Source organism: Squalius cephalus, assembly GCF_949319135.1.
Source record: "Squalius cephalus genome assembly, chromosome: 23".
In the NCBI taxonomy this organism is placed as follows: domain Eukaryota; kingdom Metazoa; phylum Chordata; class Actinopteri; order Cypriniformes; family Leuciscidae; genus Squalius; species Squalius cephalus.
This window is the reverse complement of record NC_137144.1, coordinates 3,722,552-3,794,640: the sequence shown is the minus strand read 5'-3', so window position 1 is coordinate 3,794,640 and position 72,089 is coordinate 3,722,552. Positions and strand designations below refer to the sequence as shown.

Sequence of the window (72,089 nt, the reverse complement as noted above, 5' to 3'; positions counted from 1 at the left end):
AGTGTCCGGATGACAGTGCGTGCCACTCACGAGCCTCGCCACTCTCGTCCCCCTCTGTCGCCAGTTCCCTGCCAGAGCACGCCCCAGTGGGACGCTGGTCCTCCCCTGGCCTCCTCTGGCAGGACGCGGCTAATGACCAGGCCCCCGCACCGGGCCGCTATGCCACCCACGCCTGGGCCGGTCATTCCGCCTCGCTGCACCACCGAGGGTACGTCTGTGGTCCGCATGACCCCGCTGGTACAGTTCCTGGAAGCCTGGTTAGAGCTTCCCAGGCTGTCCCGCTGGGTCGCGAGGACCATCAGGCTCGGCTACGCGATTCAGTTCGCGCGGTCTCCTCCCCGCTTCAGGGGAGTCCGCTTCACTATGGTCGGTGGCAATGCCCCGGTTATGAAAGCGGAGGTCGCTACCTTACTGGCGAAGGGTGCGATCGAGACTGTCCCTCCAGCCGGAATGAGGTCCGGCTTTTACAGCCCCTACTTCATTGTACCGAAGAAATCCGGTGGGTTACGACCAATCCTCAACTTGCGCGTCTTGAACCGCTCCCTTCACAGGATGCCGTTCAAGATGCTCACGGCCAAACGCATTTTCGAGTGCATACGGCCGCAGGATTGGTTTGCAGCGATCGACCTGAAGGACGCCTACTTCCATGTCTCCATTCTTCCTCGACACAGACCGTTTCTATGGTTTGCTTTCGAGGGGCAGGCATACCAGTACGCGGTTCTCACTTTCGGGCTAGCCCTGTCTCCTCGCGTCTTCAAGAAGGTCGTTGAGGCAGCCCCATTCGGGAACACGGGGTTCGCATCCTGAACTATCTCGACGACTGGCTGATCCTAGCTCACTCTCGAGACCAGGTTTGCGAACACAGGGACCTTGTGCTCCGGCACCTAGCTCGTCTGGGCCTTCGGCTCAACTGGGAGAAGAGCAAACTCTGCCCAGTGCAGAGGATCTCTTTTCTCGGTATGGAAATCGACTCGGTCGCCATGTGCGCGCAGCTTACGAGCGAGCGCGCGCAGTCACTGCTGACTTGCCTTCGTCAGTTCGAGGGCAAGAGTGTGGTTCCACTGAAACTATTTCAGAGGCTCCTGGGGCATATGGCATCCGCAGCCGCAGTCACGCCGCTCGGGTTGCTTCATATGAGACCACTTCAGCTTTGGCTTCGCGATCGAGTCCCGAGGTGGGCATGGCATCACGGCACGCTCCGAGTCCCAGTGCCGTCAGACCTTCACCCCGTGGTCGAACCTCAGTTTTCTTCGGGCCGGAGTGCCCTTGGAACAAGTTTCCAGGCATGTTGTTGTATCAACAGATGCCTCCACCACGGGCTGGGGCACCTTATGCAATGGACATGCTGCCGCGGGCTCCTGGACAGGACCCCAGCGCCTTTGGCATGTCAATTGCCTCGAGTTGTTGGCTGTACGTCTTGCCCTGCACCGGTTTCATGCGTTGCTCAGGGGTCAACACGTACTAGTCCGATCGGACAATACCAGTGCAGTAATGCAGACTTTGCACAAGATCAGGGAGGACGAGGAGCAGGTAATTTTGGTTGCCCCGTATTGGCCCAACCGCACCTGGTTCTCAGAACTAGTACTCCTCGCGACAGTACCTCCCTGGCCAATTCCTCTGAGGAAGGACCTGCTTTCTCAGGGACGGGGCACCTTATGGCACCCTCATCCCGATCTTTGGAACCTCCACGTGTGGCTCCTGGATGGGACAAGGCAGGTTTGAGTACCCTACCACCAGCGGTGGTGGCTACCATCACTTCCGCTAGAGCATCGTCCACGAGACATGCCTATGCGTTGAAGTGGAACCTCTTCGTCAACTGGTGTTCTTCTAAAAATCTAGAACCCACGAAATGCCCCATCAGTGTCGTGCTTTCCTTCCTGCAAGAAGGGTTGGAGCGAAGGCTGTCTCCCTCCACCCTGAAAGTGTATGTTACCGCCATTGCCGCACATCACGACGCAGTTGATGGTAAGTCCTTAGGAAAGCACGACCTGATCGTCAGGTTCCTGAGGGGAGCCAGGAGACTGAATCCTCCTCGTCCTCCCCTCATACCCTCTTGGGACCTCTCAGTGGTTTTAACTGCCCTGCAGAGTGCTCCCTTTGAGCCTCTACAATCAGTGGAGCTTAAGTTCCTGTCAATGAAGACAGCGCTCCTGGTTGCATTGGCCTCCATCAAGAGGGTAGGGGACCTGCAGGCATTTTCGGTTGACGAAGCGTGCCTGGAATTCGGACCGGAATCGGACCGGAACTCTCACGTGATCCTGAGACCCCGCCCTGGATATGTGCCCAAAGTTCCCACCACACCCTTTCGAGACCAGGTGGTGAACCTGCAAGCGCTGCCTTTGGAGGAGGCAGACCCAGCCTTGGCACTGCTCTGTCTAGTACGCGCACTCCGTGCTTACGTTGACAGAACACAGTGTTTCAGGCCCTCAGACCAGCTCTTTGTCTGTCATGGTGGGAAGCTGAAGGGAAAGGCTCTCTCCAAGCAAAGGTTGTCTCACTGGATAGTGGACGCCATTGTTTTGGCATACCAGCAGCAAGGTCGACCATGCCCCCTTGGTGTGACGGCCCACTCCACCCGGAGTGTGGCATCCTCTTGGGCTTTAGCGCATGGCGCCTCGCTAACAGACATCTGCAGAGCTGCAGGCTGGGCGACACCTAACACATTCGCGAGATTCTACAATCTCCGAGTGGAGCCAGTTTATTCTCATGTACTCGCTTCAACTAGCCGGTAAGAGATTCTGCTCAGGTGTCTTCGCTTGCTCGCCATTCCTCTCCATGGACGGGATACGTGCGATATTTTCCTCAGGTGAGCCTAATAAGCCCTGAGTCTCCTCCAGCACTGACGACGTCAACGCCAGAGTTTTGCAACTGAGCAGCTTTTGCGCTTGGCTAGGTGCCTCCATGTGCATGGTTCCCCCTCTGGGCGACCCCCACATGTGTATTCCACTGTAAGCCTCTTTGAGCATGTGTCTTTCCCTTGGCAAGCCACCTTGCCACCCCTGGGGTTGAAATATTCCACCTGCGGCTGGACACCCCAGTGTTACTCCGTATGCAGCCCTTCGGGGTCATATGTCTATTCCAAGTCCCCCCCTTCGGGTTGGGCATGATTGCATATTTCCACTGGATATGCTTCCCAGTGTACCTTGGTATTCCTGTGTTAAGTAGGACTCCTTCGTCCGTGCTAGTCTCACGACAGGGAGCTCAGACTTACGCAGGGCACTGGAAGACAGTCGAGAGGTGGCGTGATTACACTGGGAACCCCATTCGTCGTCATCCGACGTAACTCGGAGTGACAACGAAAGGGAACGTCTTGGTTACGTATGTAACCCTCGTTCCCTGAGTAGGGAACGGAGACGTTACGTCTCCCTGCCACTTCTGCTGTACCGCTGGAACGCCTGAGTTCAGTCTCGGCTCCTCAGCGAAGACATATCTGCATGTTGCCAGCGCACTTCCTTATATACCCCCAGGGTGGGGCGGAGATACGCTATGCAAATTCCGCAGACCCATGGCATTTCTTTGCCATTGGCTCGTTTTATATACTCGAAGATGATAGGATTTCTAAGCGAAACCCCATTCGTCGTCATCCGACGTAACGTCTCCGTTCCCTACTCAGGGAACGAGGGTTACATACGTAACCGAGACGTTTTTTCAGCACGAGTGAATGGTTTTGAGTGTAGAGCTTCATTTTGACCGGACAATATGATTTTTGGGGAACTGGGTGAGACGTTATGGATTTGTGTTTACAGTTTTGAGAATACGAGACAGAGTTTCAAGAAATGTGTTTAAGCAATCGAGAAAAACTGTAAGAACATTAGTAAATAACTCAATGTAGTTTTTATGACTGTTCATTAGTTACTTCTTAGTTATTTTTCTTGAACCTTAATTAGTAGATAATTAATAGTAGTTCTTCAGGAGATATGACAGAATTCATGATTTATTGATTAACTAACCGATACTTAACAAAATCATAAAATTCTATTACATACTGATTAGTTAACACATATTCCTTAGTAGTTAACAGTAGTGAAGTAGTTAATGAAGAATTACCCATTAGTTTGTCAGTAATTCCTTATTAGTTATGCAGTAAGAAACAGTATTCTGAAGCGTTACCACATTTTCTACACATTTTAGTCCAGTTTAGTAGGGGATATTAGATTGTATGTTCCATGTTTACTTATGTCACCGGTGCAGGCCGGGGCGGACTCGGATGACCAGCCGCCCCTGACTCCAGACACCACCGTGAGGAGCCGACACCACAGGCACGTAACAGACGGACAAAGGAGGAGGCAAGTAATTTAGTTCACAAGTAACAATCTTTATTGAATGATAATCAACTTGAGGAAAGAATAAGCAACTCTTGTCTTCTAAGGCTATTCGACCGGAGTAGCCGCTGGATCGATTATTCACTGTCTTCGAGACCCAATGGTGTAATAGTGGCTGGGAAGGCTTACTCCACAGCGTCGCTGCACATATGCAGGATTCAGACGGTAAGTAACAGGCAATGTTTCTTCGCCCAGCAGCAGATTCTCTTATCAGGACATGCAAGGGAAATCGTAACTTTAAAACTCACTTCACAGCGTTGCTGTACATCTGCAGGTCTCAGACGGTAAGTGACAAGTAATGTTTCTTCACCCAACAGCAGATTATCTTATCAGGACATGAAAAGGGAAATTGTGACTTTAAAACTTACTTCACAGCGTTGCTGCACATCTGCAGGACTCAGACGGTAGGTAACAGGTAAGGTTTCTTCTCTTAACAGCAGCTTCTCTTATCAGGACGTGAGAGGGGAATTGTGACTTTAAAACTCACTTCACAGCGTTGCTGCACATCTGCAGGACTCAGACGGGAGATAACAGGTAAGATTTCTTCTCTTAACAGCAGCTTCTCTTATCATGACGTGAGAGGGAATTGTGACTTTAAAACTCACTTCACAGCGTTGCTGCACATCTGCAGGACTCAGACGGTAGGTAACAGGTAAGGTTTCTTCTCTTAACATCACACACTTTTATCAGACATTAGCGAGAGACTCAATAGGCAGCTTTACCAGCGATGTTGTACATCTTCAGAGCTCGGTCAGTAAGTATAACGATTCAGACTTTTCCACAGCCATACGGTTCTTCACGAGACTTGTACTTTCAGAGAGAGGGAGAGGATTAACAGGAGCCTTCAATGAGGAATTACTTCACGACAATATTCAGTGGAAGAGAGGACAATACAAAGCATTACTTCACCAGTTCAGTTGTATCGTTCTGGGATTTAGATGGAGACCAGTAGATCATCTCACAAGAATGAAAGCAGGCGTTGGAAGACTCTTCTCAGCATAGCACTCGTGTTCACTACAAATCCACAGCATTAATTCGACGTGCATCAGGTAAGGCAAACAACTGCAAATCACTCACACAGTAAGGCTGATCAGAAGCCTCGCTTCATCCATGCATTTCAACGGGAATATTCAACTCTCAATTCCTCTCCAATGTATCTGAAACAGATGTCCTCCTCAACAGTAAATTTCACATTCACAGTCTTTTCTTCAAGCTTTACATTTGATTCAATGATGAAATTAATTCACTTATCTTTCTTCCTTCCTCTTCCAGCGCAGATCCAAGCAGCAGTTCAATCCAGTAGTATTCCACAAACAGTTCTAAACGACAGACTCCAATGGCAGTTCTTCACTTACACAAATTTCCAGGATCACAGCATCAATTGTAAGCACTCAAACAGGAGATCTTCTACCCCAAAACACAACGACAAAGACCCAGCCAAACAACTGATCAACTGAACACCGATTGACTTTTACCAGTTCCAACCTCGACCTCAACTCGACTTCGAATGGCTCTTTTATCCTCCTCTTGTGAAGCGGAAAGCCTGTGAAACACCGCTCCTCTCTCCCTCACACCTGTCGTGCATCGGCGGTAATTAGTTTGGACAATATCTCCGCTACACCCGGAACCGGAGTGAGGCGTTACACCAAAATAATTCCCCCCGGGGAACATGGAAAGAAAACAAAGGTTCCGCTTTTCCCAGCATTTTGTCACCCGTGACACTTACATCATAATAATTAATTCATAAATAAAGTCTGTGAAAGGTTTGATATTGTGTAGTTTGTGATCCTCCATCAGCAGCTGCAGTTTCTCTCAGCTGTATCAGTGCAGTCACTGTGACGTCTGACTGACAGAGGTTTTTGCACGACTCTTTATCACTGTGTGAACACCCATTTACTACTGATATAGTGTGCACTCTGACAGTAATAATCTCCTGTATCTTCAGTCTGGACTCCACTGATGGTCAGAGTAAAATCACTGCCAAAGTTAGATCCACTGCCACTGAATCTAGATGGAGTTCCAGTATAAAGGCTGCTTATGTAATAAATCAGGAGTTTAGGAGCTTCTCCACGTTTCTGCTGATACCAAGACACACAGTTGCCACAGCGAGAAATCAGCTGACTGGTTTTACAGCTGATCGTAACAGTTTCTCCTTGTTTGACGGATTTTATTGCTGGATTCTGAGTCACTGTCACTTGTCCCCAGATCTCTGAAATTAGACAGTTTAGTCATTACTATGATTGTAAATTAGATGTGATTGCACATTTTGCTAAATTTTTATAAAATATATTTACCATGAATGCACAGACAGAGAGTCCAGATGAAGATGTTGATTGTGTTCATTGCTGTAGTTTAGTCTTGTGTGATGATGAAGATTGTGTTCTGCTCTCAGTCATGAAGTGTTAAACTCACAGCACTATAAACACTCTCAGAGCACTGAAGCATGTGCTGACAATGCAAAGAAGTGGGCAGGATTTACAACAGCTTGTGCTGATAACAAACTAATATACACTAGAGTTACAGAATCATGACTTTATTTAGTATTTTTATTGTGACTCCTGAGACACTGAGGATGTGCAGATGAACGTCCATCTCTGTGTCCATATTCAGTCATGTGACCATCATCACTGCTACACTTCCACTAGATGAAGCGCCATCACTAAAGTAAGATCATGAATCATGAGTCTGTTCAGAAAGTATCAGGACTGATTGTGAATCTCTAATCAGAGTTCATGGTGTCACTCCATCTATCATGAAGCCTCATGTGTGTCTGAAATCATCAAATGGAGAAGAAACAGGCTGTTAAAGATGGAGACATATTAGAGCTTGTTCACGTTTCATGATCTTGTGTGGAGATTCATAACCAGTCCAGATACTTTTAGAACAGACCTTGAATATGAAAACATGCTTGACTGTGTAGAACATGCAAAATACCTTTTATATTTTCATTGTTGACACTTTCAACAAAGCATGAAGCTTTCATTAGACCAATGAAATTGCCGAACGGGTTAAACAACTTTTTTGTTTACTGTTTAGATTAAATCGAGCACGCTCAAACTTCCCATCATTCTGATTACGGTAGTCATTTTGTCACCCTCATCATGGCAAAGACACGAAGAATTGCATATGATGCAGCTTTCAAGTTGAAGGCGATTGATCTGGCTGTTGGAAAAGGAAATAGAGCTGCTGCACGGGAGCTTGGTCTTAATGAGTCGATGATAAGACGTTAGAAACAGCAGTGTGAGGAATTGACTCAGTGCAAAAAGACAACTAAAGCTTTCAGAGGGAAGAAAAGCAGATGGCCCGAACTAGGAAATGAGCTCGAAGACTGGGTCAACACACAGAGAGCAGACGGCCGAGGTGTTTCAACTGTGCAGATCCGACTGAAAGCCAAAACAATCGCCACCGCAATGAAGTTTGAGGATTTTAGAGGTGGACCATCGTGGTGTCTCAGATTTATGAGACGTAAAGGCCTGTCCATCAGGGTACGGACGAGTCTGTGTCAGCAGCTCCCTCCCGACTACGAGGAAAAAGTTTAAAACTTCCACAAATTCACTGATGCAAAGATAGCGGAGCATTCCATTGGCCCGCACGACATCATAAATATGGATGAGGTTCCTCTGACATTTGACCTGCCTCTCACTCGGACTGTCAACAGGAAAGGCGAATCATCCGTCACGCTGAAAACAACTGGGCATGAAAAAACTCACTTCACCTGTGTTCTGAGCTGCACGGCATCGGGAGAAAAGCTTCCACCGATGGTGATTTTTAAACGCACAACGATGCCAAAAGAAAAATTCCCGAGAGGAATTGTTGTGAAAGTCAACAAGAAAGGATGGATGACGGAAAGCCTAATGCATGAATGGCATACGGAGTGTTACGGCAAGCGACCGGGAGGATTCTTTCACAGGAACAAGGCATTGCTCATTTTGGACAGCATGAGGGCCCACATAACAGATTCGGTGAAAGAAGCCATCAAGAGGACAAACTCAATTCCAGCTGTGATTCCTGGGGGCACAACAAAGTATTTGCAGCCACTCAACATCAGTGTAAATCGTGCATTTAAGGTGGCGCTCCGTGTTCAGTGGGAGGCTTGGATGACAAGTGGGGAGAAATCCTTCCCTAAAACGGGCCGCATGCGAAGAGCAACTTATGGTCAAGTCTGCCAGTGGGTCCTGACAGCGTGGAGCATTGTCAAAAAATCCACTATCATCAACGGGTTTCGAAAGGCTGGACTGCTGCATGTTGAAGAGGGCAGCATGAGCTCAGCAGGGAATTTGCCTCCGGATGAAAGTGACGAGAGCGACAATGATCCAATATCAGATGAAGCAATTCTGAGGATATTCAACTCCGACACAGAAGGAGAAGACTTCAGTGGTTTCAGTGCACAGGAGGAGGAAGATAGTGACCAATGACTTTCTTGGTAGGCCACTGTTTACCGCTAATTCATTATTTTTTGTTACAAGCCGTGTTTCGTTAAAGCCTATTTATTTTCGTTACAAGCCGTGTTTCGTTAAAGCCTGTGTAAAGTTAATTTGTTTCAATGTACCGACAGGCACCTGCGGCTTATAGACATGTGCGGCTTATTTATGTTCAAAATAATATTTTTTTTTTAAATTCAGTGGGTGCGGCTTATATTCAGGTGCGCTCAATAGTCCGGAAATTACGGTAAATAAAGGAGCAATAGTAGCCATGACCACATGCTCTTCTTTGCTGCTGGGCTCACATTTGTGATGTCATCATGTAAGGACGTTAACAATATTATATGCAATACCCAACTTTGAACAGAAGGTGTCACTTTACTACAACTTTTATATCAAATAAATGCAGAATGTTCATAGAACAGCACAGACCTTTTGACCATGGAATGGGTAAGTCTGTTTTCATTGTTTAATGGTATGACAGGAAAAGTCTCCATTTGCATGAATTGAATGAAACAGAATTTAGAAGGTGTTGAATAGCTTTAATAGTCCCATTACTGTATAATTTGTAAATATTGTGAATAGTCAGATCTCCTCAGGGATGGAAGGGAAAAATTCTGATAAAAGAGACGTATTGTTTGCTTTATGGAGATAAATGTGACTTTTGTGTCATTGTGTATTTCTAACTTCATCATCTGCAGAGAGAAACTGCCATTTTACACTTTACACCAAAATACACATAATTATGAATGTCACTATGTGAAGAAAATTCACTGGAAAAAATAATAATAGATATATACAGTTCAATGCATTTTATAGTCAATATTGGCAGTAAAACACCATCAGTCTTAATTCTTGTTCACACAAATCATGAAAATAAAATAAAAGGTTCTTTTAAACAACATTAAGGTTCTATTTAGCACTTTCAAAGCATGTTTTTAATGGAACCAAATAAATGGATTCGAAGAGGTACCAAAAGGGGGTTCTGCTATTTTTACAAGCCGAAGAACCATAATCTGGTAATGTTTAGCACCATTTATCTTAAAGTCCCCCTGTAGTCAATAAATGTATCCCTTAAAACTTATCTTTGATCACAAAAATGTCATAGGCCTTTTAAATGTTTTTTCCTTGAAAAAAAAAAAAAAAATTCTTGATGCCTTAAAATAGCTTGAATGTAACTCTGCACATTTAGTATATGCAGTTCTATGAATATGCAAATTAGCCCCATCTCCAAAGGTAACACTTTATTTTACAGTCCTGTTTCGCGTGAACATACTATGTACTTATTGTAGTAATGACTTTAACTACAAAAAAAAAAAACTTGGCCTTTTTTTTTTTGCTGAAAAAAATGCCAAATTCTGACAATATCATACCATTTTCCAATAAAATAGTAATATACCGTAGAAAACAAAAATAGCCTACAGGAATATACTGTAAATTACCTGCGCTCAAAATCGACACTCAAAGGCTGTTTTCACAATCACACCCTATACACTCATTCACTGTTCCCTACATTAGTTCACTAATACAGTCCCCTTGACAGAGTGAATGAAAAGAAGAGAGTGAATTGAGACACTGATGAACACCTGATAAGCAGAATCACTGAAGGACAGAGAAACAAGAGAAACACCAGAACTACAACTGACTTCCAGCAACACTGAGTGTGAAACCAGTTTACAAACCAGTTTAACATTATTTCTTTCATACATGCACAAAAGTTCTTGTTGAGAATTAATAGATATTTAGTTGGTGATGTTTTATTAAAAATAATTAAATTTGTTGTCACCATGATGGAGATCAGTATTTGTTTTAGTTGGGCTCTTGACCCTTGACTTTACAACATTAGTTTTTCTCTGGCTGCTTTAACTCTGAGTTTATATAATGCATTTGTTATGGCAAGAAAAAAACAAGAAAAAGTTGATCAGGTATTTTAGGCTGTTGAGATGATGCTATTATCATCCTGGACATGTCTGATTCTCCTGTGTATAGCCTGTATATAAGCTTTGAATTTATGGGTATTTAATATTTATCATATACCTGTATATGTTGATCTACAACGTAAAATCCAGCAATTCTTCTGTAATCAGTTATTCTGAAGGACATTGAAGTCATATAGAGCATTAAAACATTTTGAACTTCTGCTTGACACAGACATCAACAATCATCATATGAATCTCAACAATGGTGACAATCAAAAGTTTCATTTCGCAATGCATGCTGGGTTCCAGGATAGTATAAAACTCCCAGCATGCACTTCTGCATGAATAAAAAAAAAGTAAAAAAAAAAATTGCCACCATTGTTGAGATTCATGTGCTAATTTGTGATACCTCTGTGTTTCTGCAAGACATTGTAGCTCTGTAATTTTTGGTTATGCATGATGTGTTTTAATTTCTTGCTGTGGTTTCACAGTGGTGCTAATGTAGCACTTTTGATTGAGAATTAAACTCTGAATGAGTGAAAATTAATTTCTTAGTGAATGAACAGGCTATATGATGATTTTGTCATCATAATCAATATATCTGCAATCATTCACAAACTGTGTGTGTGCACAAGTGTGACTTGCAGAAACACAGCTCAAGCAGCAAAAGAAACACTAATGTTTTAGCATCAGCATCCCATCTAAAGCAAACACTGATCTCTATAATGGTAACTTCAAACCAAACATTTTTAATTAAACATCTCAATAACAACTTCTGTAGATGTATGACAGAAATAAAGTCATACTGGTTAATAATAAGTGTAAAAATGTGTAATGGCTGGAAGTCAGTTGTATTTCTTGTGTTTCTCGATCTTCTGTTCTTGTGTTTCTCTTTCCTTCAGTGAATCTGCTTGTTAACAGCAGGTGTTCATCACTAATGCTCAACAGTGACTTACATATTCACTTAATTATCTCACTGCAACACTGTCTCAATATTACTTTTTACTCTTTGTAGTGTGGATTTTCCTGTGTGGTCGAAAGGGTTAACAGTGTAAGATAAAAAGACACACCCACAAAATGTATTTTAACAGTAATGTACATGTAAAATCAAGGCATCAGATGAAAGCTTATCTTCCACTCTTTTGAAAGGTGTGCTCAGTTTGTTCCTAGCACAAAGTATCAGGGAGATGTCTCAGGATTCATGAATATAATTAAACCTTTTTAGCATGTTTGGGTGATTCCGGGGAGTTAAAGCAGAATTTGAGGTGGCATTGTTTTAACCCTAATTACAAGTTTCCAGCAGCTTGTTGACCGGGTTGTCCACCCAGGTTGTGATCCTCAGACATCATAGACTTCATTTTTATATGACAACCTTTTACAGCAGCCCATGTCTGCTAAACCCCCTTTGCCTCCTGGGTATAACTCTTATTTCATATCAAATACATTACTACAGATACATTTATTTTTAAAGTCTTTAGAAACTTTGAACTAAACATTGATATTGTGTAGTTTGTGATCCTCCATCAGCAGCTGCAGTTTCTCTCAGCTGTATCAGTGCAGTCACTGTGACGTCTGACTGACAGAGGTTTGTGTACGACTCTTTATCACTGTGTGAACACAGCTTTACTGCTTATTTCATGATAACTCTGACAGTAATAATCTCCTGTATCTTCAGTCTGGACTCCACTGATGGTCAGAGTAAAATCACTGCCAGATCCACTGCCACTGAATCTAGATGGAGTTCCAGTATTACGGGTTGTTGCATAATATATGAGGAGTTTATGAGCTTCTCCAGGTTTCTGTGAGTACCAGGCTAAGTAATGATAAACACTATACACATACACATTACTGCTGGTTTTACAGTTTATTCTGACTTCTTCTCCTGGTTGAACTGCTGTTATTGATGGACTCTGAGTTACAGTGATCTGTCCTCTACACTCTGAAAGAAAACGCAAACAAAAATGAAAATTTTATATATATATATATAGATGATATAAAGTACATGATAAACATATATATATATATATATATATCACACATTAAGATAACTAATAATCATTATAAAAGCTGTATTACACAAACCTTGAGCAAACAGTGCAATGGTCCAGATGAAGATGTTGATTGTGTTCATTGCTGTAGTTTAGTCTTGTGTGATGATGAAGAGTGTGTTCTGCTCTGCTCTCAGTCATGAAGTGTTAAACTCACAGCACTATAAACACTCTCAGAGCACTGAAGCATGTGCTGACAATGCAAAGAAGTGGGCAGGATTTACAACAGCTTGTGCTGATAACAAACTAATATCCACTAGAGTTACAGAATCATGACTTTATTTAGTATTTTTATTGTGACTCCTGAGACACTGAGGATGTGCAGATGAACGTCCATCTCTGTGTCCATATTCAGTCATGTGACCATCATCACTGCTACACTTCCACTAGATGAAGCGCCATCACTAAAGTAAGATCATGAATCATGAGTCTGTTCAGAAAGTATCAGGACTGATTGTGAATCTCTAATCAGAGTTCATGGTGTCACTCCATCTATCATGAAGCCTCATGTGTGTCTGAAATCATCAAATGGAGAAGAAACAGGCTGTTAAAGATGGAGACATATTAGAGCTTGTTCACGTTTCATGATCTTGTGTGGAGATTCATAACCAGTCCAGATACTTTTAGAACAGACCTTGAATATGAAAACATGCTTGACTGTGTAGAACATGCAAAATACCTTTTATATTTTCATTGTTGACACTTTCTATTGACTTTGGCTATAATATTCAATAAACTCATTATTTGAAGAGATTTTCACTGAAGATTGAAGTCTGAAGCTGCAGGTTTTTCTGTCAATCATGATGATTGATCTGCATATGAAGAACAGAAGCATCATTATGAGAAACTCCACAACATCATCCATGATCAAAGAGGTCAAAGGTCACCTCAGAGGTCACAGCTCATCAAATATATTTCTTTAAACAGTGTTATATCAGAAAGCATTTAGTCAAATCTGAATGAGTGAGTGTTGAGAAGAGCTGAGGATCTTCTAATATCAGTGTGTTGAAGTGTTGTTTCTCTCTCTCTACTGGAGTGTGTGTTCACTCGAGTGGAATAGAGGTTTTTGTACGAGCGTTTCATTAGATTGTATCACTGTGGTGGACTTTCGGTGGAGGAACTAAACTGGTGATCGGTAAGTCTGTCTATTTAATCACCTAATAAAAAAATACAATTTAGATTTCAGAAAGTGTTTTACAGTGGAAACAAGAACAACATTTATTAATAATTATGATTATTAGATATTGTGGCGATACTTTACTTGAAGCCTTTATGTATAATGCATTATAAAGCTATCAATAGCGTATGTTATAATGTCATATATGTTTTCATAAATAACTGTAACCAAACTTAAAATGTTTTAAACTATTTGCAAATTCCTTGTTACATCTAGAATTGGTTGTTTGTCATGAGTTTTAGTGTATTATAATTTTTTGGAGGTGTAACAATGAATAGATAATATTATAATGTGTTAAAACCTTGGTTACAATTATTGATGAGATCATACATGCATTATAATGTGTAAAACAATATATAATTAATGCATTAAAATACTTTTATAATGCAATATGTATAAAGGCTTTTAATAAAGTGTTACTGATATTTTTGTATAATTATTTAATCTAAAACTATGATATTATTATAAGAATAGCATTATTCCTTTCAACAACAAAAAATAATAAAAATCTAAACATATTTCCACACTGTGTCTCACTATGAGTTTAATCAGTTTATTACTATACAGGCTTGTTTTTCCTTCATTATATTTAGTTCATCTTTTATTGTAGAAATCATACATGGAAAAAAGAGATTTGACATCAGAATGTAAATGTTGCTGCTTTCTGTAGTTCAGTCAATGATACTGAATCTCTTTTGCTCATGTTGTGCTTATAATTCAGTGTTTTGTTCATTCTGTGTGATTCAATTGTGTTTTAACTCTGTTTGAAATTGAGTTACATTTTCAGTTCAGGTGAATATCTCAAAATGTAAGATATTTATGTTCAGAGTGAATAATTGCTGGAATTAAAGCAGTCAGATCGGCCTGATAATAGATAATATGTGTTATAACTGCTGTTACACTTATTGATGAGATCATACATGCATTTTAATGTATATAGCAGTGCATAATTAATGCATTAAACATACTTTATAATGCAATATGAATGAAAGCTTTAAATAAAGTGTTTAAATAAATGTGTGTGTGTGAATGTGTGTGTGTGTGTGTGAATGTGTTGTGTTTGTCTCCTGCAGCTGGTCCCACAGTGAAGCCCTCAGTGTCTCTGCTGCCGCCCTCTTCTCTGCAGATCTCTGGAGACTCCGCCGCACTGCTCTGCCTGCTCAGCTCTTACTCTCCACAGGGGGCGCTGGTGAGCTGGACACTGGACGGGTCAGAGGTCACCGAGGGGGTTCTGACCAGCGCAGAGAGCCAGCAGGACGGCCGCTACAGCCGCAGTAGCGTCCTGACCCTCAGCAAAGCACGCTGGGAAGAGGGAGAGCTGTACGTCTGCAGAGTAACACATGATGGAGCTCCTCATGAGGTCTCGTTCCACAAGAGCTCTGAGTGCTGATGTTTCTCTCCTGAAGATGAGCCGTATCTGAGTGTCCTGTGTCAGGCAGGATTCACATGAGTCTAGTGCTGCAGCTGGAGTGATTTACAACTCAATACTGAAAGTGTGTGTGTGTGTGTGTGTGTGTGTGTGTGTGTGTGTGTGTGTGTGTGTGATCTTTCAATCTGCTGTGTTTGCTGCAACATTCAATAAAGCTTCTCAACAAGTTCACTTTGTGTCTGACAACATCATTCAACTAACAGATGAAGATGCAGGTGCTTTTCAGAAGGTTGATGTAGCAGTAAATGTCAAATAAAGCTCTTGGGGTTTGAACATGGTCTCTGGAGACAGAGCTGCTCTATTCTGAGAGGATCACAATCACTCCACCCTGACAATGCAAATGGGGTTTCAGTCTCACTCTTTGATTGGTTACATGATCTGGACTGGAACACTTTCACTTCTGCTTTAGTGAAGCAGCGCAGACAAACTGATCATTTATAGGAGATTAAAAACTTTATTATATAAAAATATCATAAAAAATATCAAGATCAAGAATCAGCCGTTGTGACAGTAATTGTGTAAGAATGTAAAAGTTTGTGTCTCAAATGGAAAGCATCACGTCCAGACAGCAGAAGTGACTGAATGAAGTCTGTTCAGTTTGATTGACAGGATCATATATTACACCTAAAACATGATGATCATATTTTGTGAGCAAAAATCTAAATTTGAAAAGTAATTAAAACAGTCTGATGAATGTTGTGGAGTAAAAAGTACAATATTTCTCTCTGAAATTTAGCGAAGTAGAAAGTGGCATGAAAAGAAAAGACTCAAGTAAAGCACAAGTACCTCAACATTTGTAAGTACAGTACTTGAGTAAGTGTACTTGGTTACATTTCAACACTGGTCATCACACAAGGCATAATACATGTATTAGCACTTTGTATCTATTAAAACAAGTTATAGCATCAGATAGTTATAGCATCAGATAGTGAAACTGAAATAAAGGTTTATTTCAATGGGTCTATCTTTACAGTTTTATTGAAATGTATCATATAAAATAAATATATGATTGTGTCAGCTTCGAGATCTATACAATATCATGTCAGTATACACTAATAAAAATCCTATCCCTTATACATGTAATGAAAGTTACAACTAATATAATAATTACCAGCAGCATTGTGCAGTAGGAGCCCAGAGCATTGCAGCCTCTGCCATTAGTTGAGTTCCGCAGCCGTCTTTATATTGCTCCCGTTGTCAGTCGTTATAGTCACCTGATGCTCTGGACCCCATGAATCCAGGGCATCCCTTAGGCCAGCGGAGATGTTTTGTCCCGTGTGGTCCTCGGGGAAGTAGGAAGTCTGAAGGCATTTTCTGACGAGTTCGTACTCGGTGTAATATAGTGCACAGTGAGACTTATGTACGGTTCTGTAGTGCGGCTGGACCACAGGTCGGTCGTGGATGAAACATATTTAATCTTCCCGACTCCAAACTCTGCCTGCACCGCCTTTCTGCACTGTTCATACAGTTGTGGGATAGCTACCTGTGAGAAACAGGTGCGGGATGGGATTTGGGAGCGTTTGTCTAGTACATTCAGAAGCTTGTTGAAGCCTTTCTTTTCCACTGTGTGGATGGCATCATATCTTTGGCCGAAGAGTACGTTATAGAATTGGTGATTTCGGTATGTCTCTTTGAGTTTACTCGCTAGCAAGGCTTGTTTGGCTAGCTCTGGCGAGTTAACGGTAACAGGTTTTTCTGGGGTAGTATCATGCACTCATCATAAAGTGGCTTGTGGTGGTTCTTAAGATGTGAATATAGGTTTGTTGTATTGCCTTTTGTGCGGTTTACCACCATTCAACACGTTTTGCATAGTGCATTAGCCTGCTGGGAACGTTTGGCCAAGTCTTCTGTCAGAGAGATCTTCAACTCCCACCTCCGGCGGAGCTTCGACCGGATCCCGAGGTAGGCTTGAGATATTGAGTCCGAGTGGACCATGTTCTCCACCTCCATTGTCGAAGCGGCCGCTCGGAGCTGTGGCCGTAAGGTCTCCGGTGCCTGTCGAGGCGGCAATCCCCGAACCCGGTGGTGGACACCGGAAGTAAGGGATGCTGTCAAGCTGAAGAAGGAGTCCTATCGGGCCTGGTTGGCTTGTGGGACTCCTGAGGCAGCTGATGGGTACCGACGGGCCAAGCGGACTGCAGCCCGGGTGGTTGTGGAGGCAAAAACTCGGGCCTGGGAGGAGTTCGGTGAAGCCATGGAGAAGGACTATCGGCTGGCCTCGAAGAGATTCTGGCAAACCGTCCGGCGCATCAGGAGGGGGAAGCAGTGCCCTACCAACGCTGTTTACAGTAGAGGTGGGGAGCTGTTGACCTCAACTGGGGATGTCGTTGGACGGTGGAAGGAATACTTCGAGGATCTCCTCAATCCCGCTGTCACGTCTTCCATTGAGGAAGCAGAGGCTGAGGGCTCAGAGGTGGACTCGTCCGTCACCCAAGCTGAAGTCACCGAGGTAGTCAAGAAACTCCTCGGTGGCAAGGCACCGGGGGTGGATGAGATCCGCCCTGAGTACCTCAAGTCTCTGGATGTTGTGGGGCTGTCTTGGCTGACACGCCTCTGCAACATCGCGTGGCAGTCGGGGACAGTGCCTCTGGAATGGCAGACCGGGGTGGTGGTCCCTCTTTTTAAGAAGGGGAACCCGAGGGTGTGTTCCAACTACAGGGGGATCACACTTCTCAGCCTCCCTGGGAAAGTCTATGCCAGGGTACTGGAGAGGAGAATCCGGCCGATAGTAGAACCTCGGATTCAGGAGGAACAGTGTGGTTTTCGTCCAGGCCGTGGAACACTGGACCAGCTCTATACCCTCTACAGGGTGCTGGAGTGTTCATGGGAGTTTGCCCAACCAGTCCACATGTGCTTTGTGGATTTGGAGAAGGCATTCGACTGTGTCCCTCGCGGCGGCCTGTGGAGGGTGCTCCGGGAGTATGGGGTCCGGGGTCCGGGGGCTATCCGGTCCCTGTACGACCGAAGCAGGAGCTTGGTTCGTATTGCCAGCAGTAAGTCAGACTTGTTCCCGGTGCGTGTTGGACTCCGGCAGGGCTGCCCTTTGTCGCCGGTTCTGTTCATGATTTTTATGGACAGAATTTCTAGGCGCAGCCAGGGGCCGGAGGGTGACAGGTTTGGTGACAACACGATTTCGTCTCTGCTCTTTGCGGATGATGTTGTCGTGTTGGCCTCATCAAGCCAGGACCTTCAGCATGCACTGGGACGGTTTGCAGCCGAGTGTGAAGCGGCTGGGATGAGAATCAGCACCTCCAAATCCGAGGCCATGGTCCTCAGTCGGAAAAGGGTGGCTTGCCCACTTCAGGTTGGTGGAGAGTTCCTGCCTCAAGTGGAGGAGTTTAAGTATCTTGGGGTTTTGTTCACGAGTGAGGGAAGGATGGAACGGGAGATTGACAGACGGATCGGTGCAGCTTCTGCAGTAATGCGGTCCCTGTACCGGTCTGTCGTGGTAAAGAAAGAGCTGAGCCGCAAGGCGAAGCTCTCGATTTACCGGTCAGTCTACGTTCCTACTCTCACCTATGGTCATGAGCTTTGGGTCATGACCGAAAGGACAAGATCCCGGATACAGGCGGCCGAAATGAGCTTTCTCCGCAGGGTGGCTGGGCGATCCCTTAGAGATAGGGTGAGAAGCTCGGTCACTCGGGAGGAGCTCAGAGTAGAGCTGCTGCTCCTCCACATCGAGAGGGGTCAGCTGAGGTGGCTCGGGCATCTGTTCCGGATGCCTTCCCGGGAAGGTGTTCCGGGCGCGTCCCACTGGGAGGAGACCCCGGGGAAGACCTAGGACACGCTGGAGAGACTATGTCTCCCGGCTGGCCTGGGAACGCCTCGGTGTCCCCCCAGAAGAGCTGGAGGAAGTGTCTAGGGAGAGGGAAGTCTGGGGATCTCTGCTTAGACTGCTGCCCCGCCGACCCGGCCCCGGATAAGCGGAAGAAGATGGATGGATGGATCATATCCTTTAACCCAAACTGAATAATAAAAACAAGTTTAAATGGGTAAATTTTATATAAATATTTTTGAGTCTTCATTTTCTTTTCTGACATAACCTAATCCAGTTCTTGTTAAAACACACTAGACATGCACATTCTGTGCATTTTAGGCACTTTTGTTTGAAATCATATTTATTTTGTCTATCAAATGTGTGCTTTCACTTTAATTGAGCGTGAGCAGCGCAGACAAAATAGACTCGGCGGCGAAACCCCCGTTTCACTGCTGCTCACGCGACACTCCTGTTGGGCGCTCACGCGCTGCTCCAGCTCCAGCTCCTGGTGTGAATGCACTTATTGATTAACATGCACGACGAAAAAAAAATGCTTGAAACAGCCGTAATTCACAAGGTTTCCTACATGTGCGTTCCGTGTGCACATGTGATTCTGATGTTGCGCGATGTTAATCATGCGGAGCCCGAGTGCATTTGACCAGCATAAAATCGGCATATGTCAGACTGACCAGCCGGTCGCCGTTTATGGCCGATCACGTGAAAATCGGCTAATTTCGGTCACCAGTGGATCAATCCTCCTAACTTAATAAAATAAGCTTTTTTTACTATGAGGAATTATTACATCAAAATGTGGATCTGTGTGCAGGTAGACTACTTTATCTGAATGAAATACATACACTTCTCTCGCATTTGCTTGTGTGCCAGTGTTGGCACGCGTGCCTTAGGTTGCTGACGTCTGATTTAGGGCATTATATATCGCCAGCGTTGAGTCGTCTCTTCACAGGCGTCGAGTCATCTTTTCACGGGCGTCGAGTCGTTTCTTCTTGGGTGTTGGGGCATCTGAAGGTTCCATCAGAGGCTGGATACAACCTGGAGCTGACGAACTCTATTTACCTCAGGATTAGCGTCCCGAGATAATGACAGAAAAGCAGATGGGAAATAATTAGCATAGCTGCTGTTCATAATATTAATGCATTCGATATGATTCAACTGTAGTATAAAAGGTAGTATTATGCGAACGCTTGGCTAAAGAGATGCGTCTTTAATCTAGTTTTAAACTGGGACAGCGAGTCTGAGCCTCGAACAATATCAGGAAGGCCATTCCAGAGTTTAGGAGCTAAATGTGAAAACGCCCTCCCTCCTTTATTGACTTAGATATCCTAGGAATGACCAGAAGCCTCGAATTTAGTGATCTTAACCCCCTGAGGTCGACAATCGCGCCGGCGCGATATGCTCGCTTTTTTTCAGTTCAGTTAAAAAGAAATTAATTTTGCTCTGTTGACTTTGATATTACAAGCAAGTTTCATACATCAATCGATTCTGTTAAATGTGTATTATTTTTGTGTATACTCACAATAAAAACAAAGTGTTGTGCTTTTTGCCAAATAAAGAAAAATAAACATGATGCGAGTTCTGCCTTCTCTCTGTCAGTGAAGACCATTCTGAAACGCGTCCGAAAATGAACTGTAACTCAGCGAATACTCAGTCAAACAGGCATACAGACACACAGGCATGAAGCTTGAATTATCTTCTTTTAAATGAGGTAATTTATATAAAAAACAAATATTCTCATCTTGTGAAATCTGTATTAAAAGAGAGCGATTCCAGTCGAGCTAATTAGAGCTCATTCAAATGTAATGTGAACCCGCCCACGGAGAGCGTGTGCTATTCAAAAGCAAATTACTGAGGCAATCCAAGCAAACCTGTGAACGCCCCCATATCAGCTCGAGAAAACACAAGTTTAATCATATCATTGTAGCCTACGTGTTTACATCATCTGGCAGCGCTGTGAGGAATAATAATAATGGAAAATCTACCTCAGAGTGCGGGTATTGCGAGGAGAGAGGATCCGAATACTGTAGTAAGTTTTTTTTCCTTCTCAAGTTAATCGCGTTTCTGTGAATGAATGAACGGCAGCCGCAGAGATGCGCGCTTTTTACCACAGCTCGCAAAAAGACAGTTTAAATTTAAATTGCGTCTCTGTGTGAATGAATGATGATGTTTTAGCAAACTGTATTGCTATACTGAGTTGAGTAAAAATCGACAGAAATATGTTGAAATAAAATGTAGGCTATTTGTATAAGCAACGTATTAAACTGAAAATTAACATTTATATGCCCTAATATTTCATAAAAACAACGTTACAGTCAGGCGTTTCTGTTTGTGAATGAATGTTTCGGTTTTAGCAAACTGTATTTCTATACTGAGTAAAAATCGACTGAAATATGTTGAAATAAAAAGTATTTGTATAAGCAACGTATTAAACTGCAAATTAACATTTATATTTATTATAATAAAAATGAAAGACCTATGTTACAGACATATGAAAGACAACATTTCGTTGATTAGTTTTGGATAGATTATACATTTTTACTGTAAAATATCTGCCACCTCAAATAAGCTTTTGTTTGCCAATATTTGTTCATGTTAAATATAGTATGTTTTGTCAAAAATAAAGTAATCAAATAATCAATCAAACCCTTACTTTGAAATATGTATGATAAAATGTATACTTTAGTTTTTACAAAGAAAGATTACACTTGAATTGTTGTTGTAATTGTAACCTTTTTAATAAAAAAATATATTTACAAGGTAGATGTAAACAAACTATTAAAAGGTAAATAAAAGCCTTTTCTTTAAATAATTTTTATTGTGTTTTATTAGTGACAAATTTGGGGAGAGGATAAATATTCCAAAACTGAAAATACAGTATGAGAATTAACTGCACAATTACTAGACATGTTTTCCTTGGATATTATAGGCCAAATTGCAAGCACAATATGTGGAAAAATAAAAAAGAATTGAGATGCTTCCAACTGTTGCTCTTGCATTCTTGTGGCTCAGTGACTCACCTGAATGAATGGCTAATTAAGTATGCAGGCCCCATTGTCTCCTCAGGTGTGAACCACTAAATATGCATGATCGTTGACGCCCACTCCGCATATTGCCTTTCCAAACAGAAAGTGCTTTGCAAAATTCAAATCGATGTATTGTGTTATGTGAATGATTAGGCAGGGTGATTTTCACATCATTTTGAAGAAAAAACACTAGGCGATGACATCCATTAGACAAAAGTCTTATTGGCACATATTTAGTATGTGTTTTGTGGTCTTATTTCAGAAACTTTAGTTTTTAGTTTTTTCAATAACCACGCATAAACATTATTCTCTCAAAAATGCAGACATGCAGACAAAAATTTTTTTTGCCATTAATATGTTTATAAGCAACTGAAAAAAGCACAAATGTCAGGGCATGTCAGAACATCTCAAGGACCCCAAAAACACCTTAGACCCCAGAGGGTTAAGGAGCGCAATGAATTGTAAGGTGATAGAAGTTCCGTTAAATACCCAGGAGCTAAACCATTTAGGGCTTTATAGATCATTAGTAATACTTTGTAATTGATACGGAACTTAATAGGTAACCAGTGTAGAGACGATAGAATTGGTGTTATATGATCATATTTTCTTGACCTAGTAAGAACTCTAGCGGCAGCATTTTGAACTAACTGTAGCTTGTTTATTGAGGATGCAGGACAACCAGCTAATAAAGCATTACAGTAATCTAGTCTCGAGGTCATGAATGCATGAACTAGCTTTTCTGCATCAGAAACTGATAGCATGTTACGTAGCTTAGCAATGTTTCTAAGGTGGAAAAAGGCTTTTCTTGTAACATATGAAATATGATTTTCGAAAGACAGGTTGCGGTCTAATATAACACCCAGGTCTTTTACTGTAGAGGATAAAGTAACAGGACATCCTTCTAAATTAAAATTGTATTGCAAGAGGTTTTGTGGGCAGTTTTTGGGGCCAATAAGTAATAACTCCGTTTTATCTGAATTTAATAGCAGAAAATTACACGTCATCCAGTATTTTATATCTTTAACACACTCTGTCAATTTAGATAATTTAGCGTTTTCATCTGGTCTTGATGAAATATACAATTGAGTGTCATCAGCATAACAGTGGAAACTAATTCTAGTTTAATTCTTGTGTGATTCTTTTTTTTCCAGATTTTTTTATAAATTATTTATTTCAACATTTATTTATTTCATATTTATGTTAACATTCATCAGTATTCATGTTATATTATAGTAAGTTGTAATTCATATGAATGATCTATCTAAAATCTCTCCTAGGAAACCAGCGGAGTCTGAGCCGGCCCTGCATTTGAGGGAGAGACACACATGAATTACAAACTAATATTAGTCAATGAACAATGAACTGGGTTTATGTATTTTAGCATAAATAATATCTTATATCATATTTACCTTTAAGGTCTTTAGAAACTTTGAACTAAACACTGATATTGTGTAGTTTGTGATCCTCCATCAGCAGCTGCAGTTTCTCTCAGCTGTATCAGTGCAGTCACTGTGACGTCTGACTGACAGAGGTTTTTGTACAACTCTTTATCACTGTGTGAACCATCTAGTGCTGCCTGGATAGTGTAAACTCTGACAGTAATAATCTCCTGTATCTTCAGTCTGAACTCCACTGATGGTCAGAGTAAAATCACTGCCAGATCCACTGCCACTGAATCTAGATAGAGTTCCAGTATAACGGTTTGTTGCATAATATATGAGGAGTTTAGGAGCTTCTCCAGGTTTCTGTGAGTACCAGGCTAAACAATTATTACCCCACACATTACTGCTGGTTTTACAGTTTATTCTGACTTCTTCTCCTGGTTGAACTGCTGTTATTGATGGACTCTGAGTTACAGTATACTGTCCTCTACACTCTGGAAGAAAACAGAAACAAAAATTAAAATTATATATATATGATATACAGTATATGATAAATATATTTCACATATTAAGAGAATTAATAATCATTATAAAAACAAACCTTGAATAAACAGTGCAATGGTCCAGATGAAGATGTTGATTGTGTTCATTGCTGTAGTTTAGTCTTGTGTGATGATGAAGATTGTGTTCTGCTCTCAGTCATGAAGTGTTAAACTCACAGCACTATAAACACTCTCAGAGCACTGAAGCATGTGCTGACAATGCAAAGAAGTGGGCAGGATTTACAACAGCTTGTGCTGATAACAAACTCATATACACTAGAGTTACAGAATCATGACTTTATTTTGTATTTTTATTGTGACTCCTGAGACACTGAGGATGTGCAGATGAACGTCCATCTCTGTGTCCATATTCAGTCATGTGACCATCATCACTGCTACACTTCCACTAGATGAACCGCCATCACTAAAGTAAGATCATGAATCATGAGTCTGTTCAGAAAGTATCAGGACTGATTGTGAATCTCTAATCAGAGTTCATGGTGTCACTCCATCTATCATGAAGCCTCATGTGTGTCTGAAATCATCAAATGGAGAAGAAACAGGCTGTTAAAGATGGAGACATATTAGAGCTTGTTCACGTTTCATGATCTTGTGTGGAGATTCATAACCAGTCCAGATACTTTTAGAACAGACCTTGAATATGAAAACATGCTTGACTGTGTAGAACATGCAAAATACCTTTTATATTTTCATTGTTGACACTTTCTATTGACTTTGGCTCTAATATTCAATAAACTCATTATTTGAAGAGATTTTCACTGAAGATTGAAGTCTGAAGCTGCAGGTTTTTCTGTCAATCATGATGATTGATCTGCATATGAAGAACAGAAGCATCATTATGAGAAACTCCACAACATCATCCATGATCAAAGAGGTCAAAGGTCACCTCAGAGGTCACAGCTCATCAAATATATTTCTTTAAACAGTGTTATATCAGAAAGCATTTAGTCAAATCTGAATGAGTGAGTGTTGAGAAGAGCTGAGGATCTTCTAATATCAGTGTGTTGAAGTGTTGTTTCTCTCTCTCTGCTGGAGTGTGTGTTCACTCGAGTGGAATAGAGGTTTTTGTACGAGCGTTTCATTAGATTGTATCACTGTGGTGGACTTTCGGTGGAGGAACTAAACTGGTGATCAAATGTAAGTCTATTTAATTACATATTTAAAAAAATACAATTTAGATTTCAGAAAGTGTTTTACAGTGGAAACAAGAACAACATTTATTAATAATAATGATTATTATATATTGTGGTGAAACTTTACTTGAAGCCTTTATGTATAATGCATTATAAAGGTTTCAATAATGTAGATTATAACAATTTATATATTTTTTTCATAAATGATTGTAACCAAAAGTTAAAATGCATTATAATAGTTACAAATTCTTGTTACATCTGAGGTCTGAAACATCTGAAATTGGTTGTTTGTCATGAGTTTTAATGTATTATAATTTCTAAAGGTGTAACAATGAATAGATAATATTACAATGTATTCAATAGATCATACATGCTTTTATAATGCAATATGTATGAAGGCTTTTAATAAAGTGTTACTGATATTGTTGTATACTAATTTAATCTAAAACAATGATATTAATATAAGAATAGCATTATTCCTTTCAACAAAAAAGGAATTCTAAACATATTTCCACACTGTGTCTCACTATGAGTTTAATCAGTTTATTACAGGTTTGTTTTTCCTTCATTTATTTCTACACTGAGTTCATATTTAGTTCATCTTTTATTGTAGAAATCATACATGGAAAAAGAGATTTGACATCAGAATGTAAATGTTGCTCCTTTCTGTAGTTCAGTCAATGATACTGAATCTCTTTTGCTCATGTTGTGCTTATAATTCAGTGTTTTGTTCATTCTGTATGATTCAATTGTGTTTTTACTCTGTTTGAAATTGAGTTACATTTTCAGTTCAGGTGAATATCTCAAACTTTAAGATATTTATGTTCAGAGTGAATAATTGCTGGAATTAAAGCAGTCAGATCGGCCTGATAATAGATAATATGTGTTATAACTGCACTCTAAAAACTGCTGGGTTGAAAACAACCCAAGTTGGGTTATTTTATAACCCAGCTGCTGGGTCAAAAAGGGTCTCACCCAGCGCTGGGTTATTTTAACCCAACCCAGTTGGGTTATTGATTTAACCCAACATGTTGGGTTATGTTTTCTACCCAAAGTTGGGTAGAAATTACTAAATTGTTGGGTTGAACTGACTAAACAATGGGTTGAAGAATACAACCCAAATTATGGGTCATGGGTATCATTTGGATTAAAATTACTTTTTTCAATTAACCTTTGCATTATGAGAGCAACTTGTACAGTTATTTTATAAAATTAAAGATAATATTCAAAACATTATTCTATCAATGCATGTTTGTATTTCTTATTTACCAATTAAAAGATCTTCAATTGACATGAGTTGGTCTTTAAAAATATTTATTCATTTCATAAAGAATTTACAATTTAAAATGAATTCATTAGCAATTCATTAAACATTTAGTTCAAGTTCATTTTGAAGATCATTTACAAATTCACCCAAACTGCTGCACAATATCAGAACCAGAGAACACCATTTAAAAACAATAAAAAAGTATATAGTTAATAAAACAAACAATAGAACAAATATTTAATGCAAGAATGCAACAAATTTAAATGGAATTAAATTGAGCCCGGAGAATTTTGACCTCATTTGCCTCTTGTCCAGGGATTTCAAAGAGCGCTGTTTGGATAAACTCCCAAACTTTGCTGCAAACTTTTGGGTATGCGATGTCAAAAACAAAAAAAGCCTTAAAGCAGACATCTACAGCTCCCAGAAGGGAAGGGTGCTCCAGAGCCGTCCCATTGATGACAACAAAGGCCTGGGAGCACTGATGCCCGTCCCCCAACATGAGTACAAAGGGGTACTCTGTGGGTGCCTTTGTCAGGTATTCTGCCAGGTTAGTTCCAACCTGTAAGAAAAACAAAACAAAAGGAAGTTGTTTGAACAGGTCAGGTACTTGTAACAGCAACAGCAATATCACCAGAGTTGTCAGGATTTACGTGCTATGCCTTAGCTTCATAATAAGGAAGAAAAATAAATTCAGGTAAAAATCATTGTAACTTACAGGCTGAACATCAATAAAAGCCCTGCTCAGCTCAAGGCGGCTGGGGCGGCACAGTTTTTTGCCAACCTTGTATACCCCGGTTGGCAGCAACACCGGGAGCAGCTGCAACGCAACCTCCCCTTGTTTGTCTGTAAAATATATATGATAGATTCATCAGTCAAATACAACAGTAAATGTATCTTATGGTTGGAGGAAGGAAGATTTTTCACAATATTGGAAAAGTTGGTAACACTTATTGTTTTCCCTGGTTACTAACCAGTAGTCCCCTAATAAGGCTGAGTTGGGCGTTCACCAGTAAGTACTGGTTAACTGATTAGTTCCCTAGTAAGTAACCAGTATTTCCTGATTAGTTCATCTGGTAACACTTTACAATAAGTGACACAAAGAATGCTTAGTTACTAGGGAACTCCTTAGGGAACTAATCAGGAACTAATGGGTAGTTCCCTAGTAACTAAGCATTTTTTGTGTACCTTATTGTAAAGTGTTACCGAAAAGTGTTCATTTATTAATTGTTTGCAATACAGTAACAATAAACAATGTATAAGCAGAAGAGAAGTCCCAGTGTCCCACAAGCGTAAATCTCAAATCAACATTCTACAAATAACATTACCTGCTGAAAGAAGATCAAAGTTTTTTGTGATCTCCGTTTTTTCTTTTTGTGCCAGACTGATGATCCTTGGGGCGAATAGTGTGTTCCAATTTGCTGTCAATTTGTCTGGGGCCTCGGGCTGCAGCATCATAAAATCTTGGGATATCTAAGTCCAGGAAAAGTGCAGGAAAAGTCAATGATTTAGTAAGCAATGGGGCACAAATATTTAACAGGGTCACACATACGATTTGAGATGCAAGCTCACCATTCCGGGCGTGTCCACTAGACGTGGAAACTCCATCATTATGTTCACCACCGCCTTTGTTCCATTTGCCCGGATCCACTTGGCCCTGTGGATGGCCGTCTCCTCCATGTAAGCAGCCACCTGGCTTTGTGGCCACACATTACTTTTCAACCACTCTGTCAACTGGACTGCCCGGTCCCCGCTTATAATTTGTTCTGTCATCAGCAGAAAAATCAATCAATTCCAACAAGCAGTGATTGATTGACATATTCCAAATTAACTTGTACACTGGTATGTGGAGATCTAGGCACCCTTCTGAGGATTCATATCTCTACCTACTGCAACACTGAATGTCTGTTTGAAAAGCACTCAGTACTCAGATTCAACCAGAAAATAAATGCTATGAAATTTTTTCAGGAGTGTAAATTATCATGAATCTTCAGGGCCCAGTATTTTAAAATCTGAAATCCACATCAAAAAGATCCGGATTTCTAAATCCCACTATCCTGATCCATGGATCAGAGTTCTCTATCCCAGTATTTCAAAACTTTGCGAGATTAGATTAAAATGATCCTGATCCTCTCAGATAGAGATTTCCAAATCCATACCGCCCCCAGGATCACAGACAGGAAACAGGAAGTGAGGTGTAATTTAGAATCTAAAGGCAGTGAGTTCAATATACTTCCTTCAAAAGTACAAAATAAAAGTCATAAACTAATTTTCTGTTGCATAAAGTCAGTGTTTGCTCAGATTCTCTCAGCTTAAGGCTGCTATCAAACAGCACACTGACTTGTTTTATATGTACGACCCAAGATGGTTGTGGAATTACTCGGCTACATGTTAGTAAAGCTTTTAATAGAATATCTTCTTTGACTAAAGCTCTTTTTAATCCCATTTTATTCTATTTTATTTAATTTTATCTGGTTCCTTAAACTTATTTTATTGCATGGTGTGCTGCTTTTATTGTTTTTACTTAATCTTAACATTTTTATTTAAACTTGCAGTGTCTTCGACTCCCCAATGCAGCTATGGGACGGAGCTTTTAGAGTAATAATCATTTTATGGAATATATGTTGGTGTGTGATTACATGTGTGCATGAGTATATGTTATATTTGTGTGTGACTCTTGGATCTGGGATCTGGGAGACTTGATGGGTAAAGGTGGGCTTCTTTCTTGTTTCTTCATCTGTTTATTTTGTCTTTAATATAAAGGACTTTGTGTTGCATTTCTATGTATGAAAAAGTGTTTTATAAATAAAGGTAGGTTGATTGATGTTACTCCTGTCTGTCAAGGGAAATATGAAGTTATTCATGCAACATATTGACCTTTTTCAGTAGTTTGTTGCTAAATTACATTAAGACTGTTTTAAAAGAATTCTTCACTATTTTGTGTAATAATGAAAATGTGTACAAACACTAATTTTGGAAATAGTGAAACTGTTTTTCTTCCATTAGTGAGGAAATGCTCCAGTAAAACTTCCAGACTTTTAAAAAAATAATGAATATATGTGAAACAAATACATGGGATCACCTTCAAATCCACCTCTCAGGTTGGATCATTATAATGCTGCATTTTGGGATCAAAGTGATCCAGATTAGTCACAAAAGTTTTGAAATACCCAACAGAGGCTGAAATCTGGATTTGAAATCTGAAATCTGAAATCTGGAAATCTGGATCAGCCCAGGATTAATCCTGGTGGATTATGTTTGAAATACTGGGCCCAGGAGTGCCAAAACTTTGGCATGCCACTGTAGGTCAAGTCCAAAAAGTTATTTAAAACAGCATAGAAAATCACTTCTATCTACTCTCAGTTGCATTGATATTAACTGGATTGAAATTCAAGGGCAAGACATCTTACTGTACCTGGTATAATCCTTAGTGGCTCTTGTGGCACTTGTGCTGCTGCCCCCCGCTTGCCACTTCGGATTCTTTTTCGGACATTCCGGAGGCGCTCCTCCAGGAATCCCGTGGCAGGTTTATGGTGCCTCCCAGGGGTAAACCATCTATCCTCAAGTTTAGAAGGTAGAAAAGGAATATATTTAGCTTGACAGTTATTTATAAATACCAGTAAGTATTTTTTATTTCAGACGCAATGGTGGTCCGTAACAAACAGACAGACAAAACTGAGTAATGAATACTACAAATGTAGTTCATGTAAACAGTCTCCCCAGTGCTTTCAGACACTACTCTGATAAGGTGTAATAAAAACGCCCAGTTCATTTTTTGAGTCCATGACTGTCATTATATGCCAGCTATAATTTCTTGTATTTGGCTGTTGTCTATTTCCACCACAAGTGATCAGTTTAGAGTTTATACAATAGGGTTTAAACAAAACTGTTTTAACAATATCACTACACATTCCAAATTCCCGTGCAACTTTTTGTGAGTGTAAATTGTAATGAGGATAATAACTTTACTTACATAGCCTGTGCCTTGGCAGTCACGCAAGCTTGTGAACTGGTCCACTATAGCCTTTGCCAGCATTGCTTTGGCTTCTGAATTTGGACTGGACAAAAACAGGAGTTTAAAATTTTGGGTGTGGCAGTTCTGTTTTAGATACAAGATCTGTCTTGTTTATTCACTTATGTGAAACACATAACACTCTGAATCAAGATAGAGAAGAGAGCTGAGAGTTAAACCAGAGGGGTGTTGGGCGTGGGAGGAGGAAAATGGAAGCGGGGAACGGATTAATCGGGGAAGATATGGGGAAGTGCGAGAGATAAGTAAGTGGGATTGATTTCAACAATTCTTGATTGTCATGACAATCAGGATAAGCTATTTTATTACCTTGGTGTCTTTAATGCATTACCACTAATTACACCCCATTCAAGCACATGTTATCAATATCATAAGGGATGAATGATTCACCCCCTATTATAGCTATGGTAATGCTGCACTTTAGCATTGGCAACATGAGTCATTGCAGTGCTACAATGATCCCCATAGTGCTGAAGTATGCTGACATTCTGGGCCAAAATGCTTCCTTACGACCGGGAATATATGACACAGTAAGGGTGATGTCATAAACATCACATAGCCTACCGGTAATTATTCCAAATACACACTTTTTCACATACTGTAATTATTTCAAACACACACTTTAAGAATCATGTCACACGCAACAATAACCAGCATTTCCATTAGAAAGAAATATGCGGGCAAAAATACGGACAGCTTAAAATAATGCATCCAAACGATCTCCCAGCATCCTTTGTGCTCATGCGTTTTTTGCCTTGCTGACAGAAGGCAAGACTAATGCGGCCTGGCAAAGCATGCTGTGAGATTGTTTAAATGTATAATTTTTTTACCTGGTCTTATTTCTCCCTGCGTATTTTTCTTCAAATATGTATCTGGTTTTTGTTACGCCTAATATGAGTGTAAGATGGGTCCCTGAATCTTTTTTGCGATGCTTTTGTTGCAACCGTTAGTGTGTCACGTATGGCTGATAGTCATACTACACAGGTACTTCGAAAAAAAAAGAGAAGTACCTAACCTAAGCATGATTATGGTAGATATCACGATCAGCTATGGCAATAGGGACTAGTTGAGTACAAAAAGTAGAGCGATAATAATAGGCGCTTCAAGGAACGAATGAAAATAGTTTATCAATACGAACAAAGGTAACAAGTAGCTGCTTATGGATGGGGTAGGGTATTGGAAAGGGGGATAGAAAGTAGTGATCTTACTTTTCTCCGTAACGTTCAATTAAGTGAGAGACGAGGATCCTGACCATCGATCTCCTCTCAGATATGGAAACGTGCTTGTGTTCATCTAGACTGACAACCAAGCTTTTCCCTTCAGGTGTCTTATTGAGGACTTCACGGATATTCTGCCAAAAAAATATAAATGTAAAAAAAGAAGGTGTTAACTCTGAAGTTAACCACACTTAGTCTCCCAATGGTCAATGCAGTTTTAGTCTTTTTAACAAGTGAACTTACAAATGTTGCTCCAAGCTCTTCAAAAACATGGGTAGTGGGCTCTAATGGCAATTCCAGGGCCGGAGTGGCACCAGCCGGTTCAGTTTGGGGGTTTGAATCCTTTAAAGAATGTAAAAGAAATAATGACTATTGCACCAAGGTGAAATGTAGACATGGAATAAATTGGTTAAATTGTTCTAAGCAAAAAAGGTTAAAGGAGAACTCCGGTCAGTTTTAACATTGAGCTCATTTTTTTGTAAATTTGGAGTGCTGTCAGTACAGAGAACAACGACAAAAATCGGTGTTGCCTACATCGTGTTATCCTCTTTTTAAAATTTGCACCCTGTTGACTTCAATGGGGCAAGTTTTACACCTGCTTTTAGCCTCTTAACATCCTTGATGTGTCATTACAAGTGCCCAGCTAATGTGAGTGATTCCTTCAGAGTGAACACGGGTGAATCTGACTGCAGTAGATGTGAAAGATATTAATAAAAATGATGTTATTTCAGCCAGCGCACATACCTGTATTTTCTTCCTGTTTTCGGTCGAAGTCCATAGTAATCGATTGTCGAGTTCACACGCATAGGTTACCTATGATCACGCGCGTGAACTCGACAATCGATTACTATGGACTTCGACCGAAAACAGGATGTAAACACAGGTATGTGCGCTGGCTGAAATAACATCATTTTTATTAATATCTTTCACATCTACTGCAGTCATATTCACTGTGTTCACTCTGAAGGAATCACTCACATTAGCTGGGCACTTGTAATGACACATCAAGGATGTTAAGAGGCTAAAAGCAGGTTTAAAACTTGCCCCATTGAAGTCAACAGGGTGCAAATTTTAAAAAGAGGATAACACGGTGTAGGCAACACCGATTTCTGTACTGACAGCACTCCAAATTTACAAAAAAATGAGCTCAATGTTAAAATTGACCGGAGTTCTCCTTTAAGTTGTAAGGTACTTACAAGATGCATTATATGTGTTACCGATAATTCCACGGCAGTGAGATTACATATTGTATTAAACATCATCAGAAATAAATGAGGTGGCAAAAGGACAAAGCTATAGACAAAATGTAGTTAAGATCAACTAACTATATACAATATTCCTACAATGCATCTTATCTAAAATAACTTGTATCTCAAAGAAACGTAGCGATCATTGCAACTCTCCTTGTGGGACCTCATGACATGTAGTGGGTGATGGTCAGCAATAGAATCAAGGTCAACAACTTCTATTGCAGAGGTAGCACACACGGCAAAGGCAAAAAAATGCCTGTCAAAGCCTGTAGTTTCCCAGTTTTTCACAATCACTCTGATGTTTGAGTTCACCATCACAATGCTCTTAATGGTGCCAAATTGAGGCTCACCATCAGCAGAGTGAGACACCAGAAGAGTCATCCCTGGCCTGTAGCGTGTACCCTTGTACTTGATCCAAGATGGCAAGTATACCTCTGTAAAAACGGCAACATCACCAAAGCCACTTTTGACCTTGTCAAAATCGTCCATGGTTCCGAGGAGAGTTGTGGATCCTTGTCCAACTTCTAAATCGTGAGTGAACAGCTGGCCAGACAACAGGGTGTAGCACATCATTATCTGATGTCTAAAGGCTTGTGTCTTGCAAATGTTGCGAAAATTACAAGTCACATGGCTTACCCGTTTGAAAAAGCCATGTTTCCCTTCAAAACGCATGCACCAAAAGTGAATCACTGGCCCCAGTTTTCTGATGGCTCCAGGGTAGTGCAACATGAAGTGATGTTTGGGCTTCAAGTGTCTTTCTGGGTATAGCTCTAAGAAAAGACAATGGTGTTCCTGAATCAAATATGCCAAAAAGATAACTGACCCTTGTGTCAATTGAGGGGAAAACATCAGCTCCATACAGCTAAGTAATGAAAGGAGCAACTCCCAGTGTTTGTTTCCCTCTGGCACCAAATCCCCTATCATAAGGGGAAGCAGTCTCAGTAGACACCATGTCTGCGCTGCAGTTTGCCTAAGTGCTCCATCAGGATTTTTCAATTCTTGAGGCTTGATGGCAGATGGTTTGTTGCGGCAATCACTAAACCCATAATCAAAGCTGGTCAGTCTAAAGTTTAACTGCTCAAGGGTTATCAGTTTTTGCTCAATTAAAGAATTGATAACAAGCTTCATCTCATAACCACCAACTCCTTCAAGTACATCATGCATTACATCAGGAGTTACATTGTCAGTTACTTGGTAGAACAGCAACTTGTTGAGGCAGCATTCTCTTTTGATGCCAGTTTCAGTTTGGTTGTTTAGTAGGGAGTCTGAGAGGTAGTTCACTTTATCACGCAATGATGAAGGATCCTCAAAAGTTTGGACCCTCAAAACCTGTTTGTGCACCCTACACCATCGACATACACTATTGGCGGCAAAGCTTTCTGTGTAACCAAGCATACTGTTGAGCCCAAGGTTGTCCCCACAGACCTGAGCCACTCCAACCTTAAGAGTGCCATTGAAATGTGGGGTCTCGATCAGAATACCATTAACCTCCATGTCTCTAATGTCATCCACAATTCGCTGTAGAACAGCATTCATCCCATATGTTTTCGCATCATCAGACTTGTACACTGCCAACAAGAAATGAGACTTTAAGCTCGAGAGATACTCTGGTGGCAAGCATTTAATTGTGAAATAGATAAAACCAAGTTTGTGGACAGATGTTTTTGAGCCTAGTGGATTTACCATTTCACAATCGTCACAATAAATTAAAAGTGGAACAGAGAACTCCTCAGAAAAAAGGTGATTGGTTCTAAAGACTTCACCATCTCTAAAATCCTCAAGGGCTGTAGTTTCAAGCTTTCGCCAGTCACTGATTTTCTCCATTGTTCCAGGAGTTTCCAAGATCAGTTTTAGCATAGGCTTTAGTGGAACATACTGAAAAGTGTCCCGAACAGCCACTTGTTTCACAGTTCCTGTCACTCCATCAGTTTCTTGTGTATAGGAAAAGCCAGGGAGAGGTACTGCCTCTGGCTGTAAAAAGTATCCAGACTGAGAAAAATACTTAATTTGCTTGTACTCTGATTCAAACCCACGAAAAGGTTCAGCAGCTGCTTCAAACTGCTCCAACAGTTCTGTCGCGTTTTGATTCTCAAATTGTCCTATCTCTCTTAAAAAAGAGACAGTTTTTCTTTTCAGGTTACCAACTATGTCTTTAATGAGGTGTGAGGTGTTTTCTACCACATCCTTAATTCCACTGAATGTTTGTGATGATTTCGACCTCAGCCTAGCCAGGAAGAGAGCAACTCTGTCTGTTATACTTTCATCTTCAAGCTCATCCCACTGCTCCACTGTACTCTCACTATCTTCCACCTCACACAATCCACTGCATCCCACCTCACATAATTCATTAGAGTGTGGATCTAAGGAAGTTGACTGAGCAGGCTCAACAAAGCTTTCATGCTCTGGTTCAAATTCAACAACATGCCCCAAAAGGTGTCTCCTGAAAGAACGTATGCGGTCAAAAGATCGATGGCACCCAGTCTGACCACACTGGAAATAATTTGAGGTGGAATAAATGTTATGCCTCGTTTTCAGATGTGAAAAGAATGTTCTTAAGTTGTTGCCTAAACATCTTTTACATTTGAAACACGTGAAGCCCATTTTGTCTAGGTCTTATCCTTAGCGTACCTCAATGAATTTCTTAGAATGCTGCTGAAACCTCAGCCGGGGCCCAAGCTGTGGTATCAGGGTGACCAAGTCGTCTCCACCCAGGAGGAAGAAGCTTTGCTCTTCAATTTGATTGGCTGCAAAATACACAACATTCATTTATTCAACCAGTACTTACAATACTATGCAGTATTACACATGAGAGAAAGAGAATGAAAATTGGCATGGTGTTTAATTCTAACAATGAAATGGATTGTTACATACCTTCAAACGCAGGGATTAAATTAATAAGGTTCCACTCAGACAGTTTGTCCTTCACAAAATTATCCATCTATCAGAAAGACAAAGACAAAGAAAAAGGACACTCAATAAATATTTGATTACTTATAGTTGATTGCTTAGAGTTTTGAACTAGTTAAAAGACAAGTTCTGTTTTTTGCAACCTGGACCTTATTTCTAGCATGAAATATGTTAATTTACTCACCCAAACAATTGTGAGTAGATCTCCTGAATGAATGCAAGTTACACCAAATTGTTTAGGTGAGTAAATTAACTTATGTCATGCTAGAAATAAGGTCCAGGTTGCAAAAGGGGGAGAAGAGAAGCAGAGTGAGGATGAGTTGAGGGAGGGGAGGAGAGCAAAGAGACAGGAGGAGAGGAGCAGAGGAAGAGGAGGGGAGGTTGGGGAGAGGAGAGGAGAGGAGAGGAGAGGAGAGGGGAGGAGAACGTTTAGGTTCAACTTGTTTCTGTTATTTCAACCAAATTATTGTTTAAAACAGCCATTCTCAACCTTGGGGTCCCGACCCCAATTGACCGTTCGCAAAGACCCGCCCCCCTTAGTTACTGTCGCTATGTCCGACAAGCTACGCCGTTCTCACGCCACACCATGTTCTCACGCAGTGAAAAATACATCGCGGAGCAGAGAGGAGACTGACAACACGCTGACAGACAGGACAGACCAGGTTACTTTTCGGTTACGTTTGATATTAAACATATTAAACAAAGCCTCACCTTTCAAATTTGGTCATTTTTTAAAAGAAATTTAAACAATAAATACCGTTTGTGGCTCTTAAATGTGTCGTGACAGATCGCTGAAGAGCATCAGTTAAAGCTGCTCGTGAACCGATCATCTCTTCCTTCTAGTTAATTTATAGCCTCAAATAAACATGAACAAACATAAGAATGAATGTTGTTTTAACCACGGAAGGGCATCAATACACTCCGATTTTCCTCCCATGTTAATCTACTAACTCTCCTGACTGCTTTGTCGGACAAAATGGCGGATGGCGAAGTATGATTGGTCAGATCACCTGTCAATCAAGCTCCCTGCGAAGGGTCAAATTGGGGTCGCGAGATGATTTCTGGGGTCGCCAAATCATTTTGGAAAAATATAAATGAATGTAGCTTCCGCCTGGACGTTAGAAGGACGACAAGCGGTTGGTCTCAAACAGGCATTTTATTACTCAAAACCAGTTACTGTCGGCCGTAACAAGGCAACACCAAAAATAACAACAACTAAACTGCCTACTAGTCTCATAATATCTGCTCTCGTCATTCACACATCATCAGAGAGAAGAAATGTTTTTTTTTTTTCGGTCTGCTGTCAGCAGCGGGGGCTGCAGAAAGCAGACGCATTCACAGACAGTCTGAAATCGCAGAACGTCCTTCTAAACTCACATAACAGACTGCTTTCTCGGCATGCGCATTGGAAGAGTTCTGGTTGCCAGTAGCAACAGAGTACGCACGCGGCACTGTCAAAAGCGGCAACCGATGTCCTGTTTCCATTTGCATCCACATATCTGTGCGAAAAGAAATTTTCTACGCTGACCCACATGAAAAACAAATACAGATCACGACTCCTCAAATACAGATCACGCGGAGAGCAGTGCATGTTAAATTGGGGGTCGCGACTCAAAAAGGTTGAGAAGCACTGGTTTAAAACACCTGCCTGCACGACAGGCCATGCAGAAAGTCTGTTTAACTCAAATGCATTCACATGAAATTGTCAAACAAAAGAAGAAAAATAAAATCTGCTACACTGGTCAACTTAACGAGGCTGCAGCTTTCATGTTGAACTTCACGAGTGCAAAAACAGGCGATTATCGCCAAATACAGGCTTATGTCAGTAAAATAAAATGCATGGGGTTTGACAGATATATTCGGTCAAAGTAGTTATTTACTCGTGTAATCAAGTTTTTTCCTGTTTTACAGACGGCGTTTGAGACTTAGTTAGCTTGTAAACTCGTCACAAACATTTCCGAAAATAAGATATAAATATAGCTGCGAGCAGCGATTACGGGCCCAAGCCGGTGGCACCGCAACCCCAGTGCCTTTAGTAACCTAAAGGCACCGGGGATGGCGGTGCCGCCGGCTTTGGCCCTCCATCGCTGCTCGCAGCTATATTTATATATATATATATATATATATATATATATATATATATATATATATATATATATATATTTATATATATCTTTCTATCTTTCTATCTATCTATGTCTATATATGTATATATATATATATATATATATATATATATATATATATATATTTACACACACACACATATATATATAAGACAGAAAATATTACTTGTCTTACCTTATTCTGATTTTATGATACACTCAAAATATTCCACAACAAATCATTTAAATTTAATGTAAAAATAAAAACGAAAGTAAGCAGTGTTGGTCTCACGTAACCCTCTCATTAGAATAAAAAATTTCAATATTTGTGATGTATTTGGATGTTAAACTATTCTTTATTATAGGCTTTGTACTTCACTCGTGTTCCAATATCGATAGAAAAAATCATCCTCTTCACACGCGCAAAAATGTGCTTGGAAACATCACAGTGGAGCTCTGCTTACTGTGAATGGTACAAATTGTACTACTGACTATTTAAACAGAGCAGTGTAATTCGTATATGTTAGGTTGACTATTTTTATTATTATATTGTATTAGGGCTATAATGAACAGGCTTGCAATTCTGGAATGTGTGTGTGTGTGTGACGCGGTTGCGGTTGAACAGTGGACACATAAAAACAAATAAAATGTTTAAGTTCATTCCTACTTCCATAGGCATACATTGAAAATGCTCGCTCTACTCAATGTCTGTGCGGACGTCTGTATTTTACTTTAGCTTTTAAGTTAGCGATTTAAAAGCCCTCAGCGGTGTCACACATCGATTAACTGGTGGGAAAATTTTATCACAGTCACATCCCTAATATATTTATATATAAATACAATAGGCCTACCTGAAAGAGAATTTTACTTGCCAGACCAGAGTATAGCCTGATTAGAACGTCAATAACAAAAAAATAACTTGGGAATCACTAAAACGAGAGATTATTCTAATTTCATTACATCCATTTTAAGTTGCAATCAGCAGTTAATAGTATTACTGATCAATGGTAACAAGGTTGCACTGCTGAGGCTCATGCTGCTTCTCCAGGAGAATTGTAAACAAACTAGCGCAGCAAACTAAAACGCAACGCAGTTAACAACATACTGACTATAAAAATTACAAATATGGAGTTTTTATATATTTTCTAACATATGATAGAGTTAAGCAACCTCATTTGACGAGTAGGCAACTATTTCCTGAATACAATCACAATTGAAACTGTGACATTGATTTCATACAACAGGTTAATAAACAGTTACAATTAAGTCACTTACATTTTAGATGCAATATTGACTGTTTTTGTTCTGTTTCAGCAGCAAAAATAGTTAAACAAAGATCACAGCAGAACCATTGCGCATCTCACAGCAACTTGTTTTCTCATTACTGAATGATTCAGCATTTTGAAACGAATCGGTTGACTTAAAGATTCAATGGTCAATCCATAAACATCTGTCTCAATCATGAATGACTCAGTCATTCGAACGAATCGTTTGAACGAATGAATCAATGACTCGCTCATTAAGATGGTCGCCTGGCGACACCTGATGGCGGTTTAGTGTTATGTTTAAAAGTATCATTTTTTCCAACGTGCACCATTATCAATGTCCGTGCGGACGTCCGTTTTTTACTTTCACTTTTATATTAGCGATTTAAAAGCACCCGCTCGTGTCACACGTCGATTAACCGATGGGAAAATATACTCACACAGTCATATACCTAATAAATTTATATTTAAATACAATAGGCCTACCTAGTAAAACGTTTTATATACTATTTTAATATCCTTTTGGACACAAGAGGGCAGTATAGCCCTATGTTTGATTTTTTGTTGAACCAAATAGCACTAAATAGCCTGTTTTTAACTTTTTCATACTCCTTGAATTGCAAAAACAGAATGAAATGGGTTTAGTTGTAATATTTGTATCATTTTACATAAAAATAAATGGTGTATAATTACATTTTTAGAAGTTATGTTGAGATGTTTCCTGCTTCCTTTTTGACATTATAATCCCTCGCCATAGCAAAACCGTTTGAGATATTCAATATCCGTTTACAATTTAGCATCATTAATATATTTTAATCATGTTGAAAAAGTTTGGTGGGAATAAAATAAACCTTTTTGGAGGAGTAACTAAAAACTCAGAGGCTGATTTAGCAAAAAATCCATATTCAGACCAAAATATCTGACACCCTGTTGGTCATAGCAAATAACTGTCAATTAGAAAGTTGTCCGGCTTGATGAGAACAATACACCTACCAAGTTTTGTGATTCTAGGAAAAACTAAGCCCCCATTTTTGACTAAAGGTGGCGCTACTGAGCCATTTCACCACGCCCCTTTCTGAAACTTTTAACATGTCTACTGGCTAATAAGTGTTATGTGTCTGTCGAGTTTCATCCAATTTCAAGCATGCTAAGAGTCTCAAAAGCATCAAAAAAGAATATTAAAGTTTGAAGCGTTGCCACGGCAACAGTATCTAAGATATCAATCATCCTTTCACAGGTCTACATCTGCAGTGTGTCTACATTATACACATAAAGTTTGAAGCAAATCAGGTAAAAAGAAGAGGGTGATTTCAAAGCATTTTGAAAGTGACACACTTCCTGCTGCCAGTTGGTGGCGCTATAACTTTGACTCACAATAGTCACATCCATGTGATCGGCCTCTTACAACGAATACACTGCTGAAGTTTCATCAAGATCAGTCAATGTATGCAGAAGTTATAACACACTTCCTGTGTCCCATTATTCGCCATAAATTCGTTTCCTCGCCACAGCCAAACCGTTCGAGATATCAAAAATCCGTCCGCAATTTTGCATCCTCAATGTCTTGACTTCATTCACACCGAGTTTGGTGGCGATCGGATGAATTCCCTAGGAGGAGTATTTCACATTCCATTGTATGCGTTTTCCAAACAACGTATAATAACCGACTTCCTGTTGGGCTGGTGTAAAACTTAGAGCACGAAAGTTGTTCGGCCCGATGAGATCTATATGTGTACTGAGTTTCATATTATTACATGCAAGCGTGTTTGATTTATGGACCAATTTTTCAGACACCATTCCAGGGGGCGCTGTCGAGCCCCCGTGCCACGCCCGGGTACCAGCTTCAGCCCGGCCCTGATGGCCGCAGGTTCTGACGTGTGTGCAAAATTTCAAGAGTTTTTGAGCATGTTAAGGGCCCCAAAAGTGCCCGAGAAGCAGAAAAAAATAATAATAAATATAGCTGCGAGCAGCGATTACGGGCCCAAGCCGGTGGCACCGCAACCCCGGTGCCTTTACCTAAAGGCACCGGGGTGGCGGTACCGCCGGCTTTGGCCCTTCATCGCTGCTCGCAGCTATATTTATATATATATATATATATATATATATATACACACACATATATAAATATATACAAGACAGAAAATATTACTTGACTTACCTTATTCTGATTTTACGATACACTCAAAATATTCCACAACAAATCCTTTAAATTTAATGTAAAAATAAAAATGAAAGTAAGCAGTGTTGGGTTCACGTAACCCTCTCATTAGAATCAAAATGTTTCAACATTTGCCATGTATTTGGATGCTAAACTATTCTTTATTATAGGCTTTGTTCTTCACTCGTGTTCCAATATTGATGGAAAAAATCATCCTCTTCACACGCGCAAAAATGTGCTTGGAAACATCACAGTGGAGCTCTGCTTTCTGTGAATGTACGAATTGTACTACTGACTATTTAGAGCAGTGTAATTTTTATATGTTAGGTTGACTATTTTATTATTATATTTTATTAAGGCTATAATGATCAGGCTGCGATGTCAAGATTGCAATGCTGGAATGTGTGTGTGTGTGTGTGTGTGTGTGTGTGTATGTGTGTTCATGTTTTTCTATCCCGGTGGGGACTTCAACCTGAATGCACACAGACTCATGGGGACTCGTGTCACAATAGAGGTCCCCATGGGTAAACAAGCTTATAAATCATACAGAATTAGTTTTTCTGGAAATGTAAAAATGCAGAAAGTTTTCTGTGATGGGTAGGTTTAGCAGGAAGTGTGTAGGGTTAATGTGAGGAGATAGAATATACAGTTTGTAAAGTATAAAAACCATTAAGTCTATGGAGAGTCCCCACAAAGATAGTAAACCGTGTGTGTGTGTGCGTGTGTGTGTGTGTGTGTGTGGCCTGGGCGCGATGGAACAGTGGACACATAAAAACATACTCCATCATTATACAGGACGACATTCAAACTGCAAAGTGTTAACTTATATTTTTGTACAGTCGCAATAAAACACAACATTGTGCTTTTGTAAAATAATTTCAAGCAATCCACCCCCCGAAAGGCGCTAATTTTAAAATTAAACTAAAATGCTCATGGCTGCACGGGCATTCATAATGGTGCGCATCCACGACGAGAAACGAGCAGAACAGAGTGAACGTTTTTCAGTTAATTCCTACTTCAATAGGAATTCATTTGAAACGCCCGCTCAACCACTATCAATGTCAGTGCGGACGAACATATTTTACTTTCGTTTTTAAGTTGGCGATTCAAAAGCCCACAGTGGTGTCACACGTCGAATAACCGGTGGTAAAATATTCTCACCGTCACATACCTAGTATATTTTTATGTAGATACAATAGGCCTACCTGATTTTGAACACAAGAGGGCAGTATAGCCCTATGTATGACTTGACCTTTATGGGACTAAATAGTACAATTACTATTTTTAAACTCATAAATAATTATTAAATTGAAAAAAAAAAAAAAGAATAAAATGGGTTTGGTTGTGATATTTGTATACTTTTATATAGAAATAAATGGTGTATAATTACATTTTTAGAAGATGACGCTTTTAGTGTTTCATTTTTGTACATTACTTTAGTCCCTCACTATAGCAAAACCGTTTGAGATGTTTAATATCCGTTCACAATTTAGCATCTTTAATGTATTTTTATCATTTTGAAAAAGTTTGGTGTGAATAAAATAAGCCAGATTGGAAGAGTAGCTAAAAACTCAGAGTCTGAAATATCCAAAAAATCCACATTCAAACCAAAATATCTGACTTCCTTTTGCTTGGAGCTAATGACTGAAAATTAGAAAGTTGTCCGGCTCGGTGACACCAATATATATACTGATGTTTGTAACTGTTGGTAAAACTAACCCCCCCACTTTTGTCAAAAGCATGTTGAAAGTGACACACTTCCTGCTGCCAGTTGGTGGCGCTATAACTTTGACTCACAATAGTTACATCCATCTGATCGGCCTCTTACCATGAACACACTGCTGAAGTTTCATCAAGATCAGTTAATGTATGCAGAAGTTATTCCACTTCGTGTCTCTCTTTTCTCGCGTAAATTCGTTTCCTCGCCACGGCCAAACCGTTCGAAATATCAAAAATCCGTCCGCAATTTAGCATCCTCAATGTCTTGACTTCATGCACACCGAGTTTGGTGGGGATGGGATGAATTCTCTAGGAGGAGTACTTCACATTCCACAGCAAGCGTTTTCCAAACAACCCATAATAGCCGACTTCCTGTTGGGCTGGCGTGAAACTTGACAGAGGGAAAGTTGTTCGGCCTGATGAGATCTTTATGTGTACCGAGTTTCATATTAATTCATGCAAGCGTGTTTGATATATGGACCAAGATTTCAGACCCCGTTCAAGGGGGCGCTGTTGAGCCCCCCTGCCACGCCTGTTTCTGAAACTTTTCACATGTCTACTGGCTAATAAATGTGATGTGTCTGTCGAGTTTCATCCAATTTCAAGTATGTTAAGAGTCTCAAAAGCATCAAAAAAGAATATTAAAGTTTGAAGCGTTGCCATGGCAACAATATTAAAGATATCAAAAATCCTTTCACAGGTCTACATCTGCCGTGTGTTCACATTATACACATAAAGTTTGAAGCAAATCGGGTAAAAATAAGAGGGTGATTTCAAAGCATTTTGAAAGGGACACACTTCCTGCTGCCAGTTGGTGGCGCTATAACTTTGACTCACAATAGTCACATCCATGTGATCAGCCTCTTACAATGAACACACTGCTGAAGTTTAATTAAGATCAGTTAATGTATGCAGAAGTTATAACACACTTCCTGTTTCCATTATTCGCCATAAATTCGTGTCCTCGCCACGGCCAAACCGTTCGAGATATCAAAAATCCGTCCGCAATTTAGCATCCTCAATGTCTTGACTTCATGCTGATCGAGTTTGGAGGAGATTGGATGAATTCTCTAGGAGGAGTACATCAAATTCCACAGCATGCGTTTCTAAACAACCCATAATAGCCGACTTCCTGTTGGGCTGGCATGAAACTTAGAGCACGAAAGTTGTTCGGCCCGATGAGATCTATATGTGTACCGAGTTTCATATTATTACATGCAAGTGTGTTTGATTTATGGACAAGTGTTCAGATCCCGGTCCAGGGGGCGCTGTCGAGCCCCCCTGCCACGCCCGGGTACCAGCTTCAGCCCGGCCCTGATGGCCGCGGGTTCTGACCTGTGTGCAAAGTTTCAAGAGTTTTCGAGCACGTTAAGGGCCCCAAAAGTGCCCGAGAAGTAGAAAAAAAAAATAAAAATAATAAAAAATATAGCTGCGAGCAGCGATTGCGGGCCCAAGCCGGTGGCACCGCCACCCTGGTGCCTTTAGTTACACTAAAGCCACCGGGGTGGCGGTGTCACCGGCTTGGGCCCTCCATCGCTGCTCGCAGCTATATTTATATATATATATATATATATATATATGTATGCCAGTTGGTGGCGCTATAACTTTGACTCACAATAGTTACATCCATCTGATCGGCCTCTTACCACGAACACACTGCTGAAGTTTCATCAAGATCAGTTAACGTATGCAGAAGTTATATTACTTCGTGTTTCTCTTTTCTCGCCATTGTTTCCTCGCCACGGCCAAACCGTTCGAGATATCAAAAATCTGTCCGCAATTTAGCATCCTCAATGTCTTGACTTCATGCTGACCGAGTTTGGAGGCGATTGGATGAATTCTCTAGGATGAGTACATTAAATTCCACAGCATGCGTTTTTCAAACAACCCATAATAGCCGACTTCCTGTTGGGCGGAGCTAATAACTTAAAGTGCGGAAGTTGTTCGGCCCGATGAGATCTATATGTGTACCGAGTTTCATATTAATTCATGCAAGCGTGTTTGATATATGGACCAAGTTTTCAGACTGTGTCCAAGGGGGCGCTGTTGAGCCCCCCTGCCACGCCCGGGTACCAGCTTCAGCCCGGCTCTGATGACCCTGGGTTCTGACCTGTGTGGAAAGTTTCAAGAGTTTTTGAGCACGTTAAGGGCCCCAAAAGCCCCTGAAACCTTGAAAAACAAAGATTAAATGGAATAGACAAATCCCCCCCCCCACACACACACATACACACAGAGAGAGAGAGAAAATTCTCCAGAAAATCCACATTCAAACCAAAATATCTGACTTCCTGTGGGTCTGAGGTTATGACTGTAAATTAGAAAGGTGTCCTGCTTGATGAGAACAATACACCTACCAAGTTTTATGATTCTAGGAAAAACTAAGCCCCCATTTTTGACTAAAGGTGGCGCTACTGAGCCATTCCACCACACCCGTTTCTGAAACTTTGCACATGTCTACTGTATAATAAATGTGATGTGTCTGTCGAGTTTCATGCATTTTCAAGCATGTGAAGAGTCTCAAAAGCATCCGAAAAGAATATTAAAGTTTGATGCGTTGCCACGGCAACAGTATCTAAGATATCAATAATCCTTTCACAGGTCTACATCTGCCGTGTGTCTACATTATACACATAAAGTTTTAAGCAAATCGGGTAATAATAAGAAAGTGATTTCAAAGCATTTTGAAAGTGACACACTTCCTGTTGCCAGTTGGTGGCGCTATAACTTTGACTCACAAAGGTCACATCCATGTGATCGGCAACTTACAACGAATACACTGCTAAAGTTTCAGCAAGATCAGTCAATGTATGCAGAAGTTATAACACACTTCCTGTGTCCCATTATTCGCCATAAATTTGTTTCCTCGCCACGGCCAAACCGTTCGAGATATCAAAAATCTGTTCGCAAGAATTCATCCTCAATGTCTTGACTTCATTCACACCGAGTTTGGCGGCGATCGGATGAATTCCCTAGGAGGAGTATTTCACATTCCATTGTATGCGTTTTCCAAACAACGTATAATAACCGACTTCCTGTTGGGCTTTTGTAAAACTTAGAGCACGAAAGTTGTGCGGCCCGATGAGATCTATATGTGTACTGAGTTTTATATTATTACATGCAAGCGTGTTTGATATATGGACCAAGATTTCGGACCCCATTCCAGGGGGCGCTGTCGAGCCCCCCTGCCACGCCCGGGTACCAGCTTCAGTCCGGCCCTGATGGCCGCGGGTTCTGACCTGTGTGCAAAGTTTCAAGAGTTTTTGAGCATGTTAAGGGCCCCAAAAGTGGCAAAAAGGCAAAAAAAAAAAATAATGAAGAAAAAAAAAAAAAAAAAAAAAAAAATCCTTACGAAAACAATAGGGCCTCCGCCCTTTCAGGGCTTGGGCCCTAATAATCCTAACGAAAACAATAGGGCCTTCGCCCTTTCAGGGCTTGGGCCCTAATAATCCTACCGTAAACAATAGGGCTTTCGCCCTTTCAGGGCTTGGGCCCTAAAAATAATCCTAACGAAAACAATAGGGCCTTCGCCCTTTCAGGGCTTGGGCCCTAAAAATAATCCTAACGAAAACAATAGGGCCTTCGCCCTTTCAAGGCTTGGGCCCTAACTAAAAGAAAACTCACCATAATAACAATCCTAGGTTAGCTGTATAAATGACAAATGAGCGTCCGTCTCAAAGCTGCGCCGGACGGCGGACAGACCCTTAAAAAAAACGGACTGTCCGTCTAGCCGGACATGGCCATATTAGCCTATTAGCAGCTAGTTAGCTATAGCTTGTTTCAAAACTACTTTTCTTGCATGGAAATTTGAAATAGTTAGGGAACATTTCATACATATCGAAGTGCCATTTACTTAAATAATGCAAATTCAATCGTAAATATGCCTTTTGACGACCTCAATATCAGCGGTTCAAAATGTGATCTGATTTCTAATTTGCGATTGGTAGGCTATTATGTAGTTTAAACGACCCAGGCTCAAAATAGCGTTCCCATCAGTAATCAAGCTAACGACCTATAACTAAGACAATTAAACTAAACTTTATGTGGTTTATATCTCACCGTTTGATGTTATATAAATCAACTTACTTGGAGCAGTGCAAAGTTGCGTGTCCTGTCCGTCGTCCTCAGCTCTTGAAAGGGCGGGCAGAAGCATCTCCGACCGTTACTTCTACAACCCAATGCGTTGGGTTGACATTTATAAACCAACGTTGGGTCAAACTGACCCAACCCTAGATCCAACTGCCTCAACCCAACATTTGGGTTAGGGAAACAACCCAGCGCTTTTTAGAGTGTGCTGTTACACTTATTGATTAGATCATACATGCATTTTAATGTGTATAGGAGTGCATAATTAATGCATTAAAATACTTTTATAATGCAATATGTATGAAAGCTTTAAATAAAGTGTTACTGATATTGTTTTATAATGATTTAATCTAAAACTAGAGCAGCATTATTCCTCTGCTGTTAAACTTACACAACACACTCAGTCAAAGTCAAACATCAGGAACATGCTCTTATGATGTCCTCATAAAACGGTGTCCTCATAAAACTGGTGTAAAGCTACACACAACCTGACACACTGTAATGAAAACACATGTAATGTGATGCATAAAAGCCGTGAACATTACCTTGTGGTAGCATTTAAATATTGAAATATTGATTTGAAAACTTTAACTATTTTGTAATCTTGTATATTATCTCAAATCAATATTTCATGTGCAAATATTTATTGATAGGTAGCTGTGTATCAGGACCCTTATTATCCTGTCAGTTTATTTTGTATTAATTACTGACTGACTGTACATTATCCTTTATATATTCCATTTATAATGCTTTTTTTAAACTCTTAGGTGAAGTGTTTCTGTATGTAACGTTTAATTTCATATTCTCAGATGAGCCATAAGAGCCAGTGGTCCTCAGGCAGTGATTGTGCTGCTCTGACTGTGGGACTAGACAAGGTAAGTGAGAGTTGTGCTGGAAGAGAACGAGCAAACGAAGCAGAGACATCTGTGAGATCTAGTGTTCACACATTTACACCACTGTTTCATGTCTAATGCTATGTTTTGTAGACTCTCTGTGAGGTTGAACCCTCCACTCTCGAAATGAAGAGTCCGTCCCCGTCCCAGTCAGAAGCCAGAGATGTACAGAAGGTATTGTTTTTTTGGAAATCAAATTAGGGATACAGCAATATGAACATTTGGGCCGATAACTGATCATTCTTTATATTCGAAAGCCGATATCTGATATATTAGCCGATGAATCTAAATCCAAAATTTGATATACTTTGAAAGCCTGATTACAAAAACGAAACGCACATCATTTAAAGCCAATGTCCCAAACACTTCACCATAAATCAAACATATACAGTACAGTGGCCTAATGTAAGATTCCTTAACTTTTAAAATGAATTTTACATTCATATTTCCAACTTTCTTTATAAAAAAATGACAACACTTTACAAAAAGGTTTCATCTTGTTAGTATTAGTTAACATGTACTAACAATGAATGAACAATACTTTTACAGGATTTACTTAACGTTTATCTTACTTAACGTTAATCTCAACATTTTCCAAGACATTTTAGGATCCAGTGTTGTATCTGTTAATTTAATACACTGTGAACGAACATGAATTCGCATATTTTATTAACTCACATTAACAAAAGTTTTTCAATATGAAAAGCAATTTCACCAAATGACTTGAATAGCTCTATTTGGAAATAATTAATCATTCTAGAATGATTAGTGTGATTTTGTAGGGGTTTGCATCTGCATAGAAAATAATAAATTGCAAGCAGAGATAAAAAAAAATGAACAAAGATGTGAAATAAACAATGCCTCATATGTTCCAGGTAAGTCTACAGCATTTAGGTACAGAACTTGAGTAATCAACTGTAAAATAACACGGCAGAGTCTTTACATAGCCTGACTTCACAGAGGCCTATACTGCAATGTCACTACCACAGATGGGTATGAATGATAAAGCAATACATTGTGCAGCCCTACAAGTTAATGTTCATGGCTTTAATGCTTCACATTACATGCATGTTCATTACAGTGTGTCAGGTGTGTGTGTGTCTTACACCTGTTTTATGAGGACACCGTTTTATGAGGACATCATAAGAGCAATGTCCTGATGTTTGACTTGACTGTAGAATCTCAGTGTGTTGTGTAAGTTTGACAGAATCCTGGTCTATGAGGACACTAGTTTTACCGGGACACACATATGGAATATTAGGATCGATACTGATAACCCATAATTCACAGCTCATTGTGGCTAATACCAATAGCGAAAACTATTTGTGCTTGTCAGATTAAATATAATCATTGAAGAAGTTGGTAAAAAATAGCAACCTCTGTTTGGCTTTCAATAAGTGATACTAAAATTAGTATATTTATTTGTCTTTTTTATATATTTTTACTACTTTTTTTTTCAGATGATAACTCTGAAGAATCAGATGAAACCTGAACAAGATACAGCAACTCTAAAGGTATCCAATAAGTTAATGTAATAACTCTGTTTCCTCAGAAACAGATTATTTGCCACTGTTATCAGTCCCTGAATTATGATTGTGTGTGTAAGAAGTGAGTCACGATCACTTACTGTGCATCTAGCACAGGCGCAATGTCTCGTATCACTCTCATACATACACACACTTGAACTCAGTGCCGTCCAAATGTATCTAGTTACCAGTGTCCCAGTAAAACTAGTGTCCTCATAGACCAGGATTCTGTCAAACTTACACAACACACTCAGTCAAAGTCAAACATCAGGATCATGTCCTTATGATGTCCTCATAAATCTAGTGTCCTCATAGACCAGTATTCTGTCAAACTTACACAACACACTCAGTCAAAGTCAAACATCAGGATCATGTCCTTATGATGTCCTCATAAATCTAGTGTCCTCATAGACCAGGATTCTGTCAAACTTACACAACACACTCAGTCAAAGTCAAACATCAGGATCATGTCCTTATGATGTCCTCATAAATCTAGTGTCCTCATAGACCAGGATTCTGTCTAACTTACACAACACACTGAGATTCTTCTGTCAAGTCAAACATCAGGAACATGCTCTTATGATGTCCTCATAAAACGGTGTCCTCATAAAACTGGTGTAAAGCTACACACAACCTGACACACTGTAATGAAAACACATGTGATGTGATGCATAAAAGCCGTGAACATTACCTTGTGGTAGCATTTAAATATTGAAATATTGATTTGAAAACTTTAACTATTTTGTAATCTTATATATTATCTCAAATCAGTATTTCATGTGCAAATATTTATTAATAGGTAGCTGTGTATCAGGACCCTTATTATCCTGTCAGTTTATTTTGTATTAATTACTGACTGACTGTACATTATCCTTTATATATTCCATTTATAATGCTTTTTTTAAACTCTTAGGTGAAGTGTTTCTGTATGTAACGCTTAATTTCATATTCTCAGATGAGCCATAAGAGCCAGTGGTCATCAGGCAGAGATTGTGCTGCTCTGACTGTGGGACTAGACAAGGTAAGTGAGAGTTGTGCTGGAAGAGAACGAGCAAACGAAGCAGAGACATCTGTGAGATCTAGTGTTCACACATTTACACCACTGTTTCATGTCTAATGCTATGTTTTGTAGACTCTCTGTGAGGTTGAACCCTCCACTCTCGAAATGAAGAGTCCGTCCCCGTCCCAGTCAGAAGTCAGAGATGTACAGAAGGTAGTGTTTTGTTTTTTGTTTTTGGAAATCAAATTAGGGATACAGCGATATGAACATTTGGGCCGATTTCGATAACTGATCATTCTTTATATTCGAAAGCCGATATCTGATATATTAGCCGATGAATCTAAATCCAAAATTTGATATACTTTGAAAGCCTGATTACAAAAACGAAATGCACATCATTTAAAGTCGGCATGAAATCAAATTTGACAAATCTTCTTTTTATATGTAATATTGTAGTGTTTATTATAAATGATTTATCTGTGCACTTCATTATTTTTTTCAAAATTCATGTACCCTTATAATCTTTAATCAAATACATTACCCTTCCCTCCCCCCTCGAAACGACCTCTCTTCTCTTTTGGTCACGTGCCATGGTGAAAGGGTGCGGCCAGAGCCCATGAGGGTGCGGCTATCGGCGTTTGTCTCGTTTCGCGGGAGGCTCATATAAATATGGTCTGATTCCTGCCTGAAAATTTAGCTGCTTGTCCTCGTTCTCGTCGCTGGGCTCCTCAATAAAAAAATCCTTCATGTGAGGGTAACGGTGGGGGAGTCCGGTGGAGAGAAATCCTCCACAACTGAATGTAAACTGGCATTCAAATCTGCCTCCATTTTGTTTGCAACGCCCAACCTCCAACGATCCAATCAATTCCCGAAGGACGAAATCAAGCCCCGCCCTACATTTTTTTTCTAATTTCAGAAGCAGTTTCACTCGGATATACATCACAACAAGGAAAAAATGACAATCTCAACTTACGTTTCATGCCGACTTTAAAGCCAATGTCTCAAACACTTCAACATAAATCAAACATATACAGTACAGTGGCCTAGTTTGAACCAGTGTAAGGTTTCTTAGCTTCTAAAATTAATTTTACATTCATATTTCCAACTTTCTTTATAAAAAAATGGCAATACTTTATAAAAAGGTTTCATCTTGTTAGTATTAGTTAACATGAACTAACAATGAATGAACAATACTTCTACATGATTTACTTAATGTTTATCTTACTTAACGGTAATCTCAACATTTTCCAAGACATTTTAGGATCCAGTGTTGTATCTGTTAATTTAATGCACTGTGAACTAACATGAACTCGCATATTTTATTAACTCACATTAACAAAAGTTTTTCTCTCTGTTAGTTCATGTTAGTTAATGCAATAACATATGTATTGTGAAGTTTTACCAAAACATCTATTGCCTTAATAATAATAATAATAATAATAAATCAAATGAAATTAAAATGCAAACAAGTTATTAGACAACATTAAACTTAAAATGAAATGGCATAAAGAGCTGAAGGAACACCCCTAAACTGAGGCTTTGTTAGATGGTTTTAGCTCAACGGAACACAACCTATATATGATAAATTAGATATTTATACAAAATAAACACAATATTACAACTTATACTTGCACAAAATCATGCACAGATTAACTTGAGCTATTATTAATAGTAATCAACTATTACATAGTGAAACTCCTGTTGTGGATGCGCTCCTCCCAGGACAACACACTGAAACACAGCAACTAAACCCAAAGAATTCACAACGTTTTTAATGCAATAGTTTGCTCATTATAGTGTTATGTATATATGACAGTCCCAATCATAATTAATGTTCTGCTGACCACCGGTAGGCCTACAGTGAAGTGTTTACTGCAGCACTCATTAACTCAGCCAAATGCATCCTATATGAGATAAATCAGATATATAACAAAAATAAAAAATATTACAACTTACAATTCCACAAGCGAACTCTCCCTGTAACAATGCACTGATTTCACAGATTTGTGATTCAAACATTTCAAAACCATCATGGTGAACAGCGCACATCTGAAGCTGAAGGAAGTAATCCATTATTTATTAGTGTTAATATAGCGGCTTAATTTTCTTATCGGATTGACAACGATAACATTAATAATGAGCATTTATTTTCATGCATCCCTGATTGGTTATGACCATATATTTATAGGGTTTTAACTTTATACTTGATTACAACTCATCTCATTAATTTGATCAGTATTAATACTGAGTGGTTTGAAATGTCCCATTATACCTGAATTAGTTTGGTGTCATCAGCCTTCTTTTGCTCAAGTATATCATTGATAATGTGAAATTGTTTTAATTTTATGTTTTATGACTGTGATCAGTCAGTGTTAATGGAGTCAAGTATCTGTGCTGCTTCATTTGGAGAATCTCTGAATCCTTTGTCTCTAATAGATGTTTGTTTTTTTCTTTCTTTACCTTGCTTTCAGGTGAGCCCTGAGAAGGAACAATCATCATTGGAGGATCAAGACTGTGTTGAGATGGTAATAAAAAGAGCATTGCATCATTTTAGGAAATGCTAGTCTAGTAAGAACTTTTTCACATCATCTTTGGGGCTGTTTTACACCTGGTCATTTCATTGTCAAAACAATTCCATTTACACTTGGCCACATAAATGTGTCTTCACAAAACGGACATAAATCCGATCTTCAATTCCCGCGCTATATCAGATTTAACGGTGTTCACGTCATCGAAAGCTACCGCTATGAGCAGCATTTTTTTGTATCATCAGCTAATTTTAAGATCAATAGGAGAGAGAGTAGCATCAGCACTGGTAAAATCATTTATTCTCACTACTTTTAATGAAGATGACTGTGTGTTGAGCATCTGCGACTTACTTTAATTTATTTTTAGTTTGTATTTTGTGCATCAGCATGCTGAAGAGATCCTCAGCTACTCATCTGCAGTGATGCGTGTTGCAGAAGCGCTGTCATATCTCACTATAACGTGTCATATAGCCTAAAATACGCTCTCACCTGTTTATTATTTGGCATTTTTGGGAGGAGTAAAATTCATAGTGTTACCATTAATTACCTTTACTCTAGTGACCCACCACAGTCTAATCTGTCCCTCCACAGTTTGAACCAAAAGAACCGAAAATATTTTTTCGCCTCATAATAACATAAATTGTCTTTGTTTTTTGCGCAATTGCTTTGGCAAAGCATCTCTCAAACATACTAAAATCAAAAGCACAATATGGCTTAACCTGTTAAGCTGCAACCCCACTTTTGAAAAATCCCCAGAAATGACATACCCAAACTGAAACAGATACAGTTCATGAACCCTTTGCACTAAAAGCACAAGTATGATCTCATTTGAAAGCTGACACCTGGTAGTTTATTGTAAATGTAGAATTAATTATTGTCATAATGATTTTTTTTTTTTTAAATAGCTTCAAAGTTTTGTAAAGTTATTAGAATTTTTTTTTTATGAAACATATTAATGAAAATAAAATTGAAGTTGGCACTGGAGCAATCTAGAAATGCACTACAGCTAAAGCCACATGTCTGACCATGTTATATTTAAAATATGAAGATAATAAGTCTAAAACTCTGTATTTAGTTAAATGTTTTTCAAGATCATGTCATGACTTTATTTTGATTAGGCTACTCTAAAAATGCTACTGATGTTTAGTCGTCGTCTAAGCATCCATTCAGTCTTTTGTCTCTATTGTTTTGTGGTGCAAACGAGCCCCATTCAGTCTCAGTCTCCCCCTGCACACATTCACACTTCTCCAGACTGGTTATGGCTCGAAATATGCATTTCTTTTGTCTGCATTATAGTTACTAACGACTGGCTATTCACAGGGTTTTAATCCCTAATTTCTTTTATCAAAGTTCTCACTTCACATTTGAAGTGCACTAAATAGTGGTCAAATGCACTAAAACATATCAGTAAGCATTCTTATTTAGAACAAAATTCATAAAAGAATAACCCCTGGTGGCAGGTGCACCTGGGCTAGCTAGCATGTTAGCTTAGCACACCATCAATACACGACCATTTATGAGATTAAAACCATGTTTGTGCTCCAAACTTACTTCATAACGCAATCGAGTGTTTTAAATAATCTTCTGTGATATAATTTGGCTTCAGATAAAAAAAAAATCAGACAGAAAACATTATTTATAGTTTTATGCACGATGATAAAGTCTATATCGATTAGCATTACATTATAAATATAATATAAAATATAAAATACCTGGCATGGCTTGAAGAACACAGGCAAATCAAATATCATAGCAAACATGTTTATTGTCTTCAAAACATCTTTGATCTGCATATTACAGCGATCTCTGTAGCTTTGTGTGTAGCAGTGACGTCCTGGAATGTCACATGATTATGGCTCTTCTTCATGTCCCATATATGGATTATTTTTTGTGCATATAGCGCCCTCAGGCTATTGGTATGAAGTGAAAACACTGCACATCTCAGTAAGAAGCGATCATAATGATTACATCGACGCATTTGGGTATAAATTCAATAAATATTATTCCTGTCTTTAGAAATATGACGTGAATCTATGAGAATATATCAATATTTCTCCAAGTTTGCACATTTTTGAGCTAAAAGCCCTGACGGACGTTGTTTTGTGTATCGCTGTCATGACGACAGCACGGGAGTTTTTTATGAATGGAAGCGGCTGACGTGCATAATTCATATTAAAGGTATCGACTCATTTTTTCATTTCATAACTCCTGACACAAATTAAGACATAACTGTCACTATAAGTTTCTCAGAATACAATAGTGGTCAAATACTGAAACTTGAGTATTATATCTTTTTAATGATGTATAGTTTGTCAAGGTATAACATTAAATCTGATAGTAACTTTGAACTATATAAATAAAAAAACGCTTCAGTGCGCCCACGCACTGGTGAAGCTTAACAGGTTAATGCCCTTATCAAATCGCAAAAGACGATAAGAAAGTAAGTCTGTAGTCTGTTGTGCTGCGTGTTTCAAACTGAAGAGCACACTTTGCTCGCTCGATCAGCTCATGATCTGGCTTTTTCCATGCCTCGTTTCACAGGGAATGAATGCAGTGAACTCCATCTCTGCATGTGCCATAAGTTTAACATGCATTTGGGAACGCAACCAGCACCAGTTACTCTCTATTTTCACATTCGCATTATATCCACATTTTTTGTAGTAATACAATTTTGCAATAAGATGCGTTTATAAACCTGTTTTCACTTAAACTGCAGGTTTCTGCCAGTATAACAGCTTAAGTGAAGAAATTAAGAAAGTATTATAACCTCTTATTGTAAAATAATATACTCATTATAAAATATTAATTTTTCATTGACAGTATTAGTATATCACTGTCTAGGCGATACTTCTAATAATAGTGATCTTAGTGAAGTATTATAGTTGTTATTAATATGATTATTATTATTAAACGGTGCCATTTGTCATGTTTCATAAATGACTTCTGAATACAGGTTAAACTGAAGATGTTCTTGTTTTAAATGTCTCTTTTTCTTTAAGATGAGATCAGTATGACGGACTCTGATGCCAGTGATCCTGATGAAAGCGGTTCTGAAGGTGATGTTCCTGCTGGAGCTGCAGGCGTCTCCAGTAATGTTGGTATGTGTCAACTAATGCTGGGTACACATCAAAAGATTTTTTACATCTTATAAGATTTTCAAAATGTGATAGACCACAAACATGAGGACAAAAAATCCTAGATTTAACCGTTTTGCTCCTATAGTGTGTGGTGTGCCATGATGTGAAAAGGCCGTTAGGGTTGGGTATCATTTAAATTTTAACGATTCCGATTCTGCTTATCGAATCCGGTTCTTAACGATTCTTGGTTTCGATTCCAATATTTATTGGAGAGAAAAAAGAGAGCAAATACTTTTTTCTACCTTTTATTCTTGTTACATTTAGGCTATTACCAGTAAAACTGTGACAATGCATCTTAATTTACAATATACTGTATATATATAACACTTTAAGGAATTATAGACTCGACTCGTATTAATTGTCTGATGTATTTATTCATGATCTCTATTTTAAACAAAACTGGTTCTCATTTTATCCAGAATTATGCGGCTCTAGTTTGTCTTTCTTGCATGTGATACAATTCGCTGTATTTTCATCTTTTTTTGAAAAGCTTAACCAAACTTTTGAACGTCTGCTGCGCTCCGCCATCGTAAATATAACGTACAGCGCATGTGCGGCAGGCAGGTCCTGGCAGATCAATACAACTGTAAACAAATGCTCACTGCCATTCACCTCGCGCATGTGAGCATCACCAAAGTAAGGAATCGATAAGCGGAATCGAAGTGCGCGCGTCTTATCGAATCCCCGGTTTTTGGCATTTTGGAACCGGTTCTAGATACCCAACCCTAAAGACCATGCAACCAGAGTCTCAACTGTTAACACTCTAGAGACCTCAGAATAAGCATGGCGGACGATATGCAGGAAGCAATTGCGATGATAGTGTTTGGAAAAGTTTTACACAACACGTTGTGTAAACATTTGTGCCACAAATCAACAAGCTGATCCTCCATCTCTGCTGTCCACATCAATTTCAGTTTGTGCTGCGCCATGACTGCGTTTGTTATGCTTCCATCTTCCTTCATCTCGCTTTCTGATTGGATATTGTTTCCTTTCACGTGATCTCCAGAGCATGCGCGCGTTTGTCCTCGGGCTTCCCCCCACATTTCAGGATTTCTGATCGTAAATATTCAACATGTTGAATATTTGCGATTCGCGATCAGGTTCGGACACTCTTAACACACCTCACACCAAGGGAAAATCTGATAAGATAATCTATAACCATCAAGATAATCGGAACACAGCTAGGATTGTCAGAAGGGGGAAAATCGGCCCAAAATCAGCCTGATTATCTTTTGGTGTGTACCCAGCATAACAAGTTTGTGTTTATGAACATGTTTATTATTATTTTAAACCAATATATATTGTAGTGCAATTTTACGTTAGTATTTTCACCAAAGAAAAATGGTTTTAAGCCAGTTATATACACTGAACAAAATTATAGATCTAACTCAAAGTTCTAAGACTTTTTCTATGTACCCAAAAGGCCAATTTCTCTCAAATATTGTTCACAAATCTGTCTAAATCTGTGTTAGTGAGCACTTCTCCTTTGCCGAGTTAATCCATCCACCTCACAGGTGTGGCATATCAAGATACTGATTAGACAGCATGATTATTGCACAGGTGTGCCTTAGGCTGGCCACAATAAAAGGACACTCTAAAATGTGCAGTTTTATCACACAGCACAATGCCACAGATGTTGCAAGTTTTGAGGGAGCGTGCAATTGGCATGCTGACCAATTGCAGGAATGTCCACCTGCTGTTGCCCATGAATTGAATGTTAATTTCTCTACCATAAGCCGTCTCCAAAGGCTTTTCAGAGAATTTGGCAGTACATCCAACCGGCCTCACAACTGCAGACCACGTGTAACCACACCAGCCCAGGACTTCCACATCCAGCATCTTCACCTCCAACACCGTCTGAGGCCAGCCACCCGGACAGCTGCTGCAACAATCGGTTTGCATAACCAAAGAATTTCTGCACAAACTGTCAAAAACCGTCTCAGGGAAGCTCATCTGCATGCTCATCGTCCTCATCGGGGTCTCGACCTGCAGTTGGTCGTTGTAAACGACCTGCGTGGGCAAATGCTCACATTCGATGGCGTCTGGCACTTTGGAGAGGTGTTCTCTTCACGGATGAATCCCGGTTTTCACTGTACAGGGCAGATGGTAGACAGCGTGTATGGCATCATGTGGGTGAGCGGTTTACTGATGTCGACGTTGGGGATCGAGTGGCCCATGGTGGGGTTATGGTATGTGCAGGCGTATGTTATGGACAACGAACGCAGGTGCATTTTATTGATGGCACTTTGAATGCACAGAGATACCGTGATGAGATCCTAAGGCCTATTGTTGTGCCATTCATCCACGACCATCACCTCATGTTGCAGCATGATAATGCACGGCCCCATTCTGCAAAGATCTGTACACAATTCCTGGAAGCTGAAAACATCCCAGTTCTTGCAGGGCCAGCATACTCACCGGACATGTCACCCATTGAGCATGTTTGGGATGCTCTGAATCGGCGTATACGACAGCGTGTTCCAGGTCCTGCCAATATCCAGCAACTTCACACAGCCATTGAAGAGGAGTGGACCAACATTCCACAGGCCACAATCAACAACCTGATCAACTCTATGCGAAGGAGATGTGTTGCACTGCGTGAGGCAAATGATGGTCACACCAGATAATGACTTGTTTCCAGACCCCCGACACCCCACACCCCCCGACACCACACAAAACTGCACATTTTAGAGTGGTCTTTTATTGTGGCCAGCCTAAGGCACACCTGTGCAATCATCATGCTGTCTAATCAGTATCTTGATATGCCACACCTGTGAGGTAGATGGATTATCTCGGCAAAGGAGAAGTGCTCACTAACACAGATTTAGACAGATTTGTGAACAATATTTGAGAGAAATAGGCCTTTTGTGTACATAGAAAAAGTCTTAGAACTTTTAGTTCAGCTCATGAAAAATGGGGGCAAAAACAAAAGCGTTTAGAATTTTGTTCATAGTGTATGTATATATATATCATACTATAGTGTGCCAGTAGATATCAAATTACATTTCTAAACATTCCTTTTGCCATTAATTGTAAAAATCAGTTATCAATAATCAGATATTATTATAAATAACAATTTTTCTAGAACAAAATTAATGGAATCAGTACCAAACCAATAAGTTTATCATGTTCATGTTGGTCAAACTTTGAAAAGGAGATGTTTAACACAACATTCAATCTCCAGAATAATGTTTTGAATGTCATTTGAAATGTAATTTTTAGATATCAGATGTATAACCAGTTTTAAGTTCTAGATGCAGGTTTGAGTTACATCGGAGTTTCTGATCTGTCTATAACTGATTTCCTACAGGTGTTCAGAAGATGCCTATCGAGAAACCACTGAAGTTCCTCAAGGTACCTGAGGTTTAAATCAGAATATGACTACCATTGTAAGTACATGAGCTCTCATATAGTTAGAGTTTACTAAAGCATGTATTCTTCTGTACAGAGAATGAACGTGAGGCAGGAATTGAAAACCTTGTGGAAAGGACAGAAAGTGTGCTGGTCAAATGCTGAAGTTACAACTGTAATTGAACATTTTAAGGCACATACACTCACCTAAAGGATTATTAGGAACACCATAGTAATACTGTGTTTGACCCCCTTCCGCCTTCAGAACTGCCTTAATTCTACGTGGCATTGATTCAACAAGGTGCTGAAAGCATTCTTTAGAAATGTTGGCCCATATTGATAGGATAGCATCTTGCAGTTGGAGATTTGTGGGATGCACATCCAGGGCACGAAGCTCCCGTTCCACCACATCCCAAAGATGCTCTATTGGGTTGAGATCTGGTGACTGTGGGGGCCATTTTAGTACAGTGAACTCATTGTCATGTTCAAGAAACCAATTTGAAATGATTCTAGCTTTGTGACATGGTGCATTATCCTGCTGGAAGTAGCCATCAGAGGATGGGTACATGGTGGTCATAAAGGGATGGACATGGTCAGAAACAACGCTCAGGTAGGCCGTGGCATTTAAACGATGCCCAATTGGCACTAAGGGGCCTAAAGTGTGCTAAGAAAACATCCCCCACACCATTACACCACCACCACCAGCCTGAACAGTGGTAACAAGGCATGATGGATCCATGTTCTCATTCTGTTTACGCCAAATTCTGACTCTACCATCTGAATGTCTCAACAGAAATCGAGACTCGTCAGACCAGGCAACATTTTTCCAGTCTTCAACTGTCCAATTTTGGTGAGCTTGTGCAAATTGTAGCCTCTTTTTCCTATTTGTAGTGGAGATGAGAGGTACCCGGTGGGGTCTTCTGCTGTTGTAGCCCATCCGCCTCAAGGTTGTGCGTGTTGTGGCTTCACAAATGCTTTGCTGCATACCTTGGTTGTAACAAGTGTTTATTTCAGTCAAAGTTGCTCTTCTATCAGCTTGAATCAGTCGGCCCATTCTCCTCTGACCTCTAGCATCAACAAGGCATTTTCGCCCACAGGACTGCCGCATACTGGATGTTTTCCCTTTTCACACCATTCTTTGTAAACCCTAGAAATGGTTGTGCGTGAAAATCCCAGTAACTGAGCAGATTGTGAAATACTCAGACCGGCCCGTCTGGCACCAACAACCATGCCACGCTCAAAATTGCTTAAATCACCTTTCTTTCCCATTCTGACATTCAGTTTGGAGTTCAGGAGATTGTCTTGACCAGGACCACACCCCTAAAAGCATTGAAGCAACTGCCATGTGATTGGTTGATTAGATAATTGCATTAATGAGAAATTGAACAGGTGTTCCTAATAATCCTTTAGGTGAGTGTATAACCAAAGGAAAACTGGCCACACTGACTGAATGCCAGCAGTGTAAGACCGCTGAGGATCCTTTCCGTGGGTTTTCAATTTCTGCCTCACTCTCATTCTCTGTACAGAAGAATACATGCTTTAGTAATCTCTAAACACATGAGAGCTTTTGTACTTACAATGATAGTTGTATTCTAATGATACTATACTCTTCTAGAGCTGATGTACAGCCCAAACTAACTTTGTTGAATACTTTTCCTGTTATCTCTTTGTCAATCTTTTCGAAGTTTTGAATGGTTCATCTGCTTGTCATTTTAATATGTCAAAACAGTAATGATACTGTATGCTTTCTGAAAGATCACACAGTTGTGCAAGTTTTATTGACCATGTTTTTAAGTTTGTGGATGTCACTTTCCCCTTAAAATGGCATGTCATGATTGTATTGCATGGTAAAACTGAAAAAACTCAATGTTTATGATGATATTATTGAAGTCATAATTAAAGCACTTCTAAAACACTTCTGTCCCTGTAATGTTGCAAGTTGTTTTGTGTATTGTATTTGAGATCCGGTACTCTTAAATCACCTTAGTCTTGGTAATACACCGTGTTGTCAGGTTTGTGTGTGTGTGTGGGCATGTACCATTAAACACACTCGTCCTTATAATGTTGGATTATGCAGTTGTGTATTGTGTCTAAGATCCAGTCCTCTTAAATCACCTTAGTCTTGGTAATACACTGTGTTGTCAGGTTTGTGTGTGTGTGTGGTCATGTACCAGTAAAACACATTGGTCCCCACCGAAATGACATATTTAGTGTATTGTAAAAAGAGTGTCCTCATAATCAAGTCGGGCCCCAAAAATCACAATTATGTCATAGGCGGGAACATTTTAGGATGGGCGGGAATGTCCTTGTGTACCACCAAAATATCATATGGTCATATTTTCTGTTCTGTTGTGTGTATAGAACATTTGAAGTCAGATTTGTGATCTGCAGATTAAAACAAAATTTTTGATATTTGTATCATCACTGTAGGGCATTAGGAAAGGGGTGTCCCCATATACCACCACCAAACTTGTTTGGGCATCAGTGTCCTTCTATACCACAAAAACGTGTGTGTGTGTGTGTGTGTGTGTGTGTGTGTGACCTTTCAATCTGCTGTGTTTGCTGCAACATTCAATAAAGCTTCTCAACAAGTTCACTTTGTGTCTGACAACATCATTCAACTAACAGATGAAGATGCAGGTGCTTTTCAGAAGGTTGATGTAGCAGTAAATGTCAAATAAAGCTCTTGGGGTTTGAGCATGGTCTCTGGAGACAGAGCTGCTCTATTCTGAGAGGATCACAATCACTCCACCCTGACAATGCAAATGGGGTTTCAGTCTCACTCTCTGATTGGTTACATGATCTGGACTGGAACACTTTCACTTCTGCTTTAGTGAAGCAGCGCAGACAAACTGATCATTGCATTTTTTTTTATGAGATAATTAACTTATATATTAAAATAGCATCATAAATCATATAAAAACATGATCACAAATCAAGAATGTAAAAGTTTGTGTGTCTCAAATGGAAAGCATCACGTCCAGACAGCAGAAGTGACTGAATGCAGTCTGTTCAGTTTGATTGACAGGATCATATATTACACCTAAAACATGATGATCATATTGAAACACTGACTCTTCATAAACAGATTTTTGTATGACTCTTTAACACTGTGTGAACACATATTTACTGTTGATGTAGTGTAAATTCTGACAGTAATAATATCCTGTATCTTCAGTCTGGACTTCACTGATGGTGGAAAATACAAACATAAATCATTACTCAAACCTGGACAACAATTGCAGAATAGTTCTCAATGAATCGGCGGTAATAACCGCAACATCCTAGGAAAGATTGTAACGTCTTCAGGTTTGTTGGCACTGGCCATGTAGTGACGGCCTCAATCTTGTTTGGATCTGCGGCGACGCCATCTGCAGACACGATGTGCCCCAGGTACTGGGCCCTTTGCAGACAGATCTGGCACTTGTCAACTGAGAGTTTCAGCCCAACTTCACCCAGACGATCTAGGACCTTGAGCAGTCTCTCTTCGTGTTCCTCGAGAGTTTTTCCAAACACTATCACGTCGCCAAGGTACGCTAGCACTTGTAAGAAGTTCTTGTCACCAACAGCCTTTTCCATTAACTTTTGAAAGGTTGCTGGAGCCCCGGTAATGCCTTGAGGCATTCGTTCGAACTGGAAAAATCCTAACGGGCAAATGAATGCCGTTTTCTCTTTGTCCTCTTCGGACATAGCTATCTGGTAGTAGCCTGAACTCAAATCCAGTACAGGGAACCCCTGACTCCCTGTTAAGGCATTCAGTGCATCTTCAGAGCATGGTGTTGTATACTGGTCAGGTATGGTTCGGCTATTCAACAGTTTGTAATATATGCACATCCTAATAGCCCCAGTCTTCTTTCCGACTACAACTATTGGGGATGCAGAGGGGCTTCGTGTCTCTGTTATGATCCCTGCCTGCAGCAGTTCTTGTAAGTGCTTTCTCCCGTCTTCGATATCTGCAGGGGCCAGCTGGCGTGATCGTTGACGGAAAGGCTGGGAATCAGAAAGTCGGACTCTGTGCTCTACTCCTCTTGCTAATCCCGCGTCATAATCTGTTCTTCCATTGCTCTGAGTTAGGAGAGTCTCCAAAGTTGATCATGCTCTCATCAAAGTCAGAGGAAGCAGTCTCCTTAGGGGGAATCGTCACAACTGAATCAATGTGGTACACACATCCAATCACTGTTTCCACGGGTATGGAAGTTTCTCTTGAAGATTCATTCTTGAATAGTATTCTCAAGCTGTTGACATCCAATGCCCTGCTGGGCACAACCATGGGATGAAAAATCACATCAGCAGGTAGACGGCTGCTGGTGATGAGTCTTTCATCACTTTTTCTCTTTGTTAATCTGGCAGTTATAACACAGTTACAGCAGCCAAACAAAATCTAAAGTTAAAACTTTAAGGGTCAAGAGCCCAACTAAAGCAAACACTGATCACCATAATGGTGGCCTAAAAAAAAGATTTTCTCCTTTGGTGATTCTGCTTGTTAACATCAGGTGTCTTCAGTACTGATCAATCATCACTCAACGAATCACTTAATTAGCTCATGAACTTTAACACTCTTGAGTGTTAATTTAACACTCATATGTTAACACATTAACACTCTTGATTGTGGAGCCAAATAAACTCCCAGAAGAGTTAGGCCCTGTCCCATTTCTCCCCCCTTAAAACTTCCACTTGGTTTTGAGTGCCCTCAAAAGTGAAGTCCCCTCAACGAGGGGAAGTGGAGTTGAAGATCTTTCCCTATGAAATGGGACACCACTATATATGCAAATTATATACAGATGGTGGACAACCAGAATGCCTATTACCGCCGCGCCAGCTGCCGCGGCGAAATCACCGCGGCGAAAATAAACCAGCCGCATTTCAAAGTCGTTCCCGAAATGACCGCCAGGTGGCGCAAAGGGACATTGCGCAAAACAGCAGCAATTGCCGTATTTTAAAATGTAAGTGGGTTAAATATAAAACCCTAAGCCTAATAGGCATATTTTCATATATATATAGGCCTATTAGGCTACAACAGAATAGAACCAAAGATAGAATCAATTTTAGAACTGAAAAAATAGAATCAAAAGTTAAAAATAGAGACGATATTAGGAGCAATGACGCTGAATATTTTACTATTATATTGAGGAATTAGATAAACGAAGAGCTCTCGTGAGCGATACAATTGCATAGTAATTTATAGTGATTTCAAAAGCAGTCCTTAAAAAAAAAAAATACATGGAGTAGTGTGGCATAATTTTTGAGAGATTACGCAGAACGCGTTTTAGTTAAGATCCTGGTTTCAATGCCCTTAATGTATAGGCTACTGCTTTAAAAAATGTCACAACGCGTTTTGAGATTGTTTTGAATTAAACATTGAAGTTTAAAATGTAGTGCTTTGGCACACCAGGCCGAGTGGCGTTACGCATTGTTCAAAAATCAGGTTTTATTCTGGCATGTTGAATTGGCGTTAGATTTTTTTTTTAGATTTATTAGATTTAGATTTTAGATTTCGTTAGATTTATTTTTCTCATAACAGCTAAAATAACTTAATATATGCCTTGTATATATATACCTACTCAATATAGGCAATAGGCATATAATAGCCTAATAAATTAGCAAAACTTGGCCACTAAATATTTAATTTTCAATTATTTTAATTATCACAATTAAAGTTTTAATTTTATTAAATTGAACAAGCGCAACAATCAGCATTTAATCAAATATTCTAAAAGATGTATTATTAATAATAATGTTATTTCAACATAATATTTCGTTTTTTCGACATATGTGTGCGTGCAACAAGCAAGATGTGCATTTGTAAATCCGGTGATGCGTGCTTGATTTTTATCAATAAACTAGTGTTTTCTGACAGTGTCGACTGCAAAGATGAAGTTGACGATCGCCATATTTGTAGTGAACGCACCTAGAGAGAAATGCACATAAAGACATAATCAGAGAGTAGCCTTTTTCTTTTCGTTTTGAATTATTTCGTTTGAAGACATTTCAAGCTTTGTGTATTTGATGTATTTATCATGTCTGTGTGAGGCATACGCTGAGTTTCGTTAAGTTAGGAGGATGAGATGCGCTCCAGCTGACGTGCAATGCAAGTGACCGCGCGGGCGCCTCCATGATTAGTGTCTGTTATATTTGCTTCTCTTACTTATTAAATCCAGGAAATTGGTTGATGAAAAATTGATTAAAATTAAGATACAATTTATAGAAAACGAAATTCACTTTAAAGAAAGGTTTTCTACTAAACAAAACTTAATGAAGTGGTCAAAATCATGTCTGACCCACTCCATATCATCTCTCGATATAATGCATCCTATCTTACTCGTGCTGTTCACTTTTCATATTCAACATAGATGGAAAAAAATAACATTATAATATTTTAACAAATATGATACTAAATGAGATTATTTAATGGCTACAACAGTATAGTAGGCCTATAGACTTTATTTGTACAAATTGCTGCACATTAATTTAATTTAATGAAACCTTGTAACGAATTCACACTGTAGGGTAGACTGTATACAGTTGAGACACCTTAAATAACTTGCGTTCGCAGCAAGCACAAGTTGTGATTTTTGCTGTGCACTTGCATATTAGTGTCAGCTGGGAAGGAAATATAGAGACCAGACCTCTTGGAACTTTAATTGAATACATAGCGTTGGTAAAGCATACTGAAATTACATCCCTACAAATTTATTAGGCCCTACTGAAAATAAATGTATCGAATTTAAGCAAAGTAGCCTAAATGTTAAGACTGTAAGCCCTTTGCTTTTTTACGTAGCCTATAAAGGACTCTTGTAGCCGACTTTGTGTTAATTTAATTTGTAGAGGATTTTTTTAACTCAAACATTAACACTGAAATAAATTAAACTAAATTATTGTAAATTTTTTGGCACACCACGACGAGTGGCGCTATGCATTGTTCTAAAGCCAGGTTTTATTCTGGCATGTTGAATTAGTGTTCGACAAACGCGGCGGCGCGTTCATTTGAATGAAGAGCGCTTCTCGCTCGTGTGAGCGAACACACACTGGAACGTTAGGCCATGTCGCAACGAGTGAATCGTGGCCGAGTGGTTGAACTTACGTTACGATCATTTAGATGACACGGGTTCGAATCCCGAACTAACTTGGACTATTGATATTTTTATATTAGCCTATTAATGCATTTTATAGTCTATTGTTGATGCAGAGAGATTTGTCTAGTTCTAAAACATAGTTTTTTGCTTATAGCCTATTTACAAAATAAAATCACCATGCATTTCCATTTTACACTAAGGAACAAATATTATACAATGACTTTACTTCTGTAGCCTATAATAATTCCAATCGTAATTTCAAAAGCAGTTCTTTAAAAAAAAATAAAAAAATAAAAAATAATAATAATATATATATATATATATATATATATATATATATATATATATATATATATATATATATGTGTGTGTGTGTGTGTGTGTGTGTGTGTATGTATGTGACGTTTAAACGACAAACAATAAAATCAGAACCAGTATTCTGTTTCGTTCATGGTTCCAGTGGCAGTAATGCATCCACGGCTTTTCAAAATGTCACAAAGCGTTTTGAGATTGTTTTGAATGAAATATTGAAGTTTATAATTAAGTGTTTTGGCACACCACGACGAGTGGCAAACTCTTTGTTTTGTTTTGCAAACTCAGCTAGCCTGTGGGGGGTTTGGAGAAGGCAATAGTTGCTTTATCGTGGGGGTGCAGGACAGAGGTGTTAATGTTCCGTCTTTCATATGGAGAGTGTCGGAGCCAGCCTGATGAGCAGGCAAAGGCAAAATTCTTTTAAGGATTAATCTCAAAATCTCCAAAAGTCCATAGCCTATGTACAGTAGGCCCTATATCTTATTAAATTATATATTGTAGTTTTATTGATTGTATTTAAAGGTTTTCCACACACAATTTCAATTTAGCAGATACAGAGCTCTTTAATTCGCGACCCACCTCGTTTTATTGTGAGGTGAATTCAGCAAGGCATGTTGTATCTTTGAAGGAACAAAAGCTATTTGTTACAGTTTTTTCTTTCGTGATTTGTGTGGATGACACACAGCGACATATACAGTATTATCAGCTGTATGGTGTTTTTTTACGCTGAAATGCTTAATTTCGAGAAAGACCCGCCGCGCGCAGAGAGGGAGACCAAACTTACTAAAAAAATATCCAGCGCGAGAGAGGCAAAGAAAAACGCCTGTTCTTAATTTATGTTGCTTTGAACTTTTTTCGTTTTGTACCGTTTTAATTTTTTAATTTAGCTGCAATTTCTTTGACAATGTTGCAAGAATAAGATTCTGTGTTTCTTATTTTGCATCACAAAGGGAATAAACTCTATCGATGGAACCCTGTTTAAATAAATAAACTGTCCCGACACTTTATTCATACCTTGAAATGTGCGATGGGTTTTCAAACTTAATTAATTTTCTTTTTCTTTTACATTTTCATTGTTTATTTTTTAATTGAAAGCAATACTGTATTGAAAGTATTTTTCTGATTTGTTCGATCTGTTTTGAAAAATGTCTTCCGTTGATATGGCCGGGTATCACTGTCAGTCATCTAAATCTCATGAATGATTCACACACACACACAAAAAATAATTTAGCAGATTCAAGACGAGCTTCATCATCTTCATTTTCTGGTGCAATCGGCTGACAGTCTTCCTTCATCAGATGTGTCGTCTTTGCAGCGGCTCAACTGGAATGTAGCAAATTTATGTTGTAATGTACAATTGATAATTAAACAAGATGATTGACTTTAATAAACAGATGCATATTTAAGCATCAAGAACGGAAAAACATAAACACTGTCGGCTACACTGAGATTCAATCTCAGATCGTTTGAAGCTCCGAGAGGCTATTGTTAATGCATTGACCACAGAGCTATAGTCTGTATAGCCTAGGTCTACTATTTTCTCTGCTTTGTTTGTTTATATTTTTACATATTCAATCAGTCTCATTTTTGTTCAAATAATGAAAAAAAGTTTTTGTTTTTTTTACAAGATCTTGCGCCATGTTTTTTTTTTGTTTTTTTTTAAATAAACAGATAGAAACTTACCTTTTAAAATGCCGCAGTTGCTGCTGTTTTGCCCTGTCACTTGCGCCATAGCCTAGTCATTTCGCGAACGACTTTGAAATTCGACTGGTTTATTTTTGCTGCGGCAGTAATAGGCATTGTGGTTGATTATTTATTAAAGAATTCAATTGATAATCATAACAACATGTAAGCCTATTTAATTCTGAATATAACAAAGAATGCTTAAACCGACTAACATCGGTTAGTAACTGCAAGTCCTGAAAATGTTTTAATTTTACGGTAAATTATTTTAATTTATTTCAGTGTTATGTTTCAGTTAATAAATCTACAAACACATTAAAATAACACAAAGTAAATGACAAGTAACCTATTGACATAGCCTTTCTAAATTATAGAAAAACTGGGCACACAAAGTTAACGTGTGTCTACTTTGTTTAAATTTAATGAATTTGAATTCGTTTAACCACAATATTTATCTTGAATTTATCTGTGACCTCAGCTCAGATTACTGCCGCGGCAGATTACGTCATAAAGAGAATAAACTGACACTTTTAAAAGTCTGTGATTACAGCGCCACTCAGCGGTAAAAGGCAGCAAATACACATCCCAATTTTGCCGCCGCGGGAACGGCGGCGGTAAAAGTCTCATTCTGGTTGTCCACCATCTGTATCTCTTAGAAACATCAGTTTTAGCCAGTGGACAGTGATGCCCATAAATGCCTTGTTCACAGCTGACCAGCAATCTGCTGTTGTGCACACAGTATCGATCTCAGACACTTCAGTCTTAAGTTCACATATGTTTTCTTTAAATTTCTTGTTTAACAGTGTCTGTACTTTTTTCTTGATGGCACCTTTTTGGATGGCTGCAACCCCTTAAATAAGTTTATGAAAGCCAGGCTTTCCACTTTACTCAAAGGCTGCAGGTCTCCGACAATATACTGCACCACCAGGTTCAGCTGCGACTGGGAGATGACAACGGAGCCGCTACAGTACGCAGTTCATGGGATTTGGGTCGAGGATCTGTCTTGACTGTCTTTTGATTTTTTATTTGCTTTCACATACCTTGAAAGGCTAGCCGGGTGCTTCAGTTCAATGTGCCGTTTCAGGATTGCTGTGGATTTCAGGATTTCTCCCATCCTCACCGACCTTGTCATAAAACTCATAAAACTCGTTTAAATGATCATACGCCTCCTTGCTACATGCTGCTGTCGCCTCCATGTTTTTTTTGTTTTGATGACGCATGCGGCGGTGCGACACTGGTGGCTGGTGTTGCCAGATTGGGTGTTTTTTCCACTACATATTAAGGCCCGTTTACGGTGTGTTTTAGCCGGGTTTTCGCCTGGAAGGCTCTTTAGAAATCTGGCACCCTATTGAACGCCCTTACGAAAAATAAGTTTATTCAAGTGTTCTATTAGTATACTTCTTTTAAACTAAAAATAAGAAAGTATACTTTCAGTCTACTTTTTATATACTTCTCAGAAATATACTTTATGTACTTCTCAGAAATATACTTCAAATTGCACTTAAGTATACTTGACTTATACTGACAGAAAAGTCTAAGTATATTTAGCCTATACTTGTTGATCAAGATATACTTAAAAGTATAATTAAGTATTCTAAGTATTTTTGGCTTGTACTTGTGTTTACTATTTTAATTGAGTAGCTTATTAAATACTTTTTTAAAAACATAATATTACACACCGTCTTATAAACTAACATGTTCAGCTTTATGTAGTAAAGTTTCGGGTGGAATAGCTTATAGAGTACATTTACATTTACATTTTACATTTATTCATTTAGCAGACGCTTTTATCCAAAGCGACTTACAAATGAGAACAATAGAAGCAGTTAAACTAGCAGTAGGACAACAAAATGCAAGTGCTATGACCCTTCTCAGTTTAAATAAACGCTTTTTTTTTTTTTTTTTTTTTTTTTTTTTTTTTTTTTTAATAGAACAGAATAGAGTAGTAGAGAGAAAGTGTTAGTATTACTGGATCAAGTGCTGTCGAAAAAGAAGTGTCTTCAGCCGTTTCTTAAAAGTGGCTATGGACTCAGCCGCTCTGGTTGAGTACGGCAGATAAATAAAATAAGCATGGAAAATAAGTTTATTCAAGTGTTAGTATACTTCTTTTCAACTAAAAAGAAGAAAGCATACTTTCAGTCTACATTTTACATACTTCTCAAAAATATACTTAATTACACTTAAGTGTACTTGACTTATACTGAGAGAAAAGTCCAAGTATATTTAGCCTATAGGCCTACTTGTACTCAATCTTTTGATCGAGATATACTTAAAATTTTAATTATTCAACGTATACTTGGCTTGTAGTTGTGTTAACTCTTTTGATCGAGTAGCCTATTAAATATACTTTTTTTACATCGTTTTTCATATACAGTCTTATGAAACTTTGTTTGAAAATATTGATTAAAATGTTGCTATAAAACAGATATGTTTCTAATTCTGCGTATCTGAATTTTTGTGTAGGCTAGTCCACTGGTAGTGTACTTTAATTAAACTTTTCCCCACCATTGACTGAATTTTCCAGCTATCCATGTTTTCACTGGTATACGTTAGGGAGCGCTATGACACATCTACAGAATCTCTGGATCAAAACACAGGAGGAGAAGAAGCTGAAACGTGATAGAAGATTGCTCACTCAAATGTAAAATAATGTGATATTAAATATTAAACAGCTTGTAAATCAAAACTGCTTAATGTTTCCAAATGAAATGAAGCGTAGGCCTAACCCATGAAGAGAAAACGACTGTGAAGCTTTGGGGGTGTTGGACTCGATCTACTCCACCTGTGTTTTGATCATCGTTCTGGATCTGATCAAGGCGTAGTCTTTGACAAAAATGTGATTTTTCTCAACTATTTTCTCAACATTTTAACAAAATGTTGCCTTTCTTTATGAAACTTACTGACACTCAAGTGTTGATAAAAAAGGATGAAGCTAGTAAAATGTTTTTAAAATTAAAGTAGAGTTAAAGGTATTTTTCAAGTATAAAAAATTACATTTGAACATAGTAGTATACTGTAGGCCTACTGAAACTGCAAAAATTGTATATAAATAGTAAACTGTAAGTATAATGTTAAGTTCACTTAAAGAAAACTTGTAGAATAAAACTACTTAACTAGTAGTTTACTGAGAGTACATTAAAAGAAAACTTGTAGAATAAAACTACTAAACTAGTAGTTTACTGAGAGTACACTAAAAGAGTAAAAATAATATATAAATGGTAGCCTGGTTAACACCAGACCCTTCTCAGTTGAAACTGAGTGTAGGGTCTGGAAAAGCTATGTAGACAAATCATTTCCAAAGGGGCGTCACCAACCGACGTAGCTCAAATTCCTCTGGGCGCAATTGGATAATCTTAAAACCAATCAGAACGATGAAGCACTGTAAACCCAGATTTTGTT

The 72,089-nt window shown here is 39.4% G+C and overlaps 1 protein-coding gene and 2 long non-coding RNA genes across 3 annotated transcripts; 1 reads left to right on the top strand and 2 right to left on the bottom strand.

Moving 5' to 3' along the window:
• Positions 1 to 4,297: 4,297 nt before the first annotated feature.
• Positions 4,298 to 6,716, bottom strand: LOC307151189. Its single transcript, XR_013819840.1, has 4 exons — positions 6,617 to 6,716; positions 4,928 to 6,531; positions 4,691 to 4,829; positions 4,298 to 4,528 (listed from the first exon to the last, which is right to left on the bottom strand). It is a non-coding gene; the product is annotated as an uncharacterized lncRNA (long non-coding RNA).
• A 21,099-nt stretch (positions 6,717 to 27,815) lies between these two features.
• On the bottom strand, positions 27,816 to 33,010 carry LOC307151184. The gene is made up of 6 exons (XR_013819835.1): positions 32,897 to 33,010; positions 31,944 to 32,042; positions 31,692 to 31,834; positions 30,427 to 30,511; positions 28,026 to 28,219; positions 27,816 to 27,926 (listed from the first exon to the last, which is right to left on the bottom strand). It is a non-coding gene; the product is annotated as an uncharacterized lncRNA (long non-coding RNA).
• Positions 33,011 to 47,996: 14,986 nt separating this feature from the next.
• LOC307151179 (uncharacterized protein) lies at positions 47,997 to 60,112 on the top strand (the record flags this gene model as incomplete). Its single annotated transcript, XM_079859054.1, has 8 exons — positions 47,997 to 48,062; positions 48,174 to 48,254; positions 49,541 to 49,594; positions 50,562 to 50,627; positions 50,739 to 50,819; positions 53,078 to 53,131; positions 56,134 to 56,190; positions 59,582 to 60,112. The coding sequence occupies 7 exons, from the start codon at positions 47,997 to 47,999 to the stop codon at positions 56,146 to 56,148; spliced, it is 417 nt and encodes a 138-aa protein (XP_079715180.1). The 3' UTR covers positions 56,149 to 56,190; positions 59,582 to 60,112.
• Positions 60,113 to 72,089: the final 11,977 nt, after the last annotated feature.